Genomic DNA, 72,089 nt, shown 5'->3' on the forward strand with positions numbered 1-72,089 from the left:
CTGGCTCACGCACTGAGGCGGGAGGTGTGGCCCGAGGAATCGTCGGGGCTTTATCCCACACCGTCACCGTTAGATCGCCGGGTCCCCGGGTCGACGGGCCCCCTTCCGTGAAGGAAGCCGATCGAGTAGGGGGGACCGGGGCTCTCACTCTAGTGAGATCATTGAGCCTCGACCTCAGTGTGGAGATGGTCATGCTCCCACAGAAGGAACATGAGTCATCCACGAACGCTGCTGCTGCATGCTGAATGCCCAGGCATACAAAGCAGCGTTCGTGACCATCAGATGATGACAGAAATCTACCACATCCAGAAGGGCACGGGCGAACCATCTTTAAAAAGACGTGCCGCGTGCAGCTCTTTCACTTTCACTTTTATGAGAAAGGAGAAATTCACTCTTTCAGCGCTGAAGCTGCCAGGGAGAAGTGCAAAGTCTGGCAGACCACTGCTCAGATCGCAGGCAATGCAAAATCTCGCTGGGTACCGCCGTCACACCAACACTGAAGAGGACGCTCGTTCTCGAAGAGTCTTGAATCAGCTTTTAGGAGTGAAGAGGTTCTCTTGGCTCCGAAGCGAAAACATACTGCGGTTGCGTTCACTTCCTCCTTTTATACTCACGGAGTAGGGCGGAGTACGCTATGCAAATTTCCGCAGCCCCAAGGCATTGCATGCCATTGGCTCGTGTTTAAATACTCGAAGAGGATTGGCTTTCTATGCGAAACCCCCCAATCTCCGTCACTTCTGACGTAACTCGAAGTGACTACGAAAGGGAACCATAGTTCCTACCATTTATGCAAACCAAAATGATTGCTCTGCCAGCTGATTCTGTGAAATTTGAAGGGTCGCAAGTGCATAACTGGACAGGTCTCACTGTAGGTAATAAACATACTGAAAAGAGAAGAGAAATAATTTGAGCGAAGCATTAAAAATATGTACAATTAACATAATAAAAGTTTAAAAAAAAATAATAATAATAATAATAAAACACTTTACCAAAAAGGTTCAAAACACTACCTTGATTGACCAGTGTATATTTGCCATCTTTTTTTACACAGCACACTGTTGGCTCAATGGGCTTGTAAATTCCCTCAATGCAGGACTCCCTGTTATGGAGGGTGAGTTTTTTGTGTATGTGCGTGTCACAATCCATACACAGCCACTCTTGTGGCATGCAGTCTCTGCAGCGAATGACGGCAGGAGATGTGCAGTGGCTGCAGTTCTTTTCTGGAGCCACATTGCAGGACAGCAAGCAGTTGATATGAAAAGACCTTGCTTTCCTCCACTCGTCTTGGGCTACAGATTGGCGCAAGCACCATGATGTGGATGTTGAAGGGGACTTGTTGGTGCCTTGAACGTCTGCTGAGGTCAGAACATCCTGCAGTTTCTGCATTTCAATGTCTAAAATACAAAATTAAGAAAATAATAATTCCTTTCACGCTTATTGCTAAATTGCTTAATTACAGGTGTCATCTTACCAAATAAGTGTTGAGAGCAGTTTGATTGTGTAACTGTGGGGACCTCCTCAGATGACTCAAAAGGTGTCGCGTCCTCACTGCCAACCACAGAAACAACTGAAAAGATAGATAGGAAGGAAAAAAGGAAAGAGAAAATGTTCATGTCTTACAAGCATACAATACAGTGTTCATTTAGTGACTTAAGGCTATAATCGGTTGATTGATATGTCTGACACTTCCTTTAAACTCTAAACGTTTTTTTGAAAAAACTTGTTAGCAGCATGAACCTGACACTGCTGCTTCACTTCTACTTATTTTTTTTTTTGGAATTGCTAAGCATTGCAGTTAAATCCATAACATAAATAACACATCCACCATGTGGTGTTTCTGATGGCACAGTTAAACATTCAGTATTTAAAGGAAAATTATTAAAATCCAGAAACAGAAATCCTATTAACCTTACAAACCTACCAAACAAACAGCAAGCTGAATTCTGTATACAATGGCCACAATTATATTTACTAATCACAAATAATCTTGGAAGGCATGGACTACCTGTAGCTGAAGCACGTTTTCGTGTCTCTCCACTTCTGCTTCTTTTTAGCAGTGGACGTCCTTTAGCATCTCTCTCCACCCATCGGACATTAAATTTATTACTTTTAGCAGATGTTGCTTTGTCCTTCGCTTGCTTTGCCTTGAATGACAGAAAGTGAGCAGTTTATTATAAAACTGAAATACAGCCAAATCTTGAGCAGTTCATTCAAATTTTGCACTCTAATTCCCACTCCTTATTGGGAATTAGAGTGCAATTGTCCAATTGTCCAATAACCAATTGTCTCAAAAAATACTCACTTTGGTTTGAGCAAGGAACATGTCTGAAAGGAAAATAGCATCATCTGCTCTCCCTCTGTTTTGCTGAGCAGCCATTTCAAAGATACTATACTGGAAAGGAAGATAAAAACACAGTCAGATAAAAAGTATTAAGGATGTATAGTATAGGGTTGCTATAGGCTATATAAAAACTAAATAAAAAAATGTTTTGAGACAGTGAGAGAGAGAGAGTAAGGTGAAATAAAAAATAAATAATAGAGTAACAATACTTACTTGAAGACAGTGACGCTTCAGAAAAGAGATAGAGATCGAGAGAGAGCGAGAGAGAGAGAGAGAGAGAGAAAGAAAGAGTGTGTGTGTGTGTGTGAGAGAGAGAGAGTGATAGAGAGAGAGAGAGAGAGAGAGAGAGAGAGAGAGAGAGAGAGATAGACAGTGAGAGAGATAGAGGAGTGGCTCTTAAAAGAGCCATTGGTTTCTTATAAAATTAGACAGGTGGAGGTAAGGATGGTGGGTACAAACAGGAGCTGTTGGACAAAGGAAAACGAAAACATAGTTATTTTGCAGCAAAGATTCCACGATTTGTCATACTATACATATAACTGCAACAAAATAAAGAAGATAACTTTGATGCTGCTGTTATTGCATATTCAGCATGCAAACTGCATTCATGTACAGAAGCAGTGTGTCGTAATAAATGAGATTTAAAAAAGATTTTGTTATTTGTCCTCTCGATGCGCCTGTAAATAGTTGTGTGTATGGTTATTGTTTTAGTGTTGTACCCCCAATTTTGCCCATTTTCTTCTGAAAGATTTATTTACATCAATTACAGAACATAATATGAACTTTATCGATCAATAAAAAAAAATGTAATGGCACAAACTAGAATAATTATAGTAAATTTTACATGTGGGGTCGGTAAGATGTTTAATGTTAAAAGAAGTATAATATGCTTACGACAGCTTAATTTATTTGATCAAAAATACAGTAAATCTTTATAAAAACAAAAATTGTGAAATATTATTTAAAACAGGTGATCTGTTTTCTATTTAAATATGTTAAAATGTAATTTATTCCAGAGATCAAAGTTGAATTTTCAGCATCATAATTATTAGAACAGCTTATATGATATACATACATATATATACATATATATATATATATATTAGGGATGCACCGAATATTCGGCCGCCGAAAATTTTCGGCCGAAAATGGCCCAAAAGTGCATTTTCCGTTTTCGGCCGAAAGACTTTTATCACCGAAACAATACGGCCGAAATGTTGTGATGACGCAAACAGAAACCGCGACCTGCACGTGCTTGTCTGAAGCAACATGTCTGCGGTGTGGACGTATTTCAGTGTATCTGAACCCGCCATGAGACGGAAACCTTGTTTATCCACCTATAAACAATGCGTGCCGCCATGACGACCACTCCGGTTCCGAGCGAGTCAAGAGCGGTGCGCGCGCTGTCTGTGGAGACACGCGCTGCGGAGGCACGCACAAGGCAGCGCGAGTCTCCACAGACAGCGCGCGCACCGCTCTTGACCCGCTCGGAACCGGAGTCGTCGTCATGGCGGCACGCATTGTTTAGAGCAGGAAGGCGAAAGTAAACAAGGCAGCGGCGAGTCTCCACAAACAGCGCGTGCACCGCTCCAAACGGTCGAGGCGTTTATACTTGACGCGCTCTCCGTTGTTCTCCGTTTCATTTCGGTGCATCCCTAATATATATATATATATATATATATATATATATATATAAACACACACACACACGTGTGTGTGTGTAACAATGTAAAAGCCTTTACGATCACGTATAATCGATTTATTGCATCATTTCTGAATAAAATAAATTCGTTCAAAATCGAAAAAATTACTGGTTTATGTGAGGATCTATCCTTTAGAATAGATAGGCTACAACATCAGTATCGATATTTCAGGATCGACAGCAGTTTTCTCTTATTAATTAATTAGCCAATTAATATCACTTTCCATTGACGTTATTGACCACTAACGTTATCAGCACCATCGATTAAAAAGCTCCACAGTCTTCATACACACAAATATAACGTTAGGCTACAGCAAAGTAGATTTCTTAAATGACAGCACCGTAATAAAAATATGGCTTTGACCTACCAGATCGCGGGAATTTTGGAGAATGCACTTAATCGCTTCTATTTTGGTCCGTGGAGAGTAGTCGGCATTGAGGAAATGATTGCCCCCTGCTGGTGTTCAACCTTCATTCCTGCGTGTCATGTTCACGCCTTGAGGAGGCAAAGCGTGAACATAACACGCATCCGCTAGTGGACCAGCGTGTGTATTACACGCTTTAGCGTGATACCGGGTTGAAATACAACAAGGTGAAATAAGTGTTACAACTAACCCATCTGTCTGTTACAATTAACTCTGCATAACTATGGGGTAAATTGTCACATCTGCACTTCTGTCTAATTTTTATGCAATATCCAAATCATATTCAGTGATATTTCTTCTTTTTCTCCTTTTGTGTCAATAGCAGGCAGCTGAATAAACCAAAGGCTCTTTTAAGAGCCATCCAAACACATCGTCATTAGCTTTGTAAGTATATTTTTACTGATAAATGCTGATAAATGAATTAAAGCTACATCATGCAGCAATTAGTCAATAGTGATGTTATGATAAAGACATTAATGGCATATAGTCTTAATCATCATTTGGAGTCTTTCAGAGATGCAGAAGACTGTTTCTTCTGACTCCGAATGATAATTCGGGCTTGACACCAATTGCATTTTAAAGTGCCTATAGATAAATAAATGAGCGACTGGTCCATGAAGTCTTTTCAGGTCTTATTTATGAAAAAGAATGACCTTCAGGCAGGGCCGGATTAAGAGTGCAGAGGCCCCTGGACACAATGTCTTGTAGGCCCCCTCTCAGGCAGGCAAAATGTATGTTTTGTCCAAGGACATTTTAATATGGCATTTACAGTTTTACTGACTTGAACTTTTTTATTATGCTTCGAGTAAAGTTCATAAATGGTCGTTCTTTCCCATAGGACTTTTTGTAAAACTATGTTGGGTGCACCTCTGTGCCTCTAGGGGGTTCGGGGCCATGCTCCCCCGCAAGAAAATTTTGTAGATTTTAAGATTAAATGCATCAATCTTGTGCTCTCTGAGAGATCAAATTAAGAGATTCAACCCATAAACTGCTCGTTGAACAAAGATAAAGCATTGAATTGTACCAGGACAATAAAGAGGGCTCAAACATCTTTTTAGTTATGAGAGTCTCTGTCAATGTTACATCATCAATGGTGTTTTAGGATGTCAAACAAGTATTATAATAATGTAATAATGATTTATAGAATTATTCCTATGACGTAAAATCCATTTAGCCTAAATGTACAATATAAATGAATATTTCTAAATTATACTTTAGTCTATATTACACTTTAATGAAGGACAATTAAAATACTTTTGTCCTTATTTCTTCACTTGCAAGAAATAAATTCTTGAGCTTGTTTTCACCAGATGACCATGCTGATCGCGTGAGCAAAGTGCACACTTTTCTTTAAATCACCCAGCACAAACAGGTTGCCTATTCTTTAAGTCTTGTGCTGTTTTATAAAGGAACAAAGCCATATCATTATTTAATTGGCAAAACATAACGCTAGAGACATTTATGTAAGGTTATACTTTTACATCTCATATGTTCGGCAATAGGCGGATTCGAACTAAAAAAGGGGAAACTCTCGACTCTCCCGATTGCCGCTCCGCCCCAATGGTTAATCCTGCCCTGCCTTCAGGTGCTTAACCCTTTAAAAGTTTTAAAATTACGATAAGTCGATGGTCCCATGTGACTTTCTTTTGTGAAACACAAAATATAAAATACTTAATTTGTATATGAAATTAAGCTTTAAAAGAAGTACTGATGTTAATCATTCTTTTATATGGTATAGACCAACGTTACCTAACATAACTTTTAAACAAATTCTTTGGACCAACACCATCACATTTTTTTCTCTTCAGTATGTGCATCAATGCATCAAAATGTAGAGTGCATCAAAACCTGGAAGACTAATTTTCTTAAAATAAAGTTTATATAAATATATTTTTGTAATTTGTATCATACCTATAACATACAGTTCTTTTTTTGTCTTTCAGGAGGATTTTCCAAAGGAACAGATGCTAGAGAAGTAAATAATTATAAACACCACTTTACACGTGACAACACATCAATTAACAACTAGCTTGTATGAAAACAAAATACCTGTACATTTAATTTTTACAAAACGAAATATATGATACTGACAATAACACTCAATGTCTTATTGGACTAAAAGGAGAAAGACTTTGGCCAGTGTACAACAGATATAAAAAGAGATTTTGGATGAATACAAAACACAAACTGAAAACACTGATGACTCTAGTGTTCATGGTCACACACGTCAAGACACTGAAAGTGGTGATATATCCTCTTGTGATACAGTTTCCTCTCTTTTGCCCCCACATGAGAACTCATGTGACCTGGAAAAAAACACGGAGTCTGATTTCATCTCTGATTCTGACAATCTCTCCGATCCTGGCAGCATCCAAACAAATGTAGAATCTGACAGCAGTAGCAACAATTCACTTAATCAGTTGCAAACTAAACTGCAAACATGGGCAGCATCTTTTTGCATCCCTCTAGTAGCTCTAACAGCACTATTGGCAATCTTAAGACCAGAATTTCCTGATTTGCCCAAGGATGCAAGGACTCTTCTTGATACACAGACAAATGTACCCGTGGTAAACATTTGCAATGGCGAATATTACCATTTTGGCCTGGTAAATGGCTTGCAAAACATATTAGGTAGGATCTCCAATATTTCTGAATATGTCCAAACTCTTGCTTTGCAGTTTAATATTGATGGCATCCCCCTGTTTAAAAGCTCCGGAAGACAATTTTGGCCAATTCGTGCAACAGTTGACTGTGATAAAACACGATCCCCATTTGTAATCGGTTTGTTCTGTGGCAATAGTAAACCGAGCTCAGTCTGGGAGTATTTGAGAGAATTCATTGCAGAATTAAAAGTGGTTTTGCGAGAAGGCATTGTAAAGAATGGTACTCGTTTCAAAGTTGTTGTCTCCTCCTTTATTTGCGACGCCCCTGCACGAGCATTCCTCAAAAATGTCAAGTCTCACAATGGCTACTTTGGTTGTGACAAATGTTCCCAGACTGGAGTATGGTCTAATAAAATGACATATCCTGAAACAGATGCTCCACTGCATACTGACATGGATTATGAAATGATGACAAATGAAGAACACCATTTGAACAATACCTTAAGCCCCTTGCACGAACTAGTAAAAATGGTAACCCAATTCCCGTTAGACGACATGCACACCTGCTGTCTTGGAGTGCAGACTGATCTCATGAAGTAGCGTGTGTATGACACGCCAATTCGTATTTCCATTTTTGGCGTGCTATCAAGACGCATAATCGCCTTTCAGCGTGTTTATGAACGCCGTTGACTTAACGTTATATAAATATATGACTTACCTCAACCCCGTCCCTAAACCTAACCATCACTGGGGTTAATGGCATTTATGACTGTTCCCTTACCATCCTAGGAAAGAAAAAGATATGACTTACCTCAACCCCATCCCTAAACTTAACCGTCACTGGGGTTAATGGCATTTATGACTGGGGATGTGACTGCGTGTTCGGACACGCGAAATGACGCGGACGTTAATGGCGTAGACATATACGCATACACGCGGATACACGCGGATAGCTCAAAATGCGTAGAGATAACACGCCACCTGGCGCGAAAGTGGCGTATATGTTTACGCAAAAGTCATGATGTCATGTTGTGGAGTGATGAGGAGATTAATTCAAATGTGGATGAAAGGGAAAAAGCTTAGAACAAGGTTGTCATCACAGCGTATCACACAGATTTCTGACAGACTAATTGCTCTCCGTTCGTTTATGCCTCAAGAGTTTGCCAGGAAACCTCGTTCTTTGACAGATGTGGATAGATGGAAGGCCACAGAGTTCCGCCAGTTCATGATATACACGGGTCCTGTTGTTTTAAAAGGATGTGTTGAATCCGAAATTTATGACAACTTTCTTCTGTTTTCTGTTGGCATGTTTCAGTTGCTCAGTCCTGGCCTCTCTGATTCAATGATTGAATTTGCCAACAAGGCTCTGTTGTCATTTGTAACACATTTCATCAGATTGTACGGCGCAGATGAAGTGGTTTACAATGTCCACCAGGTTATCCATCTTGCAGACGAGTATAAAGCGTTCGGCCCTCTTGATAATATTTCAGCATTTCCATATGAGAATTACCTGGGTGGATTGAAACGATTGGTTAGAAAACCAGATCGACCTTTACAGCAGGTTGTCAAAAGACTTTCAGAAATGCTTCCAAAAGAATCTCACCAACCAAATGGAGATCTACTTCTCTCATCAAGTTCAAAAGAGCTAAAAAAGGTGCATTTGTCAAATTGTGTTCTGTCACCCAAACAAGGAGACAACTGTATCAAAATCGACACAGACATAGCCATCGTTAAGGACATAATCGAACAGAATGAAAGCATTCATATAGTGTGCCAGAGGTTCCTAAAACGAGTATCATTTTACACATACCCATGCGACTCTTCTGCACTTGGATGTTACAGAGTTTCTGTCTTGCAAGAAAAGACTGAAATCGTACCTTTGTCCAGTGTGAAACAGAAGTATGTACTACTTCCTGAAAACGAGAATGTTTTTTTTTTTGCAATACCCCTTCTCCATTGCAGATAGTGTTTGTTCAGCAGAGTGAGCACGTATGGTGTAGTGTCAGGCTTTTGGAAATGTTTTTACATTTAAATAAACATAACATATTGAAAAAGTGGAAACAAATTGTTCAAAATACTGTATATAGTACCGTATCATAGAGAGTTAGTTAACCTGAAAATGAAAATTCTATCATCACTCTCATGTTGCTCCAAAGCCATAAGATTTTCGTTCATTTTCATATTAATGAAATCTGAGAGATTTGGGTCACTCCATTGACAGTCCAGACACCAAATCTTTAGATCAAAAAATGTCATAACATTGAAACAAATCCAAATGAATTAAGAGGTGTAATCTAACTCTTGAACAAAGTATAAATATAAATACGATGGAAAGATTTAATCTAGGCTTTTTAATCTATAACGTTTTGGTTATCTGTAGTCGTTGGAGTGACCAAAATCTTTAAAAAAATATCTAAATATGTCTTTCTAAGATAAAGTAAGTATGACAGAATATTCATTTTCGAGTAAACTAATGGGTAGTTTGTTGTAGTGACTGAACCGAATTTCACTTGTTTTCTAAGTGATGCAACACCCACTCTTTCTGTTTTTTTTTTCATTGCATACTAATAAATACATTACATTACATTACATACAAATAAATTAATTCATCCATGACTCTTACTTGTCACGGCGTGTGGAGCAGGCAGAAGGAACTGGAGGACTCCAGAGTCACAATGAAGATATATATTTTAATTCAAAGATACAGGCAGGGAGACGGGGTACACCGGGTAACATTCAACATTGACCGACAAAGACAGAGTAAAACTGAGGGAACTAAATACACAGAAGAATCAAACATAATGGGGTGAAAACAGGTGAAACAGATGAACAGGACGCTGAACGGGAGGCTGATGAGGGAGTAAGTTCAGGTGTGCAGACGAGAGGATCATGGGAAGTGTAGTGCTGAAGACAAGACAGACTGGTGCAGACGGAGGACTGTGAAAGAACTCCCCCCTCCCGGGAGGCGTGACCTCACGCCGCAGAACAGAGGAAGGAGGGGGGACGATCTGAGGGCTGAGCGGGTCGTGGCCAGGGCTGAGCAGGTTGAGGGCGTGGCCAGGGCGGAGCAATCTGAGGGCGTGGCCAGGGCGGAGCAGTCTGAGGGCGTGGCCAGGGCGGAGCAGGCTGAGGGCGAGACCAGGGCGGAGCAGGCTGAGGGCGAGACCAGGGCGGAGCAGATGGAGTGAGGACTCCTGGTGGAGCTGAAGGAGACGGGGCTGACAACACCAGGGGGCCGACTGACAGGGGCGGAGCAAGTGAGAGAGGAGACCAGGGTGAAGCTGAGCGACTGACGAGACAGGGTGCTGATGAGGGACCAAGGGACCATGGTGATAACACAGGCTCAGGTGACCAAGGTGACGACAGGGGCACGGAGGGACACGGTGAGGGCAGAGGGAATGAGGGCTGACGGATGACTGGAGGGAGTGAGGAGTCCAACTGAACCGGAGGGGTGACATAACGGGGCAGAGCCAGAGGAAGGAAGTCCATAGGTGAGGGGAGGATGACGAGGGAGTGAAGGGAATCCGGAGGACAGAGGGAACCTGGCCGAGCTGGTGGACTGAGGGACCATGGAGGAGCTGAGGGAGGTATGAGCCACGGGGGAGCCAATGGGACCGGGGCCGAGGAAGTGTCCATGTGGAGGAGTTGGGAGGCGAAAACCGGGGATCCCACGACCAGGCTGGGTCAGGGGAGCTGGCAGACGGAAGGGCTGACGGCTGCATGACGGGAGGAGGTGGGAGAGGGAGGCTGGGTGGGATCCTGGTCTCGGGCTCTGGCTGGACGGTCTCGGGCTCTGGCTGGACGGTCTGGACGGGCTCTGGCTGGACGGTCTCGGGCTCTGGCTGGACGGTCTGGACGGTCTCTGGCTGGACGGTCTGGACGGTCTCTGGCTGGACGGTCTGGACGGTCTCTGGCTGGAGGGTCTGGACGGTCTCAGGCTGGACGGTCTGGACGGTCTCTGGAGGGACGGTCTGGACGGTCTCTGGCTGGATGGTCACTGGCGCTGACTGGATGGGGCTGGACGGAACCAGTGGTGAGGGGAGTTCAGGCTCGGGTGGGCTGGACGGCACCAGCGGTGAGGGGAGTTCAGGCTCGGAAGAGCTGGACGGAACCAGCGGAGGAGAGAGTTCAGGCTCGGAAGGGCTGGACGGAACCAGCGGAGAGGGGAGACCTGACTCGAGAGGGCTGGACGGAACTAGCAGTGAAGAGGGCTCTGACCGGTGGGTGATGATGACAGGTGTGGTGATGACGGTGGGTGTGTGTGGTTGAGTGGTGCTGTCATCTTCAGCCTCACCAACGGTGAAGGCTGACCCACTCAACCACAACACATGGTCCAGGTATTCGGCGAAGGTTCCTGGAAACGCTGCTGCTGGGGCTTGCTGGTACAGATGATCGTCCAAACCCAGCCAAAAGACTGACTTTAGGACGTCATCTGACCAACTTACCCCAGCAGAGAGCTCCAGGAACCTGCCGACATACTCCTCAGATGAGCGTCCGTCTTGGAATATGTTGAGGGTGGTGAGAGCTGGGGTTAGGAGAAGCCCCATGCTGTCACTGTCAAGGGTCGGTCAATCTGTCACGGCGTGTGGAGCAGGCAGAAGGAACTGGAGGACTCCAGAGTCACAATGAAGATATATATTTTAATTCAAAGATACAGGCAGGGAGACGGGGTACACCGGGTAACATTCAACATTGACCGACAAAGACAGAGTAAAACTGAGGGAACTAAATACACAGAAGAATCAAACATAATGGGGTGAAAACAGGTGAAACAGATGAACAGGACGCTGAACGGGAGGCTGATGAGGGAGTGAGTTCAGGTGTGCAGACGAGAGGATCATGGGAAGTGTAGTGCTGAAGACAAGACAGACTGGTGCAGACGGAGGACTGTGACATTACTCCACTGTGATTGGTATGGGTAAGGGAGCTGAACACGCAGCAACCCAGAACTAATCATAGCTGGGGTCAACATTTCTCATTTTTTTTTTTATCTTTCCCAGACAGTAATGGATAAAGTGAACCCATGTTACTCATTAATAGAATTTCCAGACAAAAGCACAGATGTTGTCCCAGATAATTGGCTTTTTGAACAAAAGTGCTACTGGCCAAATTACAACCAAGCAAAATTAAAGGCAGCAGTAAAGAGAAAAGAGCCTGTCCAAGATGGATGGAAAGTCTTTGAGCCAGTCCGATTGCTCAAAAAGTGTGGTAAGATTTTTTTGTAATTATTATTATTATCTCTATGCACTGATACTACATGCTTTGCTCAATTTTATATTATATTATTCATATCTATATTACAGAAACCCTAGAAAAAGCACAGAAGATGCTAAAAAAGTATGTGGACTGTGATATCCATACATCAGAAATAACTTCCCTGCAAACAAGCCTGCACTGGCCCTGTCCGGGCCCACTTAGGGCTAGCCTAAGGGCCCCCTGCAGGCTGCTAGCGCAGGGCCCATGAGAATTTGCTCATTGGCAAAACGTTGGGCCTGCATGGGCAGCCCTTACTTAGCCCTCACTAAACCCACACAGGGCCCGCACACTGGGCCCACAAAACGTTGGCCCTGCATGGGCAGCCCTCACTTAGCCCCAAGGAATCCCTCACTAAGCCCACACAGGGCACGCACCGCACACACAGGGCATCTACAACAATAGATCTAGTTCACAATTAATCTGTTTCACTATAAATACTTTTTGGCTAATATAACTATAAGTCTTTGGGAAAAACAATTATTCTATACATCTGAATGCAGTCACCACATAACTAATTTCTGTATTTTCACAAATGTACAGAAGTCAAAGGGATTTCAAATCAATGTATTTATTAATTACAAAACATAAAACATTAAATTCAGGTTATTATATATAATATAATTACACTATTATATATTCACATAAAAAACAGAAACATAGAAAACGTCTCGGTTACGTATGTAACCCTCGTTCCCTGAGTAGGGAACGGAGACGTTACGTCAGAAGTGACGGAGATTGGGGGATTTCGCATAGAAAGCCAATCCTCTTCGAGTATTTAAACACGAGCCAATGGCATGCAATGCCTTGGGGCTGCGGAAATTTGCATAGCGTACTCCGCCCTACTCCATGAGTATAAAAGGAGGAAGTGAACGCAACCGCAGTATGTCTTCGCTGAGGAGCCAAGACTGAACTCGGCATCTACCCAGCGATACAGCAGAAGTGGCAGGGAGACGTAACGTCTCCGTTCCCTACTCAGGGAACGAGGGTTACATACGTAACCGAGACGTTCCCTTTCGTAATCACTTCGAGTTACGTCAGAAGTGACGGAGATTGGGGGTCTGTGCCATCACGCCAACTTCAAGCTGTCTTCCAGTGCCCTGCGAAAGTCTGAACCCCCGAGCCTTACCTCTTTTTTTTTTTTTTTTTTTGGGGATCCGACTTTGACACAGGATTACCAAGGTACACTGGGAAACATATCCCGGAAGGGACATGCTACCAGCTGCCTACCGAAGGGAGGACTTACGAAAACACATATGGCCACAAGGAACACATATGGAATCACTGGAGCACCAACCGCAGGTGGCTACTGATTTCAGCTCCAGGGGTGGCAGATGGCTTGCCAAGGGAAGACACATGCTCCGAGAGGCTTACAGTGGATAATACACATGAGACGGTTACCATGGGGGAACCGTACGCATGGAGGCACCTAGCCAGCATCCAGAGCCACAGCAGTGGTGCCTGCATCGTCGGTGCTGGAGGACTCAAGACTTCAATGGAAGAACTGAGGAAATATCGCACTTATCCAGTCCGGGGAGTGGAGTGGCGAGCAAGCGAAGACACCTGAGCGGATCCAGAACTGGCCGAAACGAGAACGTGAGAGGATACCGGCTCAATTCGCAGATTATAGAATCTGGCGAAGGAGTTGGGTGTCGCCCAGCCTGCAGCTCTGCAAATGTCTGTTAGCGAGGCGCCGTGCGCTAAAGCCCAAGAGGAGGCCACACTCCGAGTGGAATGGGCCGTCACACCAAGGGGGCACGGAAGGCCTTGCTGCTGGTAAGACAAAGCAATGGCATCCACTATCCAGTGGGACAGCCGTTGCTTTGAGAGAGCCCTTCCCTTCTGGCTCCCTCCATGACAGACAAAGAGCTGGTCTGAGGTCCTGAACACTGCGTTCTGTCGACATAGGTGCGGAGCGCACGTACCGGACAGAGCAGTGCCAAGGCTTGGTCTGCCTCCTCCGGGGGCAGCGCTTGAAGGGTCACCACCTGGTCCCGGAAGGGAGTGGTGGGAACCTTGGGCACATATCCAGGCCGGGGTCTCAGGATCACGTGAGAGTAAGCCGGCCCGAACTCCAGGCACGCTTCGTCAACGGAGAATGCGTGCAGGTCCCCCACCCTCTTGATGGAGGCCAATGCAACCAGGAGTGCTGTCTTCATAGACAGAAACTTTAACTCTACCGATTGCAAAGGCTCAAAGGGATGCCTCTGCAGAGCACTTAAAACTACCGAGAGGTCCCAAGAGGGTACGAGGGGAGGACGAGGCGGATGCAGCCTCCTCGCTCCCCTCAGGAACCTGATGACCAGGTCGTGCTTCCCTAAGGACTTACCTTCCACTGCTTCATGAGAAGCGGCAATGGCCGCGACGTAAACCTTAAGGGTGGAGGGCGACAGCCTGCGCTCCAACCCTTCTTGCAGGAAGGAAAGCACGACACTGATCGAACATCTCCGGGGGTCTTCTCCGCGAGAAGAACACCAATGACGAAGAGGTTCCACTTCAACGCATAAAGGTGTCTCGTGGACGACGCTCTTGCGGAAGTGATGGTTGCCGCCACCGCAGGTGCCCCGTCTCTGAGAGAGTAGGTCTGGTCTCAGAGGAATAGGCCAAGGAGGTGCTGTCGCGAGGAGCATGAGTTCGGAGAACCACGTCTTGGTGGGCCAATAGGGGGCTACCAGCAAGACCTGCTCCTCGTCCTCCTTGATCTTGCACAACACCCGTGCAAGGAGGCTCACTGGGGGAAACGCATACTTGCGTAGGCCCCGTGGCCAGCTGTGCGCCAGCGCATCCGAGCCGAGAGAGCCGCGGGTCAGAGAATAAAACTGGGCGCAGTGGGACGAGTCCCGAGAGGCGAACAGGTCTACCTGTGCCTCCCCGAACTTGTCCCAAATCAGCTGGACCGACTGGGGATGGAGTCGCCACTCGCCAGAGATGGGACTGGCCCGGGACAGCTCGTCGGCTGCCCAGTTCCGGTCTCCAGGAATGTAAACTGCACGAAGGGACCTCAGGTGCTTCTGACTCCATATCAAGAGGTGGCGGGCAAGCTGCGACAACTGGCGCGAGCGTAGACCCCCCTGGTGGTTGATGTACGCTACTGCCGTAGTGTTGTCTGAGCGGACAAGCACATGCTGGCCCTTGAGCAACGCTCGGAAGCGGCGCAGGGCGAGCCGTACTTCCAACAGCTCGAGGCAATTGATGTGCATGAGGCGCTGGGCTCCTGTCCAGGAACCGGCGGCTGCATGCCCATTGCACATGGCACCCCAACCCGTGGTAGATGCATCCGTGGAGACAACGAGATGCCTGGAAACTCGCTGAATAGGGACGCCGGTCCGTAAAAAGCTGAGGTTCGACCACGGGAAGAAGGTTCGGCGGCACGCTGGAGTCACTGGAACTCGGAGCGAACCGCGATGCCATGCCCACCTCGGGACTCGATCGCGAAGCCACAGCTGAAGCGGTCTCATATGAAGCAAACCGAGCGGCGTTGCCGCGGCCGCGGATGCCATATGCCCCAGGAGCCTCTGAAATAGTTTCAGTGGAACCGCACTCTTGCCCTCGAACTGTCGAAGGCAAGTCAGCAGTAAGTGCGCGCGCTCGTTCGTGAGCTGCGCGGACATGGCGACCGAGTCCATCTCCATGCCGAGAAAAGAGATCCTCTGCACGGGGCAAAGTTTGCTCTTTTCCCGGTTGACCCGAAGGCCCAGACGGGCTAGGTGCCGTAGCACCAGGTCTCTGTGTTCGCAAACCTGAGCTCGAGAGCGTGCTAGTATCAGCCAGTCGTCGAGAAAAATTCAGGATGCGAACCCCGTGTTCGCGAAGGGGAACAAGGGCTGCCTCGACGGTCTTCGTGAAGACGCGAGGGGACAGAGCTAACCCGAATGGGAGAACCGTGTACTGATACGCCTGGCCCTTGAAAGCAAACCGAAGAAGCGGTCTGCGTTGAGGCATAATGGAGGCATGAAAGTACGCTTCAGGTCAAACGCTGCAGACCAATCCTGAAACCGAACACATTCGCGAATGCGTTTGGCTGTGAGCATTTTGAACGGTAGTCGATGGAGAGAACGGTTCAAAATGCGCAGGCCCAGGATCGGTCGTAACCCACCGGTTTCCTTGGGGACAATGAAGTAGGGGCTGTAAAACCCGGACCTCACCTCGGCTGGAGGGACCGTCTCGATTGCACCCTTCGCCAGCAGGGTCGCAACCTCCGCTCTCAAAACCCGGGGCATAGCCACCGATCATCGTGGAGCGAACTCCCCTGAAGCGGGGAGGAGACCGTGCGAACTGAATCGCATAGCCGAATCTGATCGTTCTGATGACCTAGCAGGATCCCCCGGGAAGCTCTAGCCAGGCTTCCAGGAAGTGAACCAACGGGGTCATTCGAACACAGACGTCCCCCCGGAGGGGCAGCGGGGCGGGTCGACTGGCACGCGTGCAGGGGCTACCCCGCTCGGATGCGTCGAAGCCCGCTCCCCGACAGAAGAGACCAGGGAAGGCGGAGCGTTCCACGGGGGTCTGTTCTGCCGGGGGTCTGGCGATAGAGGGGTAAGGGATTGGCGTAGCCCGTGGACGACACTCGCACCCTTCCGCGCCCTCAGAGACAGAGAGGAATGTGTGGGCTGACGCACTGGAACGTCGAGCGCACTCATTCCCGTCTGTGGGCTCAGTGATGATGTCAAGTCTTTTTTAACCAACTCAGGGCGCTGCCCACCCGTGGGCGAGCAGCGGGAGCTGAAAACGAAAGATTTCCCCCCGGCCCTCCACCGGGGGCAGGAGGGGGCCTGCTCCCACCTCCTGGGGAAAAACTCAACTCCATCACTGAGCAGCCCGTATCAGGATCATCGCTTACCTGGCGTTTAGCGGGGTGTGCGGCCTGAGGGGGCTGTGACGCCTGCCGGCGGCCTCCTCCACGCCGTGGCCCGGATGAAGGCTGCTGCTGGGGCGGGGCGGGAGGGAGGGGAGCCGCGGGGGGGGCGTCCTCGGCGGCGAGCAGCGGGAGGCATCTGTGCCGACGACTGGGTGGAGGCAGCAGCTGGTCGTCGGGGCAGAACATGTTTGATTGCCTCCGTCTGCTCCTGGGCAGTGGAGACTGCTGGGCAAGAGTTCTCGACTGCACCGCCAAAAAAGGCCAACCTGGGAGAGAAGGGCGCCGAGCAGACGAATCCGCTCAGCGCTCCGAGTGTCTGCCAGGTTGACGCTCCTGGACCACACTAGTGGCCATCACCTGACCAACGGCGCGAGCGGCCACTTCCGTTGCCCTTTTGAAGAGCTAGGTCAGTGGCGGACCGCAAATCTTCGAATGCCGTTGGATCAGTCCCGCCCTCGAGCATATCTCTGAGCATCTGCGCTTGCACAGTGCTCATCGCATGCAAAGCGGAGGCCGCCCGTCCCGACGCTCTATAGGAACGCGCCGCCATGGCAGACGAGAACCTACAGGCTTTGGATGGGTGCCTAGGAGGACCACGGAGGAGGCGCCCTGTGGACACAGCTGTACCGCAACAGAGCGCTCCAGCGGGGGCATCCCAGTGCACCCACGGACGGCCCCCCCATCGAGGGGGGAAAGGCGGGGGAGAGATCGCGCTCTCGAGTGGACAGAGGAGTCCCCCAAGAGCGTGATAACTCCGCATGCAGCTCGGGGAAAAAAGGCAATGGAGTTGGCCGTGGCCTCGCGGCGGCAGCTTTGTCCAAAAACCAATTATCCCTCCGTGAGAGATCGGGGGAGAATGGAGGATGCCACTCTAACCCAATACTCCCAGAGCGGCTCGAGACAGCATGCCGTCAGCTCGGGATCCGACACGGGCAGCGCTGGCTCTCCCGAAGGGGGCAGTGCAGCCGCATCCTCATCTCCCGAGGACTGTAGCCCGCCTAGTGATGCTGCGATCGACATCACATCATCATCTGGAGCGCTGCTCGAAGCAGCCGGTACCACTGAAGAGGCAGCCGACTGAATCGAACTAACGCTCGCTGGCTCACGCACTGAGGCGGGAGGTGTGGCCCGAGAAATCGTCGGGGCTTTATGCCACACCGTCACCGTTAATTCGCCGGGTCCCCGGTCGCCGGGCCCCCTTTCGTGAAGGAAGCCGATCGAGTAAGGGGGACCGGGGCTCTCACTCTAGTGAGATTTTTTTTTTTTTTTATATATATATTTTTTTTTAACCTAATTTTTTTAAGTGTGGAGATGGTCATGTCCCCATAGCAGGAACATGAGTCATCCACGAACGCTGCTGCTGCATGCTGAATGCCCAGGCATACAGAGCAGCGATCGCGACCATCAGATGACGACAGAAATCGACCGCATCGAGAAGAACACGGGCGAACCGTCTTTAAAAAGACGTGCCGCGTGTAGCTCTTTTACAGAGAGGAGGAAATTCACTCTTTCAGCGCTGAGGCGACCAGGGAGAAGCGCAAAGTCTGGCAGACCACTGCACAGATCGCAGGCAATGCAGAAACTCGCTGGGTACCGCCGTCACACCAACACTGAAGAGGACGCTCGTCTCGAAGAGTCTTGAATCAGCTTTTAGGAGTGAAGAGGTTCTCTTGGCTCCGAAGCGAAAACATACTGCGGTTGCGTTCACTTCCTCCTTTTATACTCACGGAGTAGGGCGGAGTACGCTATGCAAATTTCCGCAGCCCCAAGCCATTGCATGCCATTGGCTCGTGTTTAAATACTCGAAGAGGATTGGCTTTCTATGCGAAATCCCCCAATCTCCGTCACTTCTGACGTAACTCGAAGTGACTACGAAAGGGAACAGCTGTTTTACATTATGATAAAATTTCACAATATTACTGTTTTTTTTTTAAATAAATGCAAATAAATGCAAGCTTGATAAGCAGAATAGACTTCTTCCAAAATGTTTCCAAATTTTTTACCTGTATACTGTATATGATTTTATACAAAATAAATAGTAAGATTGACACTGTATTATATCTAGTAATATTGAAGCTAAACAGAGTCCCTATAACAGTGCAATTTGTAGATTTTTAGTCTTCGAGAAAATGTTTTATGAGTTGCAAACCTCTTTTTCTTTGCTTTCTCTCTCTCACAAACACAACACATCAGTTACACAAAACATCAGTTAAATAAATTAACTTAGCTAACTTCCAATCACCCATTGACAAATTACCAGCAAAACAAAACTATCAAAAACTGTTATCAACACAAAAATGTGGTTAAAAACCCACACTTATGTAAAACAAGAGCTCAATTGTAACGTAAACAACTTAACGTTAGCTCTTCTGAAAACGGTTCAGTCAGATGCTAACGGACTTTATCGAAGACACAAAACTATTTCTATAAAGTAAATATTCAACAGAAGTGTATCAATTACACGTAAGACATATATCAGGAAGGTTTGTATGTATTATTTGTGTGATTTTGGTAACTAGACTTACCTGAAAGCAAAGAAAACAACAGTGAGAGACGCTAGTTTGCTGTTTGTCAGTTGATTGGTTTCCTCGTTTCCATGGTTTCCATCTGCTCGCGCGCGCTCCTGTCTTTGAATCAGATTTGAATGCGACTCGCGCACGTACGCCCATATTGAAACCATAGAACACGTCAAAAGGCACGCAGCATTTAAATAAACATCTAGAATTATAACATTTAACAATTTAAAATATCATTAATTTTATATAATGAATTTAAACTCATTGTGTAGTTCTATGACCCATTCAGTTGACAATTATGCTTTTTAATACCATTTTGCTTTTACTTTTATTGTAAAGCAATTTCATGACATCTGTATTATATAAAGGCCTACATGTAATATAAAGTCAAGAGCAACGTGTAATATAAATATGTAACATAAAGTGTGGAATGAACAACAGGCCCGTAATTTCATTACCATCTTTATATAAAGAGTGCTTTCTTATTCTCTTATATATATATATATATATATATATCTTAAAAAAATAAAACATTTTTAAACAATTTAAATATATATATATATATATATATATATATATATATTTAAATTGTTTAAAAAAAATTTAAGAGAATTAAAATTACCAAGTTATTAGTGCTTTCTTATTCTCTTTATATATATATATATATATATATATATATTATTAGTGCTTTCTTATTCTCTTAATATATATATATATATATATATATATATTTTATTTATTTTTTTAATTTTTAAGAGAATTAAAATTACCAAGTTATTATGATTAGAGGACGTACTGACGACATTGTGGGCATGTGGGCAAATCTAAATGTGGGCTACCTAAACTAAACCCGCATGGGCCCAAAGGTGCAAAACCTGCTCATGGGCCCGAATGGGATGGCCCACAGTGGGCCATCATGGGCTTAATGTGGGCAGCCCGCTAGTGTGGGCTGCTCACTGATAGCCCGCAGTGAGCCCAAAGCTGTGGGCCTCGTCTGGGCAACCCGCACTGGGCCTGTTTAGGTTTGGCGTGGGCTGGCCCTAGCCCACTGTGCCCACAAAAAGCCCCCGCAGGGGCATGTTTGCAGGGTTCTGATGAAGAGGGCCATGAAAGAATAAAAAGGAAGAAAAGGTTAACTTAATGATAATAAATACCGATGATTTGTTTTTTTATAAGTGTTGTCCTATTGAGAAGTAATTTGAATGTTTCACTTTACAGGCCTAATCCACGCTTCCTAAACTTTATAAGAAAATGAATCTGACCAGGATGATGATGCACCAAAAAAATCACGGCTCGCAGCTCCTCCCGCAATTGTTTTTCCAGGTATTGTGGAAGTATAATTAAACTGTTTTTGTGGTTACTTTAAAAAAAAAAAAGGTATTCATGATCAAATGTCCCTGAATTTCAAGGCGATTCAAACTTTTTCCCCAAAAAACTTCACAAGAAAATTTAGTTGAATTTAATTTGGAATGCACTGAACCTGCCATAAAATTGAATGAACATACAGCTCCCCCCAAAATGTTCTTGGGAGAAGCTATGGGTTTGTGAAATGGAGCGGCCTTACGGGACTGTATAAGTCACTGGACGCTGGTCAGGGATGCTGGAGCCGTCACCAACTGGCCCTGGTTTGGCAGGCATGATAGGAACAGGCTCTGCAGCATGGCATAATCTATATATTGGGCCAGGGAAAAAATGTATTCTTCCCCCTTGCATCCTTGAACGTATGGTTAATTTAACCCATTATAAAAATGTCCTTAAGAGCAACATCATTAAAATCTACCAATTGAGAAAGTTCACAAATGTCCGCCTTTAGTGATTTTCAAACATGACTGAATGAATTCAAAGCACACAATTTCATTACTCAAAACCCTGCTGTTAATTACACTTGTTCATTTGTTTTGTTTTTTAGAAAGTCACATGAACTTTGAGACCAGTCTAGCTGTCTCAAACCTCTCTTTACTTGGTATGTGTTTATGTTATTCAATTCAATGCCTCTTTTACATTGTATCACAGCTGTAATAAATGCACTTCCAGCTCCACAAATTCTGAAATATCTTTTTTTAATTAAATTTCTATCTTGATACTTTAGTTTGTGGGCCCTGTATCTCACCTGGTTACCAGTTGATTAAACATTACCCTGCAACATTGCGCAAAAGTTTGCCCTGTGTTTCATAACCTTTAATGTCTTTTGCTAATTTTTTTCAGAGAGACACATGAACTACCACGCCTCCAGTCCTGCATCAGACATCACTTCAGCTGGTATATATTATTGAAATGTAGTCTATTAAACATTGGTTGTCTTGTCAGTTTAACACAAGCATTTTATGCCTAAAAATAAACTGTGCACATTTCTCTCAGAAAATTCACACAGAGTTCACCAGGGCACACACCAGGGGTCAGACCACACAAACCTCGGAGCACACAAGGGCACAAACTATGTAGCACACCAGGGATCACACTATGGAGCACATCAGGGAACATACCAAGAGGCAATCCACGGAGCACTTCAAGACCCAAACAACGGAGCACACCAGGGATCACACAACGGAGCACTCCAGGGATCACACTATGGAGCACACCAGGGATCACACAACGGAGCACACCAGGGATCACACTATGGAACACACCAGGGATCACACAACGGAGCACACCAGGGATCACACTATGGAGCACACCAGGGATCACACTATGGAGCACACCAGGGATCACACTATGGAGCACACCAGGGATCACACAACGGAGCACACTATGGAGCACACCAGGGCTCACACAACGGAGCACACCAGGGATCACACTATGGAGCACACCAGGGACCACACAACAGAGCACACCAGGGATCAAACTATGGAGCACACCAGGGACCACACAACGGAGCACACCAGGGAACATACCAAGACGCAGATGTCACCAGGTGACAAAGTGAGGAACCATGAACGCGGTGTTGTTTCCATGGGGAGCTAATTTAATGTAACACCCCGCCGGTTGCCCCATGAAAAACAGTTCGGCTGGATCCCGCAAAGGAGAAACGAGCGGCAGCTGTGAGATGGGCGGAGATTGAATCATCGCGTTCACGAGGGGGATCATAAAAGCGGATGTTTGAGGGAAGAGCAGAGTGTGGCAGGGGACAGAGGAACCCACGGCAGGGAAGGAGCCTGAACACAGCAGTTTAACCCTGGATAGAGAAGGAGAGACAGCAGTAACAGTTAAGTGCTATTGGAGATCCTCATTATCTGACTCTGGTCTCATACCGTTATCAGTGATCAGCGAATTTGCCTATTGAGGTCTTCTGTTTGATCTTGTGGAAACCTTTTTATGGCAGTGATGTGTGCGTAGTATACTCTCCATACAGTGTGGACACGCTGTTCCATTGGCACGAGAGGAGTGAGCTGGCTGGGATTACGAGTGGAGATCTTATTCACTGCGAGTGGTGTGAGTTGCTGTGCCTAGTGTGAAGTGACTATTGTGGAGTGATCACATATGATTATTTGAAGTGATTGACGGTTGCACTGAGGTGAGGATTGTTGTGTCTGTTCGTGCCCCCAGCCGTCTTATTCCAGAATTAACCCATTACTGTGTGCGTTGAGTATGCACTGTGCAGGAGTGTGCCTCCGGTCTATCCAGTGTGAAGAGGAGTCGTGAAATGTTTATGCACTGCTGTCTGACTTCCCTGTCCTAAATAAGAACCAGCATCTTTCCATTGAGCCTCTCATATTGAAAGCCTGAATCTGTCCACCGAGTCTCTCATGCTGAAGCCAGCCACCTGCTGTGAGTACGTATATACTATTGACTCAAAGATGAATTGTGGAATGTTTATGCACTGCTGTCTGACTTCCCTGTCCTTAATAAGAACCAGCATCTTTCCATTGAGCCTCTCATATTGAAAGCCTGAATCTGTCCACCGAGTCTCTCATGCTGAAGCCAGCCACCTGCTGTGAGTACGTATATACTATTGACTCAAAGATGAATTGTGGAATTTTTATGCACTGCTGTCTGACTTCCCTGTCCTAAATAAGAACCAGCATCTTTCCATTGAGCCTCTCATATTGAAAGCCTGAATCTGTCCACCGAGTCTCTCATGCTGAAGCCAGCCACCTGCTGTGAGTACGTATATACTATTGACTCAAAGACGAATTGTGGAATGTTTATGCACTGCTGTCTGACTTCCCTGTCCTAAATAAGAACCAGCATCTTTCCATTGAGCCTCTCATATTGAAAGCCTGAATCTGTCCACCGAGTCTCTCATGCTGAAGCCAGCCACCTGTTGTGAGTACGTATATACTATTGACTCAAAGATGAATTGTGGAATGTTTATGCACTGTTGTTTGACTTCCCTGTCCTAAAGAAGAACCAGCATCTTTCCAGTGCGCCTCTCATATTGAAAGCCTGAACCTGCCCACCGAGTCTCTCATGCTGAAGTCAGCCACTTCCAGAACATTATCTGCTCTATACTTACCCCTGGCTGTCCGAAGAGGAACTGCCGTGTGAATTCCAGAATAGCATCTGCTCTATACTTACCCCTGGCTGTCTGAAGAGGAACTGCCGTGTGAATTCCAGAACAGTATCTGCTCCATACTTACCCCTGGCTGTCCGAAGAGGAACTGCCGTGTGAATTCCAGAATAGCATCTGCTCTATACTTACCCCTGGCTGTCTGAAGAGGAACTGCCGTGTGAATTCCAGAACAGCATCTGCTCTATACTTACCCCTGGCTGTCTGAAGAGGAACTGCCGTGTGAATTCCAGAATAGCATCTGCTCTATACTTACCCCTGGCTGTCCGAAGAGGAACTGCCGTGTGAATTCCAGAATAGCATCTGCTCTATACTTACCCCTGGCTGTCCGAAGAGGAACTGCCGTGTGAATTCCAGAATAGTATCTGCTCTATACTTACCCCTGGCTGTCTGAAGAGGAACTACCGTGTGAATTCCAGAACAGTATCTGCTCTATACTTACCCCTGGCTGTCTGAAGAGGAACTGCCGTGTGAATTCCAGAATAGCATCTGCTCTATACTTACCCCTGGCTGTCTGAAGAGGAACTGCCGTGTGAATTCCAGAATAGCATCTGCTCTATACTTACCCCTGGCTGTCTGAAGAGGAACTGCCGTGTGAATTCCAGAATAGCATCTGCTCTATACTTACCCCTGGCTGTCCGAAGAGGAACTGCCGTGTGAATTCCAGAATAGTATCTGCTCTATACTTACCCCTGGCTGTCTGAAGAGGAACTGCCGTGTGAATTCCAGAACAGTATCTGCTCTATACTTACCCCTGGCTGTCTGAAGAGGAACTGCCGTGTGAATTCCAGAATAGCATCTGCTCTATACTTACCCCTGGCTGTCCGAAGAGGAACTGCCGTGTGAATTCCAGAACAGTATCTGCTCTATACTTACCCCTGGCTGTCCGAAGAGGAACTGCCGTGTGAATTCCAGAACAGCATCCGATCTATACTTACCCCTAGCAGCCAAGAAGAAGAAACATCCAGTTTTAGTTTATGAAATTTTAATTCAATAAAATATTTTTATATTTGATACCTTGTTTGTGGTCGTGGTGTTTCTGGGTAACTCCTCGAGGTGGTACGCCCATAGGGGTGGTCTGTAACAGGGGGGGCCATCCCGACCTGTGACAGAATTGGCGTAGTCGGCAGGGTAACCACCTCGGGTTGAGCGACCAGAGACACCCGATGGCAGACGAAGAGTTGCCAGCGGCCCGGCCTCAAGTCACGCCCATTTTTATGGGAGCCCCATGGGCACGAAGGTATGGAGGATCAGGGTCAGAGCTGAGCTTGTCAGAGTGGAAAGCCCAAGTTAAATATCTGGCAGGGCTCCAGGGGCTAAGTGCCTCCCAGACATTGCAGTTTGTCCTAAATTCACTTGAGGGAGAGGCCCGGAGGGAAGTACAGGCTGCGCCAGAAGAGACTCGGGCTACGGCACAGGCGGTCTTCGATTTCTTGACTGGACAGTATGGCGATGTTACTCCTGTAGCCGTCCTCCGGACTCAGTTCTTTAATTGTAAACAAGGACCCCGGCAAACCCTACGGGCCTATGCTCTGCAACTATGGGAACAGTATACCAGGCTGAAGGGGAGGCGCGACCATGGTCTGGGAGGGGAAGAGACCCTGTTGCGCGATCAATTCCTCCTGGGACTTAGGGAAGGCCCCATTCGTCAGAGTTTACGGATACAGCTCCGCCGAAATCCCGAATCGACGTTCGAGGAGTTGCGGAGAGAGGCGCTGGCTTTGGAACTGGACCATGCGGAAGCGGTGGACCCCTCTGTTTGTATGGCCGTCGGTGGGGCCCGGGATTCAGTCTCGGCTGGGCCATCCGATTGGAAGCAGACCTTTCGGGCTGAACTCATGAAGGACGTCCAGGAACAAATGACCGAGCTGTCCAAGACTCTTTTGGAGGAGTTCTGTCGAGACCGGCCAAGTCCATTGCCCTTGCCTCGAGAGCGTTCTTACTCCGACGGGAGTCGAGATAGAGGGAGACGTCTATCCCGGCCTGCGGGGCCTAGGTTCCAGTGGGATGACCAGGGTCGCCCAATTTGCAATAACTGTGGAGAGTCTGGACATTACCGTCGCCAGTGTGGCACTCGCCGCAGCTCACAAGGGGGTTTTTAGAGTCACCGGCCACTGTGGGTCAAGTGGTCGGGACCCCCTTAAGTGACCCTTCTTTACCTGCTTCCCCTAGAGATCGGCTAGTCGGGCATTGCCCCCTTGTGGAGGTCCAGGTGAATGGCATTAACGTCCAGTGCCTGGTTGACACCGGATCCTGTCTAAAGAACTGTTCAGTGCTCCATGTCTACAGGAAGCAGAGGCCCCCTGGCTTACCTTACGAGGGGCAAACGGTCTGGACATTCCGTACATCGGTTACCTGGTTACAGACCTGGAGATTCGTGGGGTCACTGTACAACAGAAGGGAGTTGTGGTCTTCCGGGACCATTGTCTGGGTATGCATCGAGCCCTCCTCGGTATGAATGTAATTGCAGATTGTTGGGAGGAAGTGTTCCAGACTCGTCCTCTTCAGACTATTCCTCCAGCTGAAGAACGGGAATGGGAACGAATTGTTGCAGACTGTTGCCGGGTCCACGCCGCCAGTTCCCAGGGGGGCCGTGAGTGCACTGCCCGGGTTGCGTGTCGATATGCCCTGTCTATCCCGGCTCGGAGTGAGGCCGTTATCTGGGCTCGGTTACCCGTCCAAGCATATGGGCCAGAAGAGTGGGTGCTTATTGAACCCCACTTAGACTGTCAGATCGTTGACGTGGCCCGAGGGCTGGCTGCGGTGCGGCGAGGCCGAGTCCCTGTGAAGGTACGGAATGAAAATCTCTACCCAGTCCACCTGCACCGCCAGCAGCGACTGGCCCGGGTTACTTCGGTGAGTCCCCAACAAGTGAGGGAAGGTGGCGAGTGAGCTTTAGCCAAGTGAGTCCCACTGTAGTTGAGGTGGCCCTGGCACGAGTGAATCAGCCGGTGGAACTGCTGGGAGAGAGAACGCCGGCCCATCTTCTGGGGGAGTCCCTGCGAGGGGAAGGGCTGGAAGACAGTCAGACACAACAACTCCAGGAGCTCTTGGCGAAGTAGGCACACGTATTTTCTACACATGCTGAGGATTATGGCCGCACCGCCATCGTGAAACATCAGATCCCTACGGGTGATGCCGCACCAAGCCGGGAGCGGTACCGGCCTGTGCCACCAACCCTCTATTCCGAGGTTCGTACCTTGTTGAAGGGGATGCTGGAGAAAGGGGTCATCCGGGAGAGCAGTAGCCCTTGGGCGGCTCCGATCGTCTTGGAGCGAAAGAAGACCGGAGCTTGGAGGTTCTGCGTGGATTACCGCAGACTGAACCAAGTCACCAAGAAGGATGCCTTTCCACTACCGCGGATCGAGGACTCACTAACCAGCCTGACACAAGCCGCGTGGTATTCCACCTTAGATCTGGCCAGTGGATATTGGCAGGTACAGGTGGAGGAGGAAGACCGAGAAAAGACTGCATTCACCACCCCTTTCGGGCTCTTCGAGTGGGACCGGATGCCGTTTGGCCTTTGCAACGCTCCAGCTACCTTCCAAAGGCTGATGCAACGGTGTCTGGGGGGCCAGTTAGTAGATTCCACGTTGGTATATCTAGATGATGTCATTGTTTACTCTCCTGACTTCGCATCCCATCTCCAGCACTTGGAACGAGTATTTCAGGCCATGGAGAAGTACGGACTGAAGTTGCAACCAGATAAATGCCAGCTATTTCGTAAGGAAGTGAAATTTCTGGGCCACTGTGTAAGTGCCTCTGGAGTCTCGGTGGACCCAGAAAAAGTGTCCGTTGTACAGGAGTGGGGTGTACCAAAGACAGTGCGACAAGTGAGGTCACTGGATCACATATGATTCTCATGCTGAAGCCAGCCACCTGCTGTGAGTACGTATATACTATTGACTCAAAGATGAATTGTGGAATGTTTATGCACTGCTGTCTGACTTCCCTGTCCTAAATAAGAACCAGCATCTTTCCATTGAGCCTCTCATATTGAAAGCCTGAATCTGTCCACCGAGTCTCTCATGCTGAAGCCAGCCACCTGCTGTGAGTACGTATATACTATTGACTCAAAGACGAATTGTGGAATGTTTATGCACTGCTGTCTGACTTCCCTGTCCTAAATAAGAACCAGCATCTTTCCATTGAGCCTCTCATATTGAAAGCCTGAATCTGTCCACCGAGTCTCTCATGCTGAAGCCAGCCACCTGTTGTGAGTACGTATATACTATGGACTCAAAGATGAATTGTGGAATGTTTATGCACTGTTGTTTGACTTCCCTGTCCTAAAGAAGAACCAGCATCTTTCCAGTGCGCCTCTCATATCGAAAGCCTGAACCTGCCCACCGAGTCTCTCATGCTGAAGTCAGCCACTTCCAGAACAGTATCTGCTCTATACTTACCCCTGGCTGTCCGAAGAGGAATTGCCGTGTGAATTCCAGAATAGCATCTGCTCTATACTTACCCCTGGCTGTCTGAAGAGGAACTGCCGTGTGAATTCCAGAACAGCATCTGCTCTATACTTACCCCTGGCTGTCTGAAGAGGAACTGCCGTGTGAATTCCAGAACAGTATCTGCTCCATACTTACCCCTGGCTGTCCGAAGAGGAACTGCCGTGTGAATTCCAGAATAGCATCTGCTCTATACTTACCCCTGGCTGTCTGAAGAGGAACTGCCGTGTGAATTCCAGAACAGCATCTGCTCTATACTTACCCCTGGCTGTCTGAAGAGGAACTGCCGTGTGAATTCCAGAATAGCATCTGCTCTATACTTACCCCTGGCTGTCCGAAGAGGAACTGCCGTGTGAATTCCAGAATAGCATCTGCTCTATACTTACCCCTGGCTGTCCGAAGAGGAACTGCCGTGTGAATTCCAGAATAGTATCTGCTCTATACTTACCCCTGGCTGTCTGAAGAGGAACTGCCGTGTGAATTCCAGAACAGTATCTGCTCTATACTTACCCCTGGCTGTCTGAAGAGGAACTGCCGTGTGAATTCCAGAATAGCATCTGCTCTATACTTACCCCTGGCTGTCTGAAGAGGAACTGCCGTGTGAATTCCAGAATAGCATCTGCTCGATACTTACCCCTGGCTGTCTGAAGAGGAACTGCTGTGTGAATTCCAGAATAGCATCTGCTCTATACTTACCCCTGGCTGTCCGAAGAGGAACTGCCGTGTGAATTCCAGAATAGTATCTGCTCTATACTTACCCCTGGCTGTCTGAAGAGGAACTGCCGTGTGAATTCCAGAACAGTATCTGCTCTATACTTACCCCTGGCTGTCTGAAGAGGAACTGCCGTGTGAATTCCAGAATAGCATCTGCTCTATACTTACCCCTGGCTGTCCGAAGAGGAACTGCCGTGTGAATTCCAGAACAGTATCTGCTCTATACTTACCCCTGGCTGTCCGAAGAGGAACTGCCGTGTGAATTCCAGAACAGCATCCGATCTATACTTACCCCTAGCAGCCAAGAAGAAGAAACATCCAGTTTTAGTTTATGAAATTTTAATTCAATAAAATATTTTTATATTTGATACCTTGTTTGTGGTCGTGGTGTTTCTGGGTAACTCCTCGAGGTGGTACGCCCATCCCAGATAGCAGACGGGTGTGGGCCACTTCAGGCAATGATTCGGCACTGGTGGCCTTGTTATGGCCCGGACCAAATGTGTCTGAGCCTGAAGTGGCCCACATGTAAAATGGCAAATATGGGCCAAAAAATGTAAATCACATGTGGGCCATTTTAGGCAAAGATGCGGCACTCGTGGCGATGTGTAATCTGAATCTTAGCCTAAAGTGGCCCATTTGATAGATAATAAATATGGCCCAAATATGACAAACCAAATGCGGGCCACTTATGGCAAAAATGTGGCACAATTGACTATGACTAATCTGGATGTAAACCAAATATGGCCCACAGATGTTTCAGCAAATGTGGCCCACTTATCTTAAAACATATCTGGGCCAGGTTTGGCAAAGATATGGCTCAGTGGCACTGGCTCATCTATATGTTAGCCAAAAGTGGCCCACATATAATGTTGTAAATGTGGCCCAGTTATTTAAAACATATCTGGGCCAGTTTTGGCAAAGATATGGAACAGTGGCAGTGGCTCATCTTGAAGTGAGCCAAAACTGGCCCACATTTGACGTTGCAAATGTGGCCCAGTTATGTTGTAGCACATCTAGATCAGGTTTGGCAAAGATATGGCTGAGTGACCACTGGCTCAACGCGATGTGAGCCAAAAGTGGCCCACATATAGGGTTGCAAATGTGGCCCAATTATCTTGTAACATATCTGGGCCAGTTTTGGCAAATATATGGCACAGTGGCACCAGCTCATCTGGATGTGAGCCAAAAGTGGCCCACATGTATTGTGGCAAATGTGGCCCAATTATCTTATAACACATCTGGGCCAGATTTGGCAAAGATATGACTCATCGAGAACTGACTCATCTGGATGTGAGCCAAAAGTGGCCCACATATAAAGTGGAAAATGTGGCCCAATTATCTTATAACACATCTGGGCCAGATTTGGCAAATATATGGCTCATCGAGAACTGGCTCATCTGAATGTAAGCCAAAAGTGGCCCACATATGATGTTGCAAATCTGGCCCAGTTATCTCAAAACATATCTGGGCCAGATTTGGCAACGATATGGCTGAGTGACCACTGGCTCATCTGGATGTGAGCCAAAAGTGGCCCACATATAATGTGGAAAATGTGGCCCAATTATTTTATAACACATCTGGGCCACGTTTGGCAAAGATATGGCTCATCGAGAACTGGCTCCTCTGAATGTAAGCCAAAAGTGGCCCACATATAATGTTGCAAATGTGGCCCAGTTATCTCAAAACATATCTGGGCCAGATTTGGCAAAGATATGGCTAAGTGACCACTGGCTTATCTGGATGTGAGCCAAAAGTGGCCCACATATAATGTGGAAAATGTGGCCCAGTTATCTTATAACACATCTGGGCCACGTTTGACAAAGATATGGCTCATCGAGCACTGGTACATCCTGAAGTAAGCCAAAAGTGGCCCACATATAATATTGCAAATGTGGCCCTGTTATTTCAAAACATATCTGGGCCAGGTTTGGCAAAGATATGGCTGAGTGACCACTGGCTCATCTGAATGTGAGCCAAAAGTGGCCCACATATAATGTGGAAAATGTGACCCAGTTATCTTATAACACATCTGGGCCACATTTGACAAAGATATGGCTCATCGAGCACTGGTACATCCCGAAGTAAGCCAAAAGTGGCCCACATATAATATTGCAAATGTGGCCCAGTTATTTCAAAACATATCTGGGCCAGGTTTGGCAAAGATATGGCTGAGTGACCACTGGCTCATCTGGATGTGAGCCAAAAGTGGCCCACATATAATGTTGCAAATGTGGCCCTGTTATCTCAAAACATATCTGGGCCAGATTTGGCAAAGGTATGGCTGAGTGACCACTGGCTTATCTGGATGTGAGCCAAAAGTGGCCCACATATAATGTGGAAAATGTGGCCCAGTTATCTTATAACACATCTGGGCCACGTTTGACAAAGATATGGCTCATCGAGCACTGGTACATCCTGAAGTAAGCCAAAAGTGGGCCACATATAATATTGCAAATGTGGCCCTGTTATTTCAAAACATATCTGAGCCAGGTTTGGCAAAGATATGGCTGAGTGACCACTGGCTCATCTAAATGTGAGCCAAAAGTGGCCCACATATAATGTGGAAAATGTGACCCAGTTATCTTATAACACATCTGGGCCACGTTTGACAAAGATATGGCTCATCGAGCACTGGTACATCCTGAAGTAAGCCAAAAGTGGCCCACATATAATATTGCAAATGTGGCCCAGTTATTTCAAAACATATCTGGGCCAGGTTTGGCAAAGATATGGCTGAGTGACCACTGGCTCATCTGGATGTGAGCCAAAAGTGGCCCACATATAATGTTGCAAATGTGGCCCCGTTATCTCAAAACATATCTGGGCCAGATTTGGCAAAGGTATGGCTGAGTGACCACTGGCTTATCTGGATGTGAGCCAAAAGTGGCCCACATATAATGTGGAAAATGTGGCCCAGTTATCTTATAACACATCTGGGCCACGTTTGACAAAGATATGGCTCATCGAGCACTGGTACATCCTGAAGTAAGCCAAAAGTGGCCCACATATAATATTGCAAATGTGGCCCTGTTATTTCAAAACATATCTGGGCCAGGTTTGGCAAAGATATGGCTGAGTGACCACTGGCTCATCGCGATGTGAGCCAAAAGTGGCCCACATATAATGTTGCAAATGTGGCCCTAATATCTCAAAACATATCTGGGCCAGATTTGGCAAAGGTATGGCTGAGTGAACACTGGCTTATCTGGATGTGAGCCAAAAGTGGCCCACATATAATGTGGAAAATGTGGCCCAGTTATCTTATAACACATCTGGGCCACGTTTGACAAAGATATGGCTCATCGAGCACTGGTACATCCTGAAGTAAGCCAAAAGTGGCCCACATATAATATTGCAAATGTGGCCCTGTTATTTCAAAACATATCTGAGCCAGGTTTGGCAAAGATATGGCTGAGTGACCACTGGCTCATCTGAATGTGAGCCAAAAGTGGCCCACATATAATGTGGAAAATGGGACCCAGTTATCTTATAACACATCTGGGCCACGTTTGACAAAGATATGGCTCATCGAGCACTGGTACATCCTGAAGTAAGCCAAAAGTGGCCCACATATAATATTGCAAATGTGGCCCAGTTATTTCAAAACATATCTGGGCCAGGTTTGGCAAAGATATGGCTAAGTGACCACTGGCTCATCTGGATGTGAGCAAAAAGTGGCCCACATATAATGTTGCAAATGTGGCCCCGTTATCTCAAAACATATCTGGGCCAGATTTGGCAAAGGTATGGCTGAGTGACCACTGGCTTATCTGGATGTGAGCCAAAAGTGGCCCACATATAATGTGGAAAATGTGGCCCAGTTATCTTATAACACATCTGGGCCACGTTTGACAAAGATATGGCTCACCTAGCACTGGTAAGTCCTGAAGTAAGCCAAAAGTGGCCCACATATAATATTGCAAATGTGGCCCAGTTATTTCAAAACATATCTGGGCCAGGTTTGGCAAATATATGGCTGAGTGACCACTGGCTCATCTGAATGTGAGCCAAAAGTGGCCCACATATAATGTGGCAAATGTGGCCCAGTTATCTTTTAACACATCTGGGGTGGGTTTGGCAAATATATATTGCTCAGTGACCACTGGCTCATCTGGATGTCAGCCAAAAGTGGCCCACATATAATGTTGCAAATGTGGCCCAGTTATCCCAAAACATATCTGGGCCGGATTTGGCAAAGATATGGCTATGTGACCATTGGCTCATCTGGATGTGAGCCAAAGGTGGCCCACATATAATGTGGCAAATGTGGCCCAATTATCTTCTAACACATCTGGGCCACGTTTGGCAAAAATATGGTTAAGTGACCATTGTCTCATCTGGATGTGAGCCAAAAGTGGCCCAGATACAATACTGAAAATGTGGCCCAGTTATCTTAAAACAATTCTGGGCCTGTTTTGGCAAAGATATGGCACAGTTGGCACTGGCTCACCTAGAAGTGATTCAAAAGTGGCCCACATATAATGTTGCAAATGTGCCCCAGTTATCTCATAACACATCAGGGCCAGGTTTGGCAAATATATGGCTCAGTGACCACTGGCTCATATGGATGTGAGCCAAAAGTGGCCCACATGTAATGTTAAAAATGTGGCCCATTTATCTTAAAATGTATTTGGGCCAGTTTTGGCAAAAGTATGGTTTTTGCCCCCCAAAAACCTACGTAAACCTACATGTAAACCTACGTGACAAGTCTGTCTTTTCAACACTTCTGACAATGGCTAATTTAGCTTCAAAGGGCAGAATTTTAAACTGCCTTGTAATTTTTTTAACAACAATTAACAATATTTTTTGGTATAGATGCAGCAGACACGGCTGTGTCTCGTGTACACCAATGCATTTTTTTTTTATGTGACCGGTGTGTTTATTAAATTGTTTTTAATGGGAGTGCTGCGTTTTTAAAACGCTGTAACGACTTGCTGAGTGTTTTTAATTTTTTTTATTTGGCTATAAAGTGCTGAACACATTTTTTTTTTACAGATTTACGAGAGTCATCAACGGTCATCACTGTCACTTGTTACCAGACTGTCCAATCACAATGGACCACACATACCACACTGACCAACTGTCAAAACATTCTTTCTGTACAACATCAAATAGCAGAGTAGATGGAAAAATAATATTTCTGGTCTCCGAACATACGTGTCTATATGACATTCATACTATACAAACATTTTTAGCATTATACAAATTATCAGGGAAATCAGTAAAAAGTAAACTGTGCCACGGATATTCTGTATAGCAACAAAGTGTCTCAACAAAACAACATGACATCATGACTTCTGCACTGCCAAAACATAATCGCTTACAGCTAGGCCTTTTCAGATTGCCATAGCATTTTCAGCTAGCTAAAAACGCTTTGGTGGACACATGGCCTTAGATAGGCTGGATGTAAGGCCACATATATGACAATTGCTCACATATGTTTTGTAGGTAGAGTGTTTAGAAAATTGTGTAAGTTCAAACTTATAAAGAGCTGTTTATGGTTTTGGGATGTGCAAGAAGATACTTAATTGCTATTTGTGCAAAGCTTAGGGCACAATGATTTTGCCAAGTACATGTCCCTTAATCAACATAATTTTGTTGATCAAGGCACATAATTCCTGTTCATAAAAATAGTCCTATCCCTAACCCGATCCCTAAAGTAGGAGGGACATTTTAATAACACTTATCTAGAAGCATGGTTGGCATAACTTCAAACTTCAATTCTAATTTGTCGATATGAATGCTGTTCCAGGATCAATAAAGATGCTGAGCCAGGAACATGTTGTAGCCTACTTTGGCTATTTTTATAACAAACGTACAGGACTTGTACAATATTCAAATATTTAAAATAGCTATAATCAAATAAAATAAAAATTCAATATTGAAAATATAAAAAAATATTGTAATATTTTAAAACAAAATAAACGTATTTAAATACATAAATGAAAATTTAATTACATTTTTGGCTTAATATAAATTTATACAAAAGTCATTTTTAGTCTATAAATGATCTTTCTTAAAGATAAAACAATATCTATAATTTTAACATTATAATTAATGAAATACAATTAAATGACTGACAATTAGTGAAGCTCTTGTGAGAAATATTATTTTGACAATAAACTTTTTCAATTTTTATTTTTATTTTTATTTTTATTTTTGCTTCAGCTTAGGCCTACTTATTTATTAGAGATAAGATCTCTATTTTCTTTGTAACAAAATATTTACTGCATGTGAAGTTGTCTTTGAAAAAAAAAATCAAACTGACGATTCGGGGCTTTAAATTTAAACGTAGCTGTAAAATTTGAAAAAGGCGCTGGAAACCAACGTCAGTTAGAGGAAGAAAAAAAAAAAACCAAACCGACGATTGGGCCTTTAAATTTAAACCTAGCCGTGAAGCGCGAAAAAAAAGGAGCTCGAAACCAAGCCAGAGGATTGTCAGTTTGAGGGAGGACGAATACTGCAAACAATCACCAAGGTAAGATATAATCGATACATTTATATTTTCTAGGGCTAGGCGATTGCTTCATAACTATAATTGTTGTATGAGTTAATGGAATAACTTCTATACTTGAAGTAGGAGCATTTTGGCAGTATAACTCTAAGCTAGAACTATTATGGTTTTTGAATGCGAAATGAACAAGTATCGATTGAATAGGGGCGCCAAAAGTATTTACATTTGCTAATGTAGGCTACACTACCGGTCAAATGTTTTAGATCGGTAATGTTTTTAAAAGAAGTCTTTTCTGCTCACCAAGGCTGCAATTATTTGATAAAAAAAAAATACAACCCCCCCCAAAAAAATCAGTAATATTATGAAATATTATTACAATTTAAAACAGCGGTTTTCTATGTGAATATATATATTGAAGTGTAATTTATTATCGAAGCTGAATTTACAGCATCATTACTCCAGTCTTCAGTATCACATGATCCTACAAAAATTAATATAATATGATGCTCAAGAAACATTTATGATTATTATCCATGTTGAAAACAGTTTTTTACATTTTTATTTCAGGATTCTTTGATGAATAGAAAGTTCAAAAGAACAGAATTATTCTGAAATGGAAAGCTTTTGTAACATTAATCACTATGGGGTCAGTAAGATTTTATTTTTTTATTTTTTGGGGGAAAGAAATTAAAAAAATACTATTATTCATCAAGGATGAGTTAAATTGATCTAAAGTTACAGTAAAGACATTTCTAATGTTAGAAAAGATTATATTTTAAATAAACCATAGAAGTCATCATAGAAGTTTGGGGGAAAAATGATACACGACTGTTTTCAACATTGAAAATAATAATTTATGTTTTTTGAGCATAAAATCAGCAGATTAGAATGATTTCTGAAGGATCATGTGTGATGTGATACTGAAAACTGATCTGTAATCAGCGACAGTAATGATGTTGAAAATTCAGCTTTCAAATTATATTTTAATATATATTAAAATATAAAACAGTCATTTCAAAATTGTCATTATATTTCACAATATTTCTGTTTGTCATTTTGTTTTTTCATCAAATGAAGCAGCCTTGGTGAGCAGAAGAGACTTCATTTAACTGATCTAAAACTTTTGACCGGTAGTGTCTGTGCTCCGATCTTGCCAATCTTCAGTCAGTTCTGCATGGTGAAAATATTTAACTCTAGCTTTTTTTGGCACAACAATAAAAGCCCAGTGTAATATTTCATTCATGTACATTGGGCATACAGTAATACTGCACTGTAGTTGTATTACTTTGTGAAAGCACAAATTACTACATGCTTTTTATTACAATAAAAGCTTTTATGAGATGATTACAAAGTAACAATAGCCTAATAGATATTATTGAGCAAGTTGGTTCAGGTATTATTACTTTGTATTTCACATTTTTAGTATACCCTAGTCATTTTAAAATGAGTTTTTCTGCTTTGTTTTTATGTATTTATTTTTTATTTACTGTTTTGAGTCAGGATGCTTTTCACCTTAATAACATATGTCGATGTGATTTTCTACAGAAAATTGCTGGTGGTATATTTAAACTCCTCTGAAACAAGAAAACATATCTATACAAATACATGTTCCTAGTCACCCTGGTTTGCTAAAAAAAAGGTTGAACTTGTGCCTTTTTGGCAAAAACAAACAAAAGAAACAAAAAGTGTCCTTGTCCGAAATGTGTCCTTGTTGCCTTGGGCCAAAATGTTCTTTAGAGTGGCACTGGCAAAGTATGCACTTGGTCAATGCTTGTATTCCTGCTAATTGTGTCCTAAGATTTTAAAAGTTGTCATCCTTGCATTTACAATGTTATATATTTTTAGGAACTGTCAGAACCAATAGACTGACAGCTACGGCCACCGATCAAGAAATTGAAACATTTATTAAAAAATGGCTTCATCTGTCAAGTGACCGAGACGGAGGGAGAAGAGAAAGCAAGAAACGAAGGAGGTCCCAAGACACCTGTAAGTCAGCTACATTGTGTTTTTGCCATGTGTATAATACCATGGTCTGTCTGAATACTTGATTATGGCCCTAGAATATTTTAGTTTGATTTTTTTCCCAAATTTCCATTTTCATTTTTGCTAATTCCGTTTTTTCATTTTCCATGTTTGAGAATTCAGTTTTTTTTTACCCTTACCTGTTATTTTAGTCATAAAAAGAGGGTGCTTGTAATGTTAATAATTAAAATGTACACAAATAAAATAGGAATGACCTTTTAACATTTATTGAGGTAACAGACATTGACTCTTACTCTTCAGCAGAAATACTGCATGATGCAACATAACACTAAACTCTAAGTTTAAGTAACAATAAAATATGGTTATGAGCTTTAAAATGTCCAGTAAAAAAATTATATATAATATAATATAATTATACAAATCAAAAGTTGTAATTGTTAACATTAGTTAATGCACTGTGAACTAACATGAACAAACAGTGAATGACTGAAACATTAAAAAAGGGGTAACACTTTACAATAAGGTTCATTAGTTAACAATAGTTAATGTATTAACTAACATGAACTAACCATGAGCAATACATTTGTAACAGTATTTGTTAATCTTCGTTGATGTTAGTTAATAAAAAATAAAGCTGTTCATTCTTTGTTCATGTTAGTTCACAGCACATTAACTAATGTTAACAAGATTTTAATAAAGTATTAGTAAAAATTGAAATTAACGTTTACAAACATTAATAAATGCTGTATAAGCGATGTTCATCATTTGTTCATTAGTTAACTAATGTAGTTAACTAATATTAACTAATGAACCTTATTGTAAAGTGTTACCAAAAATGGTTAATAAATAATGCACTTCATGTTAGTTAATACTAGTTAATACATTAATTAATGTTCACAATTAAGGCCTTGAGTAGGGTTGGGTATCGATAATCGAGTATCGATTGGAACCGAGACTAACTTTTCATTTTTCCCGGAATCGTTCAAAAGTTAAAATTTCGATTCCTACTTTCGATATTCACAGTCCGCCGAGCGGAAGAAGAAACCGCTGAACAACATCAACGAAGAAGCGTCTACCGGAAGTGTTGGCATAACCACGCGAGTCGAACATGAGTACCTTACGTCGGCGATCCAACTTTTTTGACCCTGCCTCTTAAAAGAATCAAGAATCGTTAGGAACCGGAATCGAAACAAGGAATCGGAATCAGAATCGTTCAAATTCAAACGATACCCAACCCTAGCCTTGAGGCCTCATTATACTTCTGCGTCGGACCTACGTCGAAGCTTCTATGCTGTAGGCAACGCGTTGGTTTTCATTTATACTTTAGCGTCATTGTCCGCGTTGACGTGCAATTACTCTTGTAGAGGAAGCATGTGAAATCCGAGGTAGCAGTCCTGGCAGACAAATCACAGCTCTTGCATTTCTTTAGAGTTGACACGTTGTTACATTTTTGGAGAGGTGCACGTCAGGGTACGCCGAAGGGTACGTGCGCTACACACAGCCTACAACGTAGCTATGGCATGAGTTCGACGAAGAAGTATAAATAGCCCTTTAGATTTACCAAACTGTTTAATGCACTGATAGGTCCAGTCCATTTTTCTACTATTGCTAGTAAAACACTTTGAAAATCAGCATTCTGTTACTGAGTCAACAATTGTTTTTGTTTTTTTGTGTGTGTGTATCCAATAAAGGCTTGCAAGATTGCCAGATGGGCCCAGTCAAGGAGGTCGACTTCTTTAATTTTGGGTGGCTCTGGATGTGACCAACTGGAAACATGTTATGTTTTTTGTTTAGCTCTAAGATGCTTTATATGCACATATTTTGTGTTTGTTTATTAGGGCCCAAGCCCTGAAAGGGCGAAGGCCCTATTGTTTTCCTAACGATTATTATTAGGGCCCAAGCCCTGAAAGGGCGAAGGCCCTATTGTTTTCCTTCCGATTATTTTTTTTTTTTCTTTTATTTTTCTAACGACTATTCGGGCACTTTTGGGGCCCTTAACATGCTCAAAAACTCTTGAAACTTTGCACACGGGTCAGAACCCGCGGCCATCAGGGCCGGGCTGAAGATGGTACCCGGGCGTGGCAGGGGGGCTCGACAGCGCCCCCTGGAACGGGCTCCGAACACTTGGTCCATAACTCAAACACGCTTGTATATAATATTATGAAACCCGGTACACATGTCGATCTCATTGTTTCATATATACTTCGCACTTTTACTTTTTACCCCAGCCCAACAGGAAGTCGGCTATTTAGGGTTGTTCGTAAAACACTCGCAATGGAATTTTAAATACTCCTCCTAGAGCTCTGATCCAAATTCGACGAAATTTCGGTCAGCGTGAAGTCAAGGCATTGAAGATGAAAGTTTGCGAGGGGATTTTTGATATCTCGAACGGTTTGGCCGTGGCGAGGAAACGAAATTATGGCGAGAAACGTGAAACAGAAAGTGTGTCATAACTTCAGCATACATCAACCGATCTTGATGAAACTTCAGCAGTGTGTTCGCTGTAAGAGGACGATCACATGGATGTGACTATTGTGAGTCAAAGTTATAGCGCCACCAACTGGCAGCAGGAAGTGTGTCATTTTCAAAATGTTTTGAAATCACCCTCTAATTTTTAGTCGATTTGCTTCAAACTTAATCTGTATACTGCAAATACACAGCAGATGAAGACCTGTGAATGGATTCTTGATATCTTTGAAACTGTTGCCGTGGCAACGCATCAAACTTAACCATTCTTTTAGGATGCTTTTGAGACCCTTAGCATGCTTTAAATTGCATGAAACTCGACAGACACATCACATTTATTAGCCAGTAGACATTTGCAAAGTTTCAGAAACGGGCGTGGTGAGGGCTCAGTAGCGCCACCTTTTGACAAAAGTGGGGTTGTTAGTTTTATCTACAGTTACAAAAATCGGTATGTATATTGTACTCCTCGAGCCGGACAACTTTCTAATTGACACTCATTAGCTAGGACCCACAGAAAGTCAGATATGTTTGTTTGAATGTAGAGAAAATCTCAGAATTTTGCCAGTCTCTCAGTGTCCCTCTGTGTGAGTGAGAGGAGGGGCTTGTCAGGTTAATTTTAACCCTTTATTTGCTGTGTGCGACTTCTCTGGCATTTTCGGGGGCCTTAACATCCTCGAAAACTCTTGAAACTTTGCACACGGGTCAGAACCCATGGCCATCAGGGCCGGGCTGAAGCTGGTAACCGGGCGTGGCAGGGCGGCTCGACAGCGCCCCCTTGACTGGGATTCGAACATTTGTCCATAAATCAAACACACTTGCATGAATTAATATGAAACTCGGTACAATTATAGATCACATCAGGCCAAACAACTTTCGTGCTCTAAGTTTTATGACAGTTCAAATGGAAGTTATTTATGAATTATGAATTATGGGTTGTTTGAATAATTGTCCTAGGAGAAATACATCAAATTACAACGCATGTGTTTACCAATCACAACCAAACTCGGTGTGCATGAAGTCAAGACATTGAGGATGCTCAATTCCGGACGGATTTTTGATATCTCGAACGGTCTGGCCGTGGCGAGGAAATGAATTTTATGACTAAAAAAGGACACATAAAGTGTGTTATAACTTTGCTCAATTTACCTACAGTTACAAAACTTACCACGTATATTGTTCTCGTCAAGCCGATCAACTTTCCAATTTAAAGTCATTCGCTCTGAGCAACAGAAAGTCAGATATTGTAGTTTGAATGGATTTATTTCCCCTGCGATTCTCTCTCTTTCTCTCTCTCTCTCTCTCTCTCTCTCTCTCTCTCTCTCTCTCTGTGTGTGTGTGTGTGTGGGTGTGGGTGTGGGTGTCTGTGTGGGGAGGGGAGGGCTGTTGTCTGTGTTTATGTGTGTGTGTGTGTGGCTGGCTGCGATTTTTCCTACAAGTCCTTGTCTCTAAGTCCTTGTCTTTTTGCATAACAATTTCGCATAACAATATTTTTAAATGACAAAATAGGCATATAACCCCCATCTTTTAAATGTATAGTTTGCTTTAAATAAAAGTAAGATTGTATTTGTAATTGAAGTTGAATGAATTTAAAATTCATGTGCTATATTTCAATATATTTGTTTTCCTTAAGATTGTAAAACACTAACTTCATTCTTATCTGAATTACAAATATTTGTTTCTGTATAAAATAATACTCTGACTAAAAACACATTTGATGTTTGTTTTTTTTTTGTTTTTTTATTTACATGTATTTGTGTGTGTGTGTGTGTGTGTGTGTGTGTATAAAGTGCAGGGTTTTTTTTAGATAAAGTAGAATTTCTATAACTATGTGTTGAACTAATAAATCACTCTTGTGTGTGTTAAACACAATCTACTTAATACAGACAACTTCATTATAAAGATAAATAACAAATCCAAAAAATATATGATTATAATCTATGACAAAAAAGCCATTACAAACTATATTAATCGAAAATACACATTGCTCTTTGTATTGTTGTAAAATATTCATGAAAAACAAGATAACAAAAATCAAAAAGATAAATTATTTTAGATATAGCCATGTTTTAAATGTATAGCAGAGATGTTAATTGAGGCAGCAACATACAAACTTTCTAGAACAACATGGACCTGGATAGCTGGTTTTTATGGAGGACAGTGAAGAGGAAGAGGGTGCAAATCAAACAGCTCATTCTCAGACTACACAGCAAACAGCTTAAGTTTTTAGTGCTTTGTTTGAGGTTTTTAGTGCTCTGTCCTATCTATTATCAACATATAATAGATGGAACAGAACAAGAAAGGCAATTAATAATCTGTCATTGCGTCACTGCATTATGATATGAAAGGCTCAGTACAGTGTGGCACAAAACGCTTATGCGCATCCCGAGTGGAGAGTGATGCGCTTAAAGCCACATGGAGTTACAGCGCACAGCACATCGAGTCCGCATTGATACAAGCTCTACAATACACTTCTTTTTGATAGTCAAAGCGGGGGTTACGTTTTTACACGTCGTACAGAATAACCCTAAAGGCACCAAGGTGGCGGTGCCACCGGCTTCATATTAAATATAAATATAGCTGTGAGCAGCGATAAAGGGCCAAAGCCGGCGGTACCACCATCCCAGTGCCTTTGGGTAACTAAAGGCATCGGGGTTGCGGTGCCACCGGCTTGGGCCCGCAATCGCTGCTCGCAGCTATATTTATTATTATTATTTATACGACTATTCGGGCACTTTTGGGGCCCTTAACATGCTCAAAAACTCTTGAAACTTTGCACACGGGTCAGAACCCGCGGCCATCAGGGCCGGGCTGAAGATGGTACCCGGGCGTGGCAGGGGGGCTAGACAGCGCCCCCTGGAACGGGGTCCGAACACTTGGTCCATAAATCAAACACGCTTGCATGTAATAATATGAAACTCGGTACACATGTTGATCTCATCGTTTCATCTATATCTCGTGCTTTTACTTTTTACCCCAGCCCAACAGGAAGTCGGCTATTTAGGGTTGTTCGTAAAACACTCGCAATGGAATTTTTAATACTCCTCCTAGAGCTTTGATCCAAATTCGACGAAACTCGGTCAGCGTGAAGTCAAGACATTGAGGATGAAAGTTTGCGAGGGGATTTTTGATATCTCGAACGGTTTGGCCGTGGCGAGGAAACAAAATAATGGCGAGAAACGTGAAACAGGAAGTGTATCATAACTTCAGCACACATCAACCGATCTTGATGAAACTTCAGCAGTGTGTTCGCTGTAAGAGGACGATCACATGGATGTGACTATTGTGAGTCAAAGTTATAGCGCCACCAACTGGCAGCAGGAAGTGTGTCACTTTCAAAATGCTTTGATATCACCCTTTCATTTTTACCCGATTTGCTTCAAACTTCATATGTATAATGTAAACATACGGCAGATGTAGACCTGTGAATGGATTCTTGATATCTTTGAAACTGTTGCCGTGGCGACGCATCAAACTTTACCCTTCTCTTAGGATGCTTTTAGGATACTTTTGAGACCCTTAGCATGCTTCAAAATGCATGAAACTCGACAGACACATCACATTTATTAGCCAGTAGACACGTGCAAAGTTTCAGAAACGGGCGTGGTGAGGGCTCAGTAGCGCCACCTTTTGACAAAAGTGGGGTTGTTAGTTTTATCTACAGTTACAAAAATCGGTATGTATATTGTACTCCTCGAGCCGGACAACTTTCTAATTGACACTCATTAGCTAGGACCCACAGAAAGTCAGATATGTTTGTTTGAATGTAGAGAAAATCTCAGAATTTTGCCAGTCTCTCAGTGTCTCTCTGTGTGAGTGAGAGGAGGGGCGCCTGTCAGGTTAATTTTAACCCTTTATTTGCTGTGTGCGACTTCTCTGGCATTTTCGGGGGCCTTAACATCCTCGAAAACTCTTGAAACTTTGCACACGGGTCAGAACCCATGGCAATCAGGGCCGGGCTGAAGCTGGTAACCGGGCGTGGCAGGGCGGCTCGACAGCGCCCCCTGGACTGGGATTCGAACATTTGTCCATAAATCAAACACACTTGCATGAATTAATATGAAACTCTGTACAATTATAGATCACATCAGGCCAAACAACTTTCGTGCTCTAAGTTTTATGACAGTTCAAATGGAAGTTATTTATGAATTATGAATTATGGGTTGTTTGAATAATTGTCCTAGGAGAAATACATCAAATTACAACGCATGTGTTTACCAATCACAACCAAACTCGGTGTGCATGAAGTCAAGACATTGAGGATGCTCAATTCCGGACGGATTTTTGATATCTCGAACGGTCTGGCCGTGGCGAGGAAATGAATTTTATGACTAAAAAAGGACACATAAAGTGTGTTATAACTTTGCTCATTTTACCTACACTTACAAAACTTGCCACGTATATTGTTCTCGTCAAGCCGATCAACTTTCCAATTTAAAGTCATTCGCTCTGAGCAACAGAAAGTCAGATATTGTAGTTTGAATGGATTTAATTCCCCTGCGATTCTCTCTCTCTCTCTCTCTCTCTCTCTCTCTCTCTCTCTCTCTCTCTGTGTGTGTGTGTGTGTGTGTGTGTGGGTGTGTGTCTGTGTGGGGAGGGGAGGGCTGTTGTCTGTGTTTATGTGTGTGTGTGTGTGTGTGGCTGGCTGCGATTTTTCCTACAAGTCCTTGTCTCTAAGTCCTTGTCTTTTTGCATAACAATTTTGCATAACAATATTTTTAAATGACAAAATAGGCATATAACCCCCATCTTTTAAATGTATAGTTTGCTTTAAATAAAAGTAAGATTGTATTTGTAATTGAAGTTGAATTAATTAAAAATGCATGTGCTATATTTCAATATATTTGTTTTCCTTAAGATTTTAAAACACTAACTTCATTCTTATCTGAATTACAAATATTTGTTTCTGTATAAAATAATACTCTGACTAAAAACACATTTGATGTTTTTTTTTTTTGTATTTTTATTTACATGTATTTGTGTGTGTGTGTGTGTGTGTGTGTGTGTGTGTGTGTGTGTGTGTGTGCGTGTGTGCGTGTGTGTGTGTGTGTGTGTGTGTGTACTTGTCTACCTATCTAAGAGGGGACTTTGGTGTCGTTACACACTCACCAACAGGGGACCGCCGAGGGAAGTGGGGACATTTTTCAAGTCCCCTGTTAGCTATGCCTTAAAACATGTTAAAATCAACTAAAAAACGCTCTGGTGAATTTTTTTAACTTTTGACCAAGTGGGGACTAACACACGTGTGTGTGTTTAAGCCCATACTCAGCAGCGCTCCTGTAGGCTGGAGCAGGAACTGCAGTGGCCCATTAACACACGTCGTTCACACTTCTCTATTGTCTGAATGGCTGGCTGTCCCAAAGCCTCTGAGACTGTAGAGCTGCTTAGTTAAGGTACTTTCAGTAAATTTAATAACCCCACACTAGTAATCATTAGTTAAGCAATAGTAAATGCTTAACTAATGAAAATACAATTATTAAAACACATTATAGATATGATTTTAAAACAATATTAAAGAATTTATAGCTTTATAGCTGTCTTTATAAATTGCTGACTATTGGTTTAAAAGCATATCTATAATGTGTTTTAATCATTTTAATTCCATGCTTTATTAATGAACAATTTATGATTTCTAAATGAAGTATAGCATTATAAACCATAATAATAAACCAATATAAAGTTATTTAGGAGTTGTCAGTGGTTTATAAGATCACTTAGAAAGTGAGTAAATGATTAATAAACTATTTCAATGTGCATTCATGCATCTTATTATTCAGACATATAGTAATAGTTACTTAGTGTGTTAATACATTTTTAACATGTATTTCTACTGTAATCCAAGGTTAATTCAGGTAGTTATCAACCATTTAGTAGTGGTCAGTTTACTATTTTGTGAGCTCATCTAAAGTGAGGACCTGTTATGCCTTGTAACGCATTTATAAAAGAGATTTCAAAGGCTCAGTTAAATATTTGTATGTTCTTTTATGTTCAAAGTGTTGTGTTTGTTTCCTTTTTCTGTTTAGAAGAGAACTGAGCCTTTAAATCTAATTTATGAATGCTTTACAAGATATAACTATTCCTCACTTTAGATGAGCTGCCAAAAAAAGTTAACTGACCACTACTAAATGCTTAACTTCTTGCATTTACTACATTTAAATACACTTAAGTGATCTCATGAATCACTGACAACTCCTAAATAACTGGTTTGTAAATAATGTTATTCTTCATTAGGAAATTATAAATTGATCATTAATAAAGTATGAAAATACAATGATTAAACACAATATTATGCTTCTAAATAAAGAATAAAGCATTTACACAAGAATAGAGCATTTATAGCTGTATTTATAAACTTCTTATTAATGTCTATTAATGCTTTATAAATTACAGATAAACTATTTACTAATGATTAACTAATGATTAATAGCATGCAGTTATTATGAAGTGCCCAGCGGCAACAGTTCGAAAGCAGAGGCGAGAAGACGCCTCTATCATTCATAATATTATTTTTTTCTTATTTAACGCTCTCTCTTCATAGATACTGTCTATGCTTGGTTATAGCAGTCCCTAACAATTTACTTGCCATTGTTACTTTTCTTAATAATTTTGTCTGTACCTCAGTAGCAATTCCATACTAACAAATAATACAGAATATCATAACACTTTCGATGAAATTCCTATAAAACATCAGAAGCTTTATGTTGTGGACAATACAGGAAAGTTATTGCTTTAAAAAATTAATTCTCTGTTGTGGCTTTATACTTACAGTATATGATTGGTCCACATATCGCATTTAAGCTTATTGCCTACTGATAAGTTGTATTTGACAAATATACAAATAGTTGTATTTGACTATATTTTACATTTTACAAGCAGTTTTGACTGATATGTGTGCACTGTAAAACAATTATTGTTGGTTTAACTTAAAAAATGAAGTTACCTGGTTGCCTTGAAACTTTACGTTCATTGAAATTGAAAAATTGACTTAATACAATGAAGGAGATTGATTTTATAATCAGAAACTCAAAATATTATGTCATCTGAACCACATACATTATCTAAGTTGATTTGACAGAAGAAACAACGTTATGATAACAAATCATGATTTTTTTTTTTTTACAGTGTATATTACTTTAGTTTGAAAATTACTTCAATTATCTTTTTAACAGTTAACTGGTTTCAATCTTATTTATGGAACAGAACGTTTTTGTTCAGGATAGGTCATTTCTTCTGTTCTGTCGCTCACCTCCACAGGGATCGATCTCGGCGCCCTCCCTTTACTCGTTCTACATGCTACCATTGGGTTCTATATTTTAATAAGACATGGTGTTGCCTTCCATTCTTATGCTGAAGACACCACAATATATATACACCTATTGAGAGAAATGATCCGTCTGCTTCCATTTCTCTTTTATTATGCTAAGATGAGGTTACATCTTTGCTTGCAAAAAAATTGTGTCTTTAAATGAACACAAAACTGAGGTGATAGTTTTCCCCACTGATAATTTTAAGACCACCAGCATCGCTTTGAGGAGCTTCTCTGCATTCAGATCTATGCGGGATTAGGTGTGCTTTTAGATGGGCCTTCAAAACGTGATAAATATCTTCCGTAACTGCATCTAGTTTATCAACTCAATAAAATCAAGCAGAAATATCTCTTTAAGGTATAATTGCAGGTCTCCACACAAGCTAAACTGTACATGATCTAGACTCTAGATAAATAAAATGCAATGGCAGCAGTAAGTCTGGGGAATGCTTATAATTCTCCTTTTGGTTTCAATTATGAACATGTTTCAATTCTTTTTAACAAGGCATATATTTCATAATACAATTATAAAAAGATATAACATTATTTGATATTAGCATATTAGCAGCAGTATATAACAGTATATTAGCAGCAATTACACATTGTTCCCTTTACCATCAAACTGGAGAGCCTCTTTTCTGTAATGAAAGACCAATCTTATGGGTTGTGGTCCCTCATATTGGCCAATATCAGTAAAAAAAAACAACAACCTTGTTTCCCTTAGGGCTTAAATTACCCAGATTTGTTTATTTTTTATCATTACATTTTTATCCTGACTGACATCAGGTGATGCTTGTAACCCAATCATAATCTGTTAACCCACAACATTAGAATGTTATATTCCCATTAAATTAAATTAAATTAGAATGTATTTATTTCTAAATACTTATCACTTTTTTAAGCTCTTCACTTCAGCTTCACTGCAGTACATTTCACATTCAAAACGCATTAAAACTACCAAAACACATCATTCATATATATAATAAACCAGACCGTTCTCATCCTTTAACGTCATAGAACGCTATATGCAAAAACGGCGCTATACTACGCACATGGCACCCTTTATCATTAATATAACACGCGAACCCAAGTCGTCATAAATCCTTTAGCGTAAATATGATACGCAGACCCTACCCCACACCTAAACTTAGCTCTCACAGCACGTGTTATATTAATGATAACAGGTGCCATGTGCGTAGTATAGCGCCGTTTTTGCATATAGCGTTCTATATGACGTTAAAGGATGAGAATGCGTTGAATAAACACACACACACAACAGGCAGCAATATGCACTATTTTTTGCTGTTCAGAATTCGTTGGTTCATGTTTATATGGAAGACTTAGACTTGTTTTCGTGTTTAGTTAATTCTTAATTTTTAAGTGAGTGAAGAGTTTTGAGAAGTTGTTCAATGTTGTATTATGTTCAGAGTTTTAGCAGTGTTGTGTCAAAGTGAAATATGTAGTTTGGAAGATGTAGTCACTGAATGCATTAATACAACTCTAAAAAGAAAAACAACAACAAAAAAGCAACCTGTAATAGCAGCTGCAAATGGGGCCTTATTTATCACTCAGAAAGAATTAGTGTTAAACACATTTACACAAACTCTAGACACAGAAGGATCATATGTTCCCCACATCACACCAGGATATTTCACTCAAAATTGTGAAATATTTCACTCATTAAGTGTTTGATTTACTCATTCAACTGATGTTCAAAACAACTGTGTAGTTACAGTGCTGCTAAAAAATGCAGACATGTTTCTTTATAAAATAGCAGACACAATACCACTGATATTGAAAAAAAAAAGATCTAAATCAACTTCTAGGTTTGGGTGAAGTGAGAGGGTCACAGAGACAGAACTAAAAACCTAATTTGTCAAATAAACTCTAAAAATAAAAGATATTCAAGACTGTGGTATAAATAATTGGATGATCTGACCATAACTCATACTATCCTTGATTTTCTAACTTAGGACATTTCCTTTGTGTGTGATTACACCGCCCTCCCCCACACTAATTAACATATCAATGCAGGATGGCTTGGTCTAGTGTCTAGGTGTCAAGAGCCGCGTTTCCACTGTCGGGCTAGGGCTGGGCCAGAGCTAACAGCGAGCCGGGCCGAGCTAGTGGCCTCGGGCCTCAAGCACCGGGCTTGCGTTTCCACTGCCGGGCCAGTAGCCCCACAGCGCTGCCCCAGACCCCACCCCTAACACGCCTTTCAGGATCAAACGTCATAAAACCCAACCCATTTCAGCGGGTATTATGAATTAATTTATTTTTTAAATTAGGAAGATAGCATGTATATTAACTCAACTGCCGTAGTGGCTGCAATAGTGTCCCGAGACCAGTACAGGCGATTCTCCATTTCAAGCAGCGATTTTTTGCGCGATATAACAAGTAGGGCTGCGGGCACGTTTTCAAGTTATTCATTAATCGTTAACCGAGGCCCATCGGTTAATACTCGGTGCATAGTGTGCGCGCCGCAACCTCGAGATACAGAGTATTTTTAACACCTTTAATAACTGATTGGACCCCATTTGAAACGAAATTAATTTATAGAAATAAAACACAGCAAGTACGGAGCAGTTAAAGCCCCATCTCCATCACCCTTCAAACTGAAATTGCCAATTGAAAATAAGCAAAACGTCCATTTCACAAAAACTCCGTGTCTGCAAATAATAATAATAATAATAACCATCATCATCATTATTGTAACATTTTATTAGGCTGCATATGTAGAAGATGCCTTTATCCAAAAAAGGAACAGAGCACAAATAAACACAATATTTTTGACAAATATCAGCGCATATCCAGTGTGTGTGGAGCACGCACTGATGGCTGCGAGACGCCCATGTGAACAGTTTCATTGCATTTCTTTCAGTGGAAACAACTTAAAATACTCTTTAATTTCTGGTCATACAGAAAATAATAATACATTATTCGCAAATAAATTTATTTATAACAACAAAACGTTGTGCTTTAACAATTAATCAAGGCGCGCTTCATGATCTCCGTGAACTGAAGCGCGAGACCTAAACAGCCACCGCATTCGAATTTGTTCGTTTTAAATTGGACATTTAAAGCTTTAGTCTACAGGGGTTATATCCTTTGTAGATTAAAGCTTTAAATGTCCAATTTAAAACGAACAAATTCGAATTGAAAGCCAATATCTTCTATGTTTATGTAGCTTAATTTCTCTCTAAATGTGCATCCGGAGATGGAGATATGTTTTTAGCCGAAAATCATTTAGAAAACAATAGTTTATTAATAAACAATTAATGCCTCGTTATTTTATATTATTTTATTATCAGACACATTTATTATAGCCTATAAATCACCCATAAATCCCCTTTCTGTAGGCTGTGGTTACGGCTCTTCTCATTCAGCACTGCGGGGAAAATATCATTTCCAGGTTCTAATTTGGCCTCAGAAAACCAAATTAAAAAATATTAATTTGTCAAATATTTAAAATGTTTAAGGGGCAAAAAAATCAAACAAATGTCTGAAAATTCGTCGATATGTAGCTGTATATAGCCTATATATTGTTGCGCAGCATTTGGCATAGGCCTACAGTTCAAATTAAAATGTTATGCAATTTTAAACGGTTAATAGGTTAAACATGGACACCCGTGCATCTTGCTTCAGATCATAACGTTCCATAACACCGATAAACTCCGCCTTTTACCTTGAGCACGCCTCTAGCCCGAGCTGGCCCCCTCTGGCCCAAGGTATTCGACGGGCCAGAAATCCTGGCCGTTGGCCCTGAGGAAGCCCCGATCAAGCCCCGGAAGTGACAGTGGAAACGCGACTGGCCCTGGCACGCACTAGCACGGCCCGGCCCTGGCCCGGCAGTGGAAACGCGGCTAAGGTGTCTAGGTGAAGTGGCCTGAGTGCTAACAAATACAGCTACCAATGTTCAAGAATCTGTGCAACTTCTCAAATAAACTACAATAAACTAGAGAAAACGTTGGGATTTACCCTTCCAAATTTATTTTGTAACATATTCTTTTGTAAAAATGTATTTAATAAATAAATAAAAACAAGAAGTAAACTACTGTTAACTGCAGTTTGTTACATTATCCATGTTTACAATACTGTAATCCCTGGTACTGTCGATGAACAGAAATCAAAAGATCAAGGGACAAATTATCAGTATATTTTCTAGAATCTCGGAGTGAAATGGGCTTATGTGACAAACTGTGGATCATTTAATTTTGCTTTGGAATTTTTTTATTCAATGGCGTCTTTCAATTTACATGAATGTATTTCACACTTAACACAAACACCAACAGAACTTTATGTTCTATAAAGACCAAATTGCACATCTTTACATTCTCCAATCAAAACTGATGTTCAAAACCTAACACAACATGAATAAGACCAAAATTTGCAATATTTATACAGTAATACCATTTTGAAATATAATCTGAATTAAAAACAAAACAAAAAAAAACAATTATATTTAACTAAACACCTCCACAAGTGTTTGTGTTAGTCTCAGTTTAATCACCAATTTAATCTATACAAAAGGGGAAAATTAGGAATAATTTTGTGCAGTATTGTAAACATGGATAATGTAACAAACTGCAGTTAACAGTAGATAGTCTAATTCTTGTATTTATTTATTTTTTAAATACATTTTTACAAAAGAAAACATTACAAAATAAATTTGGAAGGGTAAATCCCAGCATTTTCTCTAGTTTATTGTAGTTTATTTGAGAAGTTGCACAGATACTTGAACATTGGTAGCTGTATTTGTAAGCGCTCAGGCCACTTCACCTAGACACCTTCCAGCCATACTGCATTGATATGTTAATTAGTGTGGGGGAGGGCGATGTAATCACACACAAAGGAAATGTCCTAAGTTAGAAAATCAAGGATAGTATGAGTTATGGTCAGATCATCCAATTATTTATACCACAGTCTTGAATATCTTTTATTTTTAGAGTTTATTTGACAAATTAGGTTTTTAGTTCTGTCTCTGTGACCCTCTCACTTCACCCAAACCTAGAAGTTGATTTAGATCTTTTTTTTTTCAATATCAGTGGTATTGTGTCTGCTATTTTATAAAGAAACATGTCTGCATTTTTTTGCAGCACTGTAACTACACAGTTGTTTTGAACATCAGTTGAATGAGTAAATCAAACACTTAATGAGTGAAATATTTCACAATTTTGAGTGAAATGTCCTGGTGTGATGTGGGGAACATATGATCCTTCTGTGTCTAGAGTTTGTGTAAATGTGTTTAACACTAATTCTTTCTGAGTGATAAATAAGGCCCCATTTGCAGCTGCTATTACAGGTTGCTTTTTTGTTGTTGTTTTTCTTTTTAGAGTTGTATTAATGCATTCAGTGACTACATCTTCCAAACTACATATTTCACTTCGACACAACACTGCTAAAACTCTGAACATAATACAACATTGAACAACTTCTCAAAACTCTTCACTTAGTGATCACACGATCAGTCTTGGCTAAACTAAGATCTTTCGATTTACATGAATTGATTTCTGGCAAACAAAACTTGATTTACTGTACAGGCACATGCTTACATATTATTTCCAAGACTGTTATTTAAGTTCAAAACTTATCAACACAAAAATGAATAAGATATTTCTACCGTATTTCACACTGAAACATATTCTGAATCTAAAAAAAAAACTGAAAAATTAAGAAGTAACTAAACACATACACAAGTCTTAGTCTTTCATGTAAACATGAACCATGTAAAATGCTTGACATTCTGTCCCCCTCACTTTTGAAATGATTGCTACGCCCCTGATTCCAAATCCCCCCACACTCATTTACATTTCAATGCAGGATGGCTGGAAGGTGTTTTAGGTAAACTGGTCTGAGCGCTTACAAATACAGCTACCAATGTTCAAGTATCTGTGCAACTTCTCAAATAAAAACTAGATGCAGTTGATAAACTAGATGCAGTTACGGAAGATATTTATCACTTTTTGAAGGCCCATCTAAAAGCACACCTAATCCCGCATAGATCTGAATGCAGAGAGGCTCCTCAAAGCGATGCTGGTGGTCTTAAAATTATCAGTGGGGAAAACTATCACCTCAGTTTTGTGTTCATTTAAAGACACAATTTTTTTGCAAGCCAAGATGTAACCTCATCTTAGCATAATAAAAGAGAAATGGAAGCAGACGGATCATTTCTCTCAATAGGTGTATATATATTGTGGTGTCTTCAGCATAAGAATGGAAGGCAACACCATGTCTTATTAAAATATAGAACCCAATGGTAGCATGTAGAACGAGTAAAGGGAGGGCGCCGAGATCGATCCCTGTGGAGGTGAGCGACAGAACAGAAGAAATGACCTATCCTGAACAAAAACGTTCTGTTCCATAAATAAGATTGAAACCAGTTAACAGTTAAAAAGATAATTGAAGTAATTTTCAAACTAAAGCAGTGTTCATTTTGACAACAAATTTTGATTTAGTTTTAGTCTTTTGACTAAAATGCCATTTAGTTTGTCATATTTTAGTCATCTGAATTGTTTTAGTCTAGTTTTAGTCAACGAAATTCAATATGATTTTAGCAGCCTGGTCTCATTGTTAATACGTAGGTATTTTAAGTTTTTTGCAAAGATAGAAAACATACTTTTTTGTACGTTTGGATAGATGCTGAAATGTATAATATATACGTATTTGCAACATTTAAAAGTAACATTATTATGTTTTTACAGCTACAAAACGTTAAGTATTTACGTATATTCTATGTCATAAAGATATCTGTATATATCCCTTTTTACCATTTTATGTAAGATCCCATAACCCTAATCCCAAACCTAAACATAACTACACTGTAAACGATTTCTGTTGTTTTCACAGGATTATACAGTTTTTGTCAACAGTTTCTTACTGTATAATCTATGTACAGTAAGTTACAGTAGAATTTAGTTGTTTTCACAGTATTATTTTGTTTTTTCAACAATTATGTACTGTGCACACAGTTGACAGTATGTTACTGTAGAATTTCAATGCATTCTGGGAAATTATCAGTTACTGTTAATCTAAATACAGCAGTGCAAACTGACCGCGAAAAACTCGACACACAGTTCCACGGGTAAAATTGCTAGACCTCTAATGTTATTATTCTTACATTAAAAAAAAAAGAAATGTAGCACTGGGCCAGTGACCATTAACAGCCTTAATTCAGTGTGCATGAGAGCGCATTTGAATTTTGAAAGAGTTTGTCGTGTCAGTGGTGCCGCTGTCTTTTCTGCCGACCAGGAACTTCTTCATCTGGTAAGTAATAATTATTATGGATTCTTGCTATAACTTTAAAGTTATATAGAATAGCTGACCACAATTTCTGTATTCAATTTAATCTATTCTAGACATTTTACTATAAGATGTACAATTTGACACTCTTCAATGTAACCTAGGGACATGTTACTGTCAATTTAAATACATAAGTACGAAATGACTGCGAAAAATAACCACAACAAGCTGCCATTTTATGAAGAACTCTTCAGTTCCCTTATTCCCTCTGTGAGAGCGCGCAGGCCATGCATCGCGCCGCTGTCGTCTGCAATGTTTTCGCCATAGCCTACATATGATATATCTGGTTAGTAATTTTATATTTTATGCAAACCATATCAGTTACTTACATTAACGGATTAAGGTTAGAACTGGCCGCGGCATGAACTATATGAAGTTACTTGATTAAATGTGATTTTATTAACATGTATATCATATATAGCCTCTTATAAGGTCAAAATGGTCTAATCAGTTTTGTTATTTACCACGTTATGTCGGTGGAAACGCCTGCACGTTCATTATTTTATAACTTTATAGGGTTGGGAATTGAAAATGGATAAATGTATCCTTAAATCTGATATCCAAGGTTAGGATTCGGATTAGCCTGTTGTTATAAAATTAAAGTTTCGATTCCTCTTATTGATTTTTTCACGCTTATTTTTGTGTAAATCCTGACCTGGCAATCTGCTATTTAAGTTAACGTTAATGTTTACCTCAGTGACAGTCTCTACCGCAGCGCCCAAAAAGTGCAGTTTTGTCCAAATACAAAGCTATGTGTGACATTTACAGTATTGTCTGATATCGTAATTGTTTTTATAACTATGTGTAAACTGACATGTAACGTTACTTATTTGAAGGGAAAGACGCCCTGTCAAGCTTCTTTTGTCATACGATGTAACTTAGTATCACACAAGCAAGATTGACGTTTTCACGTGACCGTAAATGAATTGATTTTAAACAGTCCAACAAACAAGATAGTATTAAGTGAACTACACTTTAGACATCATTTTGTCTGTTTTTGCTGTTTAGCTAAAAAAAAAACAACAACAACAAAAGCGCTTTTACTGTAAAAACGTCTCGTCTGTTCTCCTTTTCCACAGGTGTGAGCTGTGCATATTAAGAAGACCCCATCCATCTTGACGACCGATGAATTGTAAATCTAATCTAATTTAATTATTCTATTTATCCAACTACTACTACTATACCTTGGCCAAATACTGACCCACTGAGAACATTTTAAACAGATTATTTGCTATCTGTGAATTTTGAACAGATAATTGCCTATCTGCAAGTTGTTAAGAATTGTTCTGGTTCAGTTGCATAAAAGCTTGGATAGAGAACTTCCTATTGCAAATGTTAGAACATTAAGTCTGCATATAAATGATTATTAATACCGTAATGCAAGTTTTTCATGGCACATGTGCATGATGATATTGTTTTGTGTTTAGATTTTTTTAAAGGACACTGGATAACACACTCTAAAAAATGCTGGGTTGTTTTAACCCAACTTTGGGCCAAATATGGACAAACCCAGCCGTTGGGTTAAATTTTTACATTGCATTTTTAAGCCAACATTTGGTTTTGTCCATATTCTACCCAAAAATTGGGTTAAAACAACCCAGCATTTTTTTTTGAGTGCAACTTGTCATTTTGTAATACTCATCTGGATTGGTGGTTTACTTGTCAAAGCTAGTTTACATTTCTCCCAGCCCTGCAAATCTGGTCCTCTAGTTATAAAGGAGCCCAAAACCCTTTAAAATCAGCAACAGACCAGTCTGACCAGTTAGACAGTCTATCTCAAACCAATAGACTATCTAGTTTAAGCCCCCCCCCCTTTCTAATAGATTGATCAGATAGCGCCCCTTTAATCTTTTCTATTTTACCTGTTCATAATCATTTTTGCATGAATTGAAACGCATGATTGTTCATGATTTTCATGCATGATTTAAATTGTATTATATTACATTATTATTATTCATGTATTTAATTTTATTCATGTATTTAAATGTATATATGTAAATGTAATTTGAAAATACACAATAAACCTTGAGCAGTTAAAGCTTCATTTGTTCTTTTTTCTATTTCCTATAGTGCTACTGTGCAAACATGTAGAATATGTAGAAAATCCATAGAAATATTATTTTAACTGTTAAATAATACTCTATTTCTACGGATTTTCTACATATTCTACAGGTTACACAGTAGCACCAAATAAATACAATAACATTTCATAACTGTATAATACTATACAGTATTATTAAAAATTAACAGTGTAATACTGTACTTTAATATGGTAAGAAATTACAGTAAAATAATGTTATTTGATTTTACAGTATGCTTAACAGTACTGTAGTTAGTGTTAAAGTAATTTTATTGTTGAATGAAATACAGCAAGTACTGGATAATTGTTGCCAGTAAGTTACTGTTAATTTGACAAGACATTTTTTTACAGTGTATTTTATACAGAATATAAAAAAAGGATAAAACATAATGGACAGATGTGTTGGGAAATGGCAGTTGTATTAACAATATGGCATTAAAATATATTTTGAGCCACCAATCCTACTCCTACCCCTAAACCTACCCCTAACAATTCGTTAAAACTACGTAAACTAACGTTACAATTATGAAGAAAAACGTGACTAACAGACAAGTATAATCACAATAATATATTTATTGCGAAAATGTCAAAACCGCTACCAAAAGCCGTTCACATGAAGATGCTTTGCAGTCGCAGTCCTCTCTGGCAACATTGTAATAGTTTTGTATGAAGTACAGAGCAGAATTTAAATTAATAATCAATGAAAATGTTCATCCGGCTTCAGTTCGCAGCTTCGCACTATTTCAAAAGAACTAAACCAACCGTCACAGAGTCCTTCATGTCTCAATCTGTGATGAGGCAGGGAAGAGCCAATGACCATTTGATATCTCTGCCGTAAAACACGACGTATCGCTTCTCAAGGGCGCGATTTTTGAATTTGAATTCATCACCAGCGCGGGATTTGACGTGTACGGTTGCTGCTGAGAATGGAGGCGAAGATCACGACTGGATAAAAGGTTGAATTAGGATTTTTTTCTTGTAAACAACGTAGGCTATGGATTCTAAAGATTTGGATTACATCAAACTAATAAAATTGATGTCTTTTGTGAATTTATGTTTTGTTTTATAGGAGAAAACACTTTCTGTGCCTCACAGCAAATAAACTATATTACAAAATGGTTAAACGAGTAAAGTTAAAGAATGTATTTTTAAGGTTTTATAGTGTATTGTTTAACACCATGCAGGCGAAACGAGCAAAATGTTAATATTTATGAGTATTATATCAATAAATGAGACTGAAAACGTAATGAATAAGACAGTTGAATGCAATAGAGTCAAAACATAATGCTACGATTTTAATATGCATAAATTGTGATATGTACAAATGTGTACATCGGTGGATTTGTTCAAACGTAAATAAATTACGTTTTTGTGCTGTCAATAACGTAAATATTTTACATTTTAGTTCTGTAAATACGTCAGTATTATACGTTTCTGCGCATATAAAACGTAATTATATGTACGTATGATAGAACTACACTTTACGTACAAATGCATACGTATTCTCATGAGATCACATTGGATTTTAGTCGACTAAAATATAATGGGTTTAGTTAAATTGTAATGCGTTAATTTAGAATTTAGAATAGAATAAAATGTACAAACCCATACACTCCCGAAGAAAACATCTATTAACCTATTAATATAAATGATTTAAAAGTCTGAACATGCAATACAGATACGGATTTAACTACTGTGATTTAAAAAATATCTTAAAATTAAATAAAAACCACTTTTCCTAAAGTACAACACAGCCTTTTCAATGGATGATATACAGTATGCATTCTTTATAACCATGCATACATCCTTCTTTATTCTTTCAAGCAGAAATATTCTTTGTGTAAATTAAATATAATTAATCCTTATTATACTAAAGCTATTAACAAACTGTGATTGCTTTTCTCTTTTTCTTTGGTTGCTTGATCAATAGTAAGGACACAGACCACATTATGTTTGATGCCACTTTCACTTTAAGACGTCGGATTATTTCCAATGACATGCGGATCCAATTGCACTGATGCACATCCGATACACTCACAACTGTTTAAGACATAACCGACATAATTTACATGAATACTGTCCAAAGCGGACATTTAAAGCACTCAATAACCTTGCCCCTTCATATTTATTGGACCTTCTTAATATCTATATTCGATCTCGGACTTTAAGATCGTCTTCCTCGCTCACTCTTGTTCTCCCTAGAACCCGCACTACTTCTATGGGGTCCCGGGCTTTTAGTTTTGCAGCTCCTTATTTATGGAACCTGCTGCCACAGGATGTGCGAAACAGTGAAAGTATTCATGTTTTTAAATCTTGCCTTAAGACCCATCTTTTCCGGCAGGCTTTTATGTTTTATGTGATTTATATATATATATATATATATATATATATATGTGTGTGTATTAGGGCTGGGCAAAAAAATAGATTTTTCGATTAATCGGTTTTTAAAATGTGGCCGATTCAAAATCGATTCTCAACGGCCTCGAATCGATTTTTTCCGTATAAAGGGCTCGCGGACGCGGTGCGGCGTCTTCTCGTCTCACTGCACTAGGCAAGCACTAAGCGCTGCAGCTGTCGATACACACTCGCGTTTAGGAGTCGGGACACGACGAAATATTCACTTGCACAATCGGGCCAGCATTGCATCGTAACCTATGATGGTAACTAACGTTTATAATTTTCACGTCTTTTTAAGTTTTAGTTTAAACATTCAAGCGATATTAAACCATCCCGTGCTCGCGCACTCTCAGAGATGTCTTTCACTGCGTGCACATACAGTAAAGCCAATCCGCCTCAAACAGCTCGCCTGAAACAAACGTTTTATCCCTGGATTATATCGCTTTAACAGTTAAAAACACGCGACATAATGTCAAAACTCTGGTATTGGTGAGTAACCTCGTAAAGACAGTCTAATGTCTTAAATAAGCATTAAACGCGTGTGACAGACAGACAGTACAAATGAGACAGGGATCCGTTCTTAAAGTGAACGCAGCCATATGTGTCTGTCATTAATTCTGTTGAATTAAAACAATAGAATATAGCATTAATTCTAAGCAATCAGAATTAATAGCCTTTGTATTTAATTCAGTCTTGGACTAAAAAGACTATCCAGTGTTATTTTACATTGGATTACTTTATTCAGTTTCTGTAGTATTTCTGACATACCAAAAAAAACTCTTTATTCTATTCTATTTATTTGCTACTTTTTTCAGTTTAATTCGAAGATTGAAATCAAGCTTCCATGTGTTACTTAAACTCTTAACAAAAAAACAAAACAAAAAAAAAACATTTAGGTAAGATCAACGTAAAAAAAAAATGTCTAAATATTTTTATTTTTATTTATCTATATCTATCTCAAACATAAAATAACATAATCCTGTTTGATCAAGCTGTGTGACTGTTCTGACTTTTTTGCATATTGCATCAAAATCCTGTCTTTTCTTTGTCTGCATTTAGTGTATCTAAAATAAAAAGAGTTTTATAGACAGGTTTGTGGCTCTTAAAAACTGTTGCTGGTAATTTACTCACCCCCATGTCATCCAAGATGTCCATATTTTTCTTTCCTCAGTCGAAAAGAAATTAAGGTTTTTGATGAAAACATTCCAGGATTTTTCTCCATATAATGGACTTACATGGGAACCAGACGGTCCAAGGTCGAAAAGACAGTTAATAACAGTTTCAGATGCAGCAGACGATGAATAAGGGTCTTATCATGCGAAACGATCGGTTATTTCAAAACTTATTCCAAAAATGTAACTTTTCTAAGGACAAATGCTAGCCTAGCTCTATTCTGTGAGGCGCGTTTGTAACGTCACGTAATACGTAATTACGTTCAAAAGGTCACGGGCGACGTAGCCGGAAGTACAGAATCAAAATCGTCCGACATCGCTGTTTTACCTTTTAATTACTTTTTTGTAAACAGCGTTTGAGTTAGTTTGCACGTTCAACCTATGCGTTCAACTTGTAAACACTGACTCTGTACTTCCGGCTACGTCGCCGTGACCTTTTGAATGTAATCCTGCTGCCGCCACAGAGTGCCATTTAGTTTTATATAAAGTTTAAATTATTTTGTTGTCTCAAATCGTTGATAATGTATACTGACTTTGCCCTATGCTGCAATAAATTTAGTTTTGCATTCATTTACATAAATCAGCTGCTTGAATGACAATTGCTGATGTAATTGGGTTTTCATGTGAGATTCTCAATTCATTCAGTTAACTGATGCTCTGAGGTAGTTTTCAGACTGCAGACTCAGCAACGATTGTATTTAATTGTACAGTACAATTATAACATAGAACAAACATCTTCATTTCATGTCATTAAACATAACAATATTGCTGGCCATACACTGATGAGAAAGTGAGTCCGGTGTGCGATACTTGGAGTTGTCCTGGACGTGGCGCAGCGCTGCGCTTCTCATTCGGTGTGCGACCCCCTTTACGGATGTGTATTTCACTGCCACTTCAATTCACTGTTCACACACACACACAAAGTCCCCACTTGGTTGGATAGATATCATTCAGAAAGTTCCCTCTTGGCTAGTGTGCAGCGACACTGCTGTGTTAATACATGTATATGTTAGTAATATAGACATGTTTGTGCAATGGCACATAACTATGGCAAGTAAATTGTTAGGGACTGCATAACAAAGCATAGAAAGTATATAAGAAGAGAGAGCGTTAAATAAGAAAAATAGTATATATATATATATATATACATAATGTATATAATAGATATATAATTTAACTGTAATGAAGACATATTTCACTGCCAGTTCACACACACAAAGTCCCCACTTGGTTGGATAGATATCGTTCAGAATGTCCCCTCTTTGCCAGTGTACAGCGACACTGCTGTTAGTAATATAGAAATATATAGTTTTAGATCGGTAAGATTGTTTATGTTTTTAAAAGAAGTCTCTTCTGCTCACCAAGGCTGAAATTATTTGATAAAAAAAAACAGTAATATTGTGAAATATTATTACAATTTAAAACAGCGTTTTTCTATGTGAATATATATATATATATATATAATGTAAGCGTAATTAAGAAAGATTTCACTGCCAGTTCACACACACACAAAGTCCCCACTTGGTTGGATAGATATCGTTCAGAATGTCCCCTCTTCGCCAGTGTGGAGCGACACTGTTGTTAGTAATATAGAAATGTATAGTTTTAGATCGGTAAGATTGTTTATGTTTTTTAAGAAGTCTCTTCTGCTCACCAAGGCTGCAATTATTTGATAAAAAAAACAGTAATATTGTGAAATATTATTACAATTTAAAACAGCGTTTTTCTATGTGAATATATATATATATATATATATATAATGTATATAATAGATATATAATGTAAGCGTAATTAAGAAAGATTTCACTGCCAGTTCACACACACACAAAGTCCCCACTTGGTTGGATAGATATCGTTCAGAATGTCCCCTCTTTGCCAGTGTACAGCGACACTGCTGTTAGTAATATAGAAATATATAGTTTTAGATCGGTAAGATTGTTTATGTTTTTAAAAGAAGTCTCTTCTGCTCACCAAGGCTGAAATTATTTGATAAAAAAAACAGTAATATTGTGAAATATTATTACAATTTAAAACAGCGTTTTTCTATGTGAATATATATATATATATATATATATATATATATATATATACGTATATATAATGTATATAATAGATATATAATGTAAGCGTAATTAAGAAAGATTTCACTGCCAGTTCACACACACACAAAGTCCCCGCTTGGTTGGATAGATATCGTTCAGAATGTCCCCTCTTCGCCAGTGTGGAGCGACACTGCTGTTAGTAATATAGAAATGTATAGTTTTAGATCGGTAAGATTGTTTATGTTTTTTAAGAAGTCTCTTCTGCTCACCAAGGCTGCAATTATTTGATAAAAAAAAAAAACAGTAATATTGTGAAATATTATTACAATTTAAAACAGCGTTTTTCTATGTGAATATATATATATATATATATATATATATATATATATAATGTATATAATAGATATATAATGTAAGCGGAATTAAGAAAGATTTCACTGCCAGTTCACACACACACAAAGTCCCCGCTTGGTTGGATAGATATCATTCAGAATGTCCCCTCTTCACCAGTGTACAGCGACACTGCTGTTAGTAGTATAGAAATATATAGTTTTAGATCGGTAAGATTGTTTATGTTTTTTAAGAAGTCTCTTCTGCTCACCAAGGCTGCAATTATTTGATAAAAAAAAACAGTAATATTGTGAAATATTATTACAATTTAAAACAGCGTTTTTCTATGTGAATATATATATATATATATATATATATAATGTATATAATAGATATATAATGTAAGCGGAATTAAGAAAGATTTCACTGCCAGTTCACACACACACACAAAGTCCCCACTTGGTTGGATAGATATCATTCAGAATGTCCCCTCTTCGCCAGTGTACAGCGACACTGCTGTGTAGCAATATAGACATGTATATGTTTGAGCATTATATAATGACACACCCACACACACACACATATATGTGTATAAGTATGTATAAGTTACAAAATGAAGACAAGATTTCACTGCCAGTTCACTTCACTGTTCACACAGACATACAGTTCAATTGCAGGCTATATGAGTCCCCTGTTGGTAAGGTAGACATCGGCCAGAGTTTCAGGTCCCCACTTGGCATGTTTTTTTAAAAATAAAAAAATGCATATTTAAAGTTGTATTATGAAAAAAGACCTTAAAAGAGAATTTTGTACGTCATTTTTGTTTCTTCAAAATGACCAGAAACACTAGTCCCCTCTTGGCCAGTGTAGAGTGATAGTCCCCTTTTAGTAATATAGACGTGTATGTGTGTGTGTGCGTGTGTGTGTGTGTGTGTATAAAGTGCAGGGTTTTTTTTAGATGAAGTAGAATTTCTATAACTATGTGTTGAACTAATAAAATCACTCTTGTGTGTGTTAAACACAATCTACTTAATACAGACAACTTCATTATAAAGATAAATAACTAATCCAAAAAATATATGATTATAATCTATGACAACAAAAGCCATTACAAACTATATTAATGGAAAATACACATTGCTCTTTGTATTGTTGTAAAATATTCATGAAAAACAAGATAACAAAAATCAAAAAGATAAATTATTTTAGATATAGCCATGTTTTAAATGTATAGCAGAGATGTTAATTGAGGCAGCAACATACAAACTTTCTAGAACAACATGGACCTGGATAGCTGGTTTTTATGGAGGACAGTGAAGAGGAAGAGGGTGCAAATCAAACAGCTCATTCTCAGACTACACAGCAAACAGCTTAAGTTTTTAGTGCTTTGTTTGAGGTTTTTAGTGCTCTGTCCTATCTATTATCAACATATAATAGATGGAACAGAACAAGAAAGGCAATTAATAATCTGTCATTGCGTCACTGCATTATGATATGAAAGGCTCAGTACAGTGTGGCACAAACCGCTTATGCGCATCCCGAGTGGAGAATGATGCGCTTAAAGCCACATGGAGTTACAGCGCACAGCGCATCGAGTCTGCATTGATGCAAACTCTACAATACACTTCTTTTTGATAGTCAAAGCGGGGGTTATGTTTTTACACGTCGTACAGAATAACCCTAAAGGCACTAAGGTGGCAGTGCCACCGGCTTTATATTAAATATAAATATAGCTGTGAGCAGCGATAAAGGGCCAAAACAGGCGGTACCACCATCCCGGTGCCTTTGGGTAACTAAAGGCATCGGGGTTGCGGTGCCACCGGCTTGGGCCCGCAATCGCTGCTCGCAGCTATATTTATTACTATTTTTTTTTATTGCTTTCCAGTTTTGAAAATTGAAACTTGCACTTGGTTGTTCTTTGACAATATTAATAAATAATGCAAATGTTTTCAGAAATGTGTTTAAATCATCTGTTGTAACTTCTCTTAACATAGAAAGGGGGCATTTTTAAATTTCTCTTTAGTGTATATTTTTTTTAGTGTCAGTCACAGCATGCAAAAACAAAAACACACAGTTATAGTCTATTTATGTAATTCTTGACACACATGTGGCTGAACAAATTTCCTGCTTGTGGACCAGATCTGGCAAACAGGATTGCAACTGGTCAGCTGTGTATTTGGTTTGTGTTTTGGTTACATGTGGCATTGCTATGGCTTAATTGTGGCTCTAATCTGGCAAACTGGAGGGGACTGCCTTAAGTGCATTAATTTTCATCTGGCCCACATACCGCATGTGTAATGATGGCACTTGAATGGTTCGTTCTTGTTTGCCAGATTTGGGCCACAATTAGCCCAAAGCAATGCTGGATGCCAGCCATAAACAAAACAAATTAAGCAGAATAACCCCCCATCTGGCCCAGACACCACAATTGCTGTGGCCCAGATCCGGCCCACAATTGACACTTTCATCTGGCCCACCTACCATGTGGAATGGCACTTGGGTGGCCCGCTCCTGTTTGCAAGATTTGGGTCACAATTAAGCCATAAAAAAAAAAAAAAAAACGAATGAAGCAGAACTGGCCCAAATCTGGCCCAGATATCAAAATTGCTGTGGCCCTGTCACGGGATATAAACGAATGACAGGAAGCAAGAGCAAGTTGACAGTTTATTATAGTCTCACAGAATCGGCAGTGCAAACAGGTGGAGACAGTGACGCAGGGACAAGATGGTCAGTATCCGTGGTGAGGTGAAGTGAAGACACGGTGAAGAGACGAACGTTGAACTGGAATCCAGACGACAACACGGGAACACAAGGCAGGAACTCGACACCGGTACACCATACACGAACCACATGAAACAACGATCTGACAAGGATGAAAGAACAGCGGTGAGTATAAATAGAGTGGTGATGATCAACTGCAGCTGGTGATGTGATGATGAACAGCTGGAGCGGATCAGGTGATGTCATACAGACACACCTCTCACACACGTGCATTCATACCACAACAAAAACACAAGACTAGGAGGAAACAGAGAAAACGTCTACCGTGACAGTACCCCTCCTCCTAAGAACGCCTCCTGGCGTTCTCAGACTCCCTTACCTGCCGATTGTAATCATCGATAAGAGAGTGATCCAGAATGTCTCTAGCAGGAACCCAACTTCTCTCCTCCGGACCGTAACCCTCCCAGTCCACCAAGTACTGGAATCCGCGTCCCCTCCGTCTAGAATCCAGAATACGATTGACCGAATAGGATGGTTCCCCGTCTACGAGTCGCGGCGGTGGAGGAACCGGGGCTGGCGGATTAATGCGTGCATAAAAAACGGGCTTAACTTTGGATACATGAAACACGGGATGAATTCTCCTGTACGCAAGAGGAAGTTTGAGGCGGATTGCCACCGGACTAACGATCTTGGTGACAGCAAACGGGCCAATAAATTTGGGAGCAAGCTTATTCGAGACGGATCGCAGCGGAATGTTCTTAGTTGAAAGCCACACTTTGGAACCGACGACGTATACGGGAGGCTTCCGCCGGTGGCGATCGGCTTTGGCCTTGGTGTGCGCTCCCACTTGGAGTAGAGTCTCGCGGGCTCTAGTCCAAGTGCGATGACACCTCTGGATGAAGGCGTGGGCGGAGGGGACCGCGACTTCGGATTCCAGACTAGGAAAAACAGGTGGCTGGTAACCTACGCTACACTCAAACGGAGAAAGGCCCGTAGATGACACTGGTAACGTATTGTGGGCGTACTCCACCATAGACAGTTGTTGACTCCAAGAGGAAGGATTCTTGGAAACCAAGCATCGCAACGTTCTTTCCAAATCTTGGTTGGCTCTCTCAGTTTGACCATTGCTCTGGGGATGGAACCCAGAGGATAGACTAACAGTCGCCCCCAGCAATTTACAAAACTCTCGCCAAAATTTGGACACAAACTGGGGACCCCTGTCGGAAACCACGTCCGTCGGGAGGCCATGTAACCGAAAGACGTGGTCTACGATCGTTGCCGCTGTCTCCTTAGCTGAAGGCAATTTGGGTAAGGGGATGAAATGTGCTGCCTTCGAGAATCGGTCCACCACAGTTAAAACCACTGTGTTCCCCTGAGAGGGTGGGAGGGCGGTAATAAAATCGAGAGCGATATGGGACCAGGGTCTCGAAGGCACCGGCTGAAGTAACCCCTCTGGCGGTCGATTGGAAGACTTACCAGTGGCGCAAACTGAGCAAGCCAAAACAAAATCATGAACGTCGCGAGCCATACGTGGCCACCAAAATCGTTGCTTGACTGAAAAACCAGTACGATTAACTCCTGGATGACAAGCTATGTTGGAACTGTGACCCCACTGAATAACGTCCGACCGTAATTCCTCCGGCACAAACAAACGGTTCGGTGGGCATCCGGGCGGAGGCGTTACCCCTTCTAAGGCTCTCTTGACCTTCGCTTCGATCTCCCATGTGAGTGCTGAGACAAATATGGTCTCGGGTAAAATACACTCGGGAGTAGCCGGGCGTTCGGAAAAATCAAATATGCGAGATAATGAGTCGGGTTTGATGTTCTTGGAACCCGGACGATAAGAGAGGGTGAAATCAAAACGACCGAAAAAAAGTGCCCACCGAGCCTGCCTGGAGTTCAATCGTTTAGCAGTTCTGATGTATTCCAGATTCTTATGATCAGTCCAGACGATAAAAGGTACCCCCGACCCTTCTAACCAGTGACGCCACTCTTCCAACGCTAACTTGACTGCCAACAACTCTCTGTTACCAATGTCATAATTGCGTTCGGCTGAGGATAAACGATGTGAAAAAAACGCGCAAGGGTGCATCTTGTCGTCCACAGGTGAACGCTGGGATAACACTGCTCCTACTCCCACCTCCGACGCGTCGACCTCCACCACGAACTGACGTGATGAATCAGGGGCTATGAGAATGGGGGCCGAAACAAAGCGGCTCTTCAATTTAGAAAAAACAGCCTCGGCTGAGTTAGACCACCTGAACGCAGTTCGGGGGGAGGTCAAGGCAGTCAGAGGCGCGACCAGCTGGCTGTAATTGCGAATAAAACGCCGGTAAAAATTGGCAAACCCCAGAAACCTCAACAGGGCCTTGCGCGAATCTGGACTTGGCCAATCCACCACAGCTTTGATCTTTTCAGGGTCCATCCGCATTCCCTCGGACGACACGATATACCCTAGAAAAGGAACAGACTGTGCATGAAAATCGCATTTCTCCGCCTTGACAAAAAGCCCATTCTCTAGCAGCCTCTGAAGCACTCGTCGAACGTGCTGCACATGTTCCTGGAGAGACGAAGAAAAAATCAATATGTCATCCAGGTAGACATATATGAACTGATCGATCATGTCTCGCAACACGTCATTGACCAGTGCCTGGAAAACTGCTGGGGAGTTGGATAATCCGAATGGCATTACCAAATATTCAAAGTGCCCCCTAGGGGTGTTAAAAGCAGTTTTCCACTCATCTCCCTCCCTGATGCGAACCAAATGATAAGCGTTACGCAAGTCCAATTTTGTGAAGATAGATGCTCCCTGCAACCTCTCGAAGGCTGAAGACATCAGCGGCAAAGGATAGGTATTCTTTACCGTGATGTTATTCAACCCTCGGTAATCAATGCAAGGTCGCAGCGATCCATCCTTCTTCCCCACAAAAAAGAACCCCGCCCCCGCAGGAGAAGAGGAAGGGCGAATGAACTTGGCTGCTAGAGAATCAGAAATATATTTCTCCATGGCCTCTCTTTCAGGAATCGAAAGTGAATATAACTTGCCTTTAGGCGGAGACTTACCTGGCAGTAAATCTATAGCACAGTCATAGGGACGATGCGGAGGGAGAGAAGCAGCGCGAGACTTACTGAACACTTCCTTCAGGTCTAGATACTCGGCGGGCACGTTAGACAAATCCCCTGCCTCCTCCTGTAACACAGAAACAGGTACAGACGAACACGCAGACACAAGACAAGACTTATGACATTCCTTATTCCACTCCAGCACAGCCTTATTAATCCAGTCCACACGGGGGTTATGTTTGATCAGCCAGGGATGTCCAAGTACAACGGGTGCCAAAGGAGAGTCCAAAATAAAAAAGGAAATAGTCTCAGTGTGGTTGCCAGATGTAATCAATGTGATGTCTTCGGTGGTGTGAGAAATGGTGGGAAGTTTCTGACCGTTTAATGCATGAACAGAAATCTGGTGGTTGAGAGGTTGGAGGGGAATCTGAAATGTATGTGCAAAATTATAGTCCATAAAATTCCCTTCCGCCCCGGAGTCCAACAGTGCAAAACAATCGTGCTGGTGAACTGACCATCTTAATCTAACCGGGAGGAGTGTGGAGGTAGATGTAGTCGATGAGGTCTTCCTGGCGGAGATCCCACCCGATAGTAGCCTCAAGTTTACTATCGGGCTTGGCCTTTTACCGGGCAGTTGTAAGCATAATGTCCCGCTCCTCCACAATACAAGCAGAGGCCCTGGGACCTCCGCCTCTCCCTTTCCTCCCGGGAAAGCCGAGCTCGACCCACCTGCATGGGTTCGGGATCGAAGACGGGGCTGACCACGTCTCTGCCGCTGGATCTGGGAACGTCGACTCCTCCGAAGGTACGGGTGGACGGAGCTCGGCGTTCGACCCTGGATAGCCGAGCGTCCACCCGCAGAGCAAGATCTATCAGTCCGTTCAGCGTGGTAGGAAGATCCAGGGCGTAGATCTCTCTCTGGACGTGGTCAGCCAGCCCATGCAGGAACATATCCCACTGCGCCTCCTCGTTCCAGCCGCACTCCGCCGCCAAAGTCCGGAATTCTATGGAAAAGTCTGAAACCGATCTTTCTCCTTGACGTAATTCCGTCAAGGTTCTGGCTGCTTCTCTACCCGAGACCGCCCGGTCAAAAACTTTCTTCATCTCGTCGGAGAGGGTCTGGAACGAGACGCAGCATGGGTTTTGTTTCTCCCACACCGCCGTTCCCCAGAGTGCTGCCTTTCCTGTCAGCAATGTTAGTACAAACGCCACTTTAGCCTGTTCCGTCTCGAATGTGCGTGGTTGCAGAGCAAAATGCATTGAGCAACGGGTCAGAAATGCTCTACAAAATGCCGGTTCACCAGAATAGTGTTCCGGTACCGGCAAGCGGGGCTCCGTCATCACGGGTCTCTCTGGGGCTGTGGGGGGAACGGTCGGTGTGGGCGGCGCAGTGGGAACCTGAAGCCGTTGGATATGCTGGGTGAGCTCGGACACCTGCGTCACCAAGGCTTGCACTGCGCGACCTGTATCGCTGATCTCTCTCTGCTGGGCATCCATTCTCCTGGTGCTGTGATGAATAAACTCTTCCACTGATCTCTGCGGCGAACTCGCTGCTTCCATCTCAGGTCAGATCGTTCTGTCACGGGATATAAACGAATGACAGGAAGCAAGAGCAAGTTGACAGTTTATTATAGTCTCACAGAATCGGCAGTGCAAACAGGTGGAGACAGTGACGCAGGGACAAGATGGTCAGTATCCGTGGTGAGGTGAAGTGAAGACACGGTGAAGAGACGAACGTTGAACTGGAATCCAGACGACAACACGGGAACACAAGGCAGGAACTCGACACCGGTACACCATACACGAACCACATGAAACAACGATCTGACAAGGATGAAAGAACAGCGGTGAGTATAAATAGAGTGGTGATGATCAACTGCAGCTGGTGATGTGATGATGAACAGCTGGAGCGGATCAGGTGATGTCATACAGACACACCTCTCACACACGTGCATTCATACCACAACAAAAACACAAGACTAGGAGGAAACAGAGAAAACGTCTACCGTGACAGGCCCAGATCCGGCCCACAGTTGACACTTTCATCTGGCCCACATACCGCATGGAATGATGGCACTTGGGTGGTCCGCTCCTGATTGCCAGATTTGGGCTACAATTAAGCCATAGTAATGCCGCATGTCAGCCATAAACAAATAAAATGAAGCAGAACTGGCCCAAATCTGGCCCATGCATCAAAATTGCTGTGGCCCAGATCCGGCCCACAGTTGACACTTTCATCTGGCCCACATACCTCGTGGAATGATGGCACTCGGGTGGCCCGCTCCTGTTTGCCAGATTTGCGCCACAAGTAAGCCATAGCAATGCCGCATGTCAGCCATAAAAAAAAATGAATGAAGCAGAACTGGCCCAAATCTGGCCCATGCATCAAAATTGCTGTGGCCCAGATCCGGCCCACAGTTGACACTTTCATCTGGCCCACATACCGCGTGGAATGATGGCACTTGGGCGGTCCGCTCCTGTTTGCCAGATTTGGGCCACAATTAAGCCATAGCAATGCCGCATGTCAGCCATAAAAAATTTAATGAAGCAGAACTGGCCCAAATCTGGCCCAGATATAAAAATTGCTGTGGCCCAGATCCGGCCCACAGTTGACACTTTCATCTGGCCCACATACCGCATGGAATGATGGCACTTGGGCGGTCCGCTCCTGTTTGCCAGATTTGGGCCACAATTAAGCCATAGCAATGCCGCATGTCAGCCATAATAAAAACGAATGAAGCACACCTGACCCAAATCTGGCCCAGACATCAAAATTGCTGTGGCCCAGATCCGGCCCACAGTTGACACTTTCATCTGGCCCACATGTGGACCAGTTCGGCTTCATTTGTTTTGTTTATGGCTGACATGCGGCATTGCTATGGCTTAATTGTGGCCCAAATCTGGCAAACCGGAGCGGACCGCCCAAGTGCCATCATTCCATGCGGTATGTGGGCCAGATGAAAGTCTCAACTGTGGGCCGGATCTGGGCCACAGCAATTTTGGTGCGTGGGCCAGATGTGGGCCAGTTCTGCTTCATTCATTTTTTTTATGGCTGACATGTGGCATTGCTATGGCTTAATTGTGGCCCAAATCTGGCAAACAGGAGCGGTCCGCCCAAGTGCCATCATTCCACGCGGTATGTGGGCCAGATGAAAGTGTCAACTGTGGGCCGGATCTGGGCCACAACAATTTTGCTATCTGGGATAGGGGTGGTCTGTAACAGGGGGGGCCATCCCGACCTGTGACACAAACAACAGAGCACACCAGGGATCACAGTACGGAGCACATCAGGGCACACTGACTGAACTGGTCAATGGTAATGACTTTTTTAATTTATTTTGAAAACAGTTATTTGGAACTTTTTATTTGGCCTTTATGTTGATTTTATGTCATTTTTTAATTATTA

At 42.1% G+C, this 72,089-nt stretch overlaps 3 protein-coding genes and 1 long non-coding RNA gene across 4 annotated transcripts; all 4 read left to right on the forward strand.

Annotated features, from left to right (window-relative positions):
* Positions 1 to 6,028: 6,028 nt before the first annotated feature.
* On the forward strand, positions 6,029 to 7,671 carry LOC148977209 (uncharacterized). Its single transcript, XM_089117419.1, has 2 exons — positions 6,029 to 6,053; positions 6,737 to 7,671. Exons 1-2 carry the CDS (start codon positions 6,029 to 6,031, stop codon positions 7,669 to 7,671), a joined length of 960 nt encoding a protein of 319 aa, XP_088973545.1.
* A 421-nt stretch (positions 7,672 to 8,092) lies between these two features.
* On the forward strand, positions 8,093 to 9,463 carry LOC148977210 (uncharacterized). The gene is made up of 2 exons (XM_089117420.1): positions 8,093 to 8,863; positions 9,452 to 9,463. Exons 1-2 carry the CDS (start codon positions 8,093 to 8,095, stop codon positions 9,461 to 9,463), a joined length of 783 nt encoding a protein of 260 aa, XP_088973546.1.
* A 15,908-nt stretch (positions 9,464 to 25,371) lies between these two features.
* Positions 25,372 to 26,307, forward strand: LOC148977211 (uncharacterized). The gene has a single exon (XM_089117250.1). It carries the CDS (start codon positions 25,372 to 25,374, stop codon positions 26,305 to 26,307), a length of 936 nt encoding a protein of 311 aa, XP_088973376.1.
* A 9,477-nt stretch (positions 26,308 to 35,784) lies between these two features.
* On the forward strand, positions 35,785 to 39,602 carry LOC148977212 (uncharacterized). Its single transcript, XR_016145591.1, has 3 exons — positions 35,785 to 35,851; positions 37,673 to 37,813; positions 39,502 to 39,602. It is a non-coding gene; the product is annotated as an uncharacterized LOC148977212 (long non-coding RNA).
* The last annotated feature ends 32,487 nt before the right edge of the window (positions 39,603 to 72,089 follow it).

This window comes from Pimephales promelas, chromosome 11 (genome assembly GCF_988280905.1).
Source record: "Pimephales promelas chromosome 11, fPimPro1.hap1.1, whole genome shotgun sequence".
NCBI lineage: Eukaryota > Metazoa > Chordata > Actinopteri > Cypriniformes > Leuciscidae > Pimephales > Pimephales promelas.

What these genes read in the sequence shown, in the direction of transcription:
- LOC148977209 (XM_089117419.1), top strand. Translation starts at nt 6,029, where the DNA reads ATGGTTAATCCTGCCCTGCCTTCAG. An exon ending in TAATCCTGCCCTGCCTTCAG is followed by an intron (nt 6,054 to 6,736) that starts GTGCTTAACCCT and finishes CTTGTGATACAG; the next exon opens with TTTCCTCTCTTTTGCCCCCA.
- LOC148977210 (XM_089117420.1), top strand. Translation starts at nt 8,093, where the DNA reads ATGTCATGTTGTGGAGTGATGAGGAGATTAATTCAAATGTGGATGAAA.
- LOC148977211 (XM_089117250.1), top strand. Translation starts at nt 25,372, where the DNA reads ATGGCAGACGAAGAGTTGCCAGCGGCCCGGCCTCAAGTCACGCCCATT.